Here is a 72,089-nt window from a genome sequence, read left to right on the forward strand (position 1 = left end):
CTCAGGAGAAGACCTATACCTCGGTGGCATAGCTGAAGGGCTGTGAAAGTCTCTTTGCATAACCACTGGATTATCTCTGCCACACCCTGCTTTATCTCTTGGTCAGGAGTCATTGATTAAGCCAAGAAGCCTATTGATAGTTTAAAAGCCCTCAGGCTACCATAGCCTACAGGGGAAAAAAAAAAAAGGCTTTTACACCACTGAACTCCAACTCAGGGATTGAAAAAACTGTTAACTTATATAAAATGGTTAAAACAACAAGAAAAAATAATGGAGAATCGAACCAGGACAAGAATCCAGCTAAAAGTCCTCCAGAGGGTGAAGCACAAAACAACGAGTTCAACATCCAAACATTAGCTAAGGAAATAATAACAGGAGTGAGTAAAGAATTTGAAAAAATTGTAATCAGAAATGCAGGAACAACAAATGAGAAAATGAAAGAAAATTCTAATAATCTCATGGTTATTAGAGAGCTGAAAGCTGAAATTGCTGAGCTAAGAAGGCAACTAGCTGAACAAGCTAAAACAGTATCAGAGCAGGGCAACAAAATAGATGAACTCCAGAAAGCAGTAGAGGGCAGAGAGAATAGAATCAATGAGGCTGAAGACAGAATTAGCAAGATTGAGGATGAATTAGAGACAACTAAAGAAGAAGTAAGAGATCTCAAAAAGAGATTAAGAGATGCTGAAAACAACAACAGAGTCTTATGGGATGATTTCAAAAGAAACAATATACGCATTATTGGCTTACCAGAGGAAGAAAGAGAAGGGGAGGAAGAAAGCGTTCTCCAGGCCATAATAGCTGAAAATTTCTCTAGTCTAGACAACACCAAAGACATAAAGATTCAAGAAGCCCAGAGGGTCCCAAACAGAATTAACCCAGACCTAAAGACACCAAGACATGTCATACTTAGATTGGAAAGGAATAAGGATAAAGAAAGGATCCTCAAGGCTGCAAGAGAAAAACAAAGAGTCACCTACAAAGGAAAACCCATAAGATTAGCAGCAGACTTCTCCATACAAACACTACAGGCCAGAAGAGAATGGCAAGATATCTATCGAGTGCTCAATGAGAAAGGCTTTCAGCCAAGAATACTATATCCTGCTAGATTGTCATTCAGACTAGATGGAAGCATCAAAACCTTCTCAGACAAGCAACAGTTGAAGGAAGCAACCATCACCAAGCCTGCCTTGAAAGAAGTTCTGAAAGGTTTCCTATAAACAACCAGACCACCACAAATAGAACATATATCAAAACACTCTAAAACTCTACAAGAATGGCGTTAAAATATCTTCAATCTTTGATATCAATAAATGTGAATGGCCTGAATTCACCTATTAAAAGACACAGAGTAGGAAGATGGATCAGAAAACACAACCCAACAATATGTTGTCTACAGGAAACTCACCTAACTCAACAAGACAAACACAGACTTAAAGTGAAAGGATGGAAAACTATCATACAAGCCAATGGCCCACAAAAAAGGGCAGGAACAGCTATTCTCATATCTGACATGATAGACTTTAAAATAGATAAGATTAAAAAAGATAGGAATGGACACTACTTAATGCTCAGAGGATCAGTCAATCAAGAGGACTTAACAATTATTAATATCTATGCACCCAATGAGAAGCCATCTAAATACATCAAACTTCTACTGAAAGAGCTACAGCAATATATTAACAGTAACACAATCATAGTAGGGGACTTCAACACCCCACTATCTGAACTTGACAGATCATCCAGGAAGAAAATCAGTAAAGACATAAGGGAGCTAAATGAAGAGATAGATAAACTAGAACTATTGGACATTTTCAGAGTCATTCATCCCAAGAAACTGGAATACACATTTTACTCAAATCCACATGGATCATTCTCAAGGATAGACCATATGTTAGGCCACAAAGACAGCATCAGCCTATTCAAGAGCACTGAAATCATCCCAAGCATCTTCTCAGACCACAGTGGAATTAAACTAACACTTAACAATCAACAAAAGATTAGTAACAGTCCCAAAATGTGGAAGCTCAACAGTACACTTCTTAACAACTTCTGGGTCAAAGAGGAAATCAAGGAAGAAATCAAAATGTTTCGAGAGTTCAATGAAAATGAAGACACAAGCTATCAAAATATTTGGGACACAGCTAAAGCAGTCCTAAGAGGGAAGTTCATAGCTATACAAGCACACATTAGGAAACAAGAAAAGGCACAAATAAACAGCCTGATTGCACATCTTAAAGACCTAGAAGAAGAACAACAAAGGAATCCTAAAGCAACCAGAAGGACAGAAATCACTAAAGTTAGGGCAGAAATAAATAACATTGAGAATAGGAAAACCATACAAAAGATCAATGAAAGTAAATGTTGGTTCTTCGAAAGAGTAAACAAAATCGACAAACCTTTAGCCAGACTCACAAAACAAAAAAGGGAGAAGACCCAAATAAATCGGATAGTAAATGAAAGAGGAGATATCACAACAGACACTGCAGAAATTCAACATATCATGCGAGGCTTCTATGAACAACTATATGCCACCAAGTTAGAGAACCTGGAAGAAATGAATGATTTCCTAGATACCTACCAACTTCCAAAACTAAGTAAAGAGGAAGTGGATAACATGAACAGGCCCATCACAGCTAATGAAATTGAAACAGTTATCAAAAATCTCCCCAAAAATAAAAGTCCTGGACCAGATGGTTTTACAAATGAATTCTACAAAACTTTCAAAGAAGAACTAATACCTGTACTTTTAAAAGTCTTCAGAAGATTGAAGACACTGGAATACTCCCTGCCAGCTTCTATGAAGCCAACATCACCCTGATACCAAAAGCAGACAGGGACACAACCAAAAAAGAAAACTACCGACCAATATCTCTGATGAACATAGATGCGAAAATATTGAACAAAATTCTAGCCAACCGGATACAGCAGTATATCAAAAAAATTGTTCATCATGACCAAGTGGGGTTTATCCCAGGCATGCAAGGTTGGTTTAATATACGTAAATCAATCAATGTGATCCACCACATCAACAAAAGCAAGACCAAAAACCACATGGTCATATCAATAGATGCAGAGAAAGCCTTTGACAAAATACAACATCCCTTTATGATCAAAACACTACAAAAAATAGGAATAAATGGAAAATTCCTGAAGATAGTGGAGTCTATATATAGCAAACCTACAGCCAACATCATACTCAATGGTGAAAAACTGGAAGCATTTCCCCTCAGATCAGGTACTAGACAGGGCTGCCCACTATCACCATTACTATTGAACATAGTGTTGGAAGTTCTTGCCATAGCAATCAGGCAGGAGCAAGGAATTAAAGGAATACAGATTGGAAGAGAAGAAGTCAAACTCTCCTTATTTGCAGATGACATGATAGTATACATGGAAAAACCTAAGGAATCTAGCAAGAAGCTTTTAGAAATCATCAGGCAATACAGTAAGGTGTCAGGCTATAAAATTAACATTCAAAAGTCAGTGGCATTCCTCTATGCAAACACTAAGTTAGAAGAAATTGAAATCCAGAAATCAGTTCCTTTTTCTATAGCAACAAAAACAATAAAATATCTAGGAATAAACCTAACCAAAGAAGTAAAAGACTTGTATACTGAAAATTATGAGTCACTACTCAAAGAAATTGAAAAAGACACAAAGAAGTGGAAAGATATTCCATGCTCATGGGTTGGAAGAATTAACATCATCAAAATGAATATATTACCCAGAGCCATCTACAAATTTAATGCTATCCCCATCAAGATCCCAAGCACATTTTTTAGGAGAATAGAACAAATGCTACAAATGTTTATCTGGAACCAGAAAAGACCTAGAATTGCCAAAACAATCTTGAGAAAAAAGAACAGAACCGGAGGCATCACACTGCCAGATCTCAAACTATATTATAGGGCCATTGTCATCAAAACTGCTTGGTACTGGAACATGAACAGACACACTGACCAGTGGAATAGAATTGAGAGCCCAGAAATGAGGCCCCACACCTATGGACATCTAATCTTTGACAAAGGGGCCCAGACTATTACATGGGGAAAGCAGAGTCTCTTCAACAAATGGTGTTGGAAACAATGGGTTGAAACATGCAGAAGAATGAAGCTGAGTCACTGTATTTCACCAAATACAAAAGTAAATTCCAAGTGGATCAAGGACTTGGATGTTAGACCAGAAACTATCAGATACTTAGAGGAAAATATTGGCAGAACTTTTTACCGCATAAATTTTAAAGACATTTTCAATGAAACGAATCCAATTACAAGGAAAACCAAGGCAAATACAAACCTATGGGACTACATCAAATTAAAAAGCTTCTTCACAGCAAAAGAAACCACTACCCAAATCAAGAGACCCCTCACAGAATGGGAGAAGATCTTTACATGCCATACATCAGATAAGAGTTTAATAACCAACATATATAAAGAGCTTACCAGACTCAACAACAAGACAACAAATAACCCCATCCAAAAATGGGGAGAGGAATTGGACAGAATATTCACCACAGAAGAGATCCAAAAGGCCGAGAAACACATGAAAAAATGCTCCAAGTCTCTGATTGTCAGAGAAATGCAAATCAAGACAACAATGAGATATCACTTCACTCCTGTGAGAATGTCACACATCAGAAAAGGTAACAGCAGCAAATGCTGGAGAGGATGTGGGGTCAAAGGAACCCTCCTGCACTGCTGGTGGGAATGTCAATTGGTCCAACCTCTGTGGAGAACAGTCTGGAGAACTCTCAGAAGGCTAGAAATGGACCTACCCTATGACCCTGCAATTCCCCTCCTGGGGATATATCCTAAGGAACCCAACACATCCATCCAAAAAGATCTGTGTACACATATGTTCTTGGCAGCACAATTTGTAATAGCCAAAACCTGGAAGCAACCCAGGTGTCCAACAACAGACGAGTGGCTGAGCAAGTTGTGGTATATATACACAATGGAATACTACTCAGCTGTAAAAAATGGTGACTTCACCGTTTTCAGCCGATCTTGGATGGACCTTGAAAAAATCATGTTGAGTGAAATAAGTCAGAAACAGAAGGATGAATATGGGATGATCTCACTCTCAGGCCGAAGTTGAAAAACAAGATTAGAAAAGAAAACACAAGTCGAACCTGAAATGGAATTGGAGTATTACACCAAAGTAAAAGACTCTGGGGTGGGTGGGTGGGTGGGTGGGGAGAATACAGGTCCATGAAAAATGATGAATGAAATAGTGGGGGTTGTATTGCTAAATGGGAATCTGGGGAATGTTATGCATGTAAAAAAAAAAAAAAGAAGTAGAAACGCAAAGCAGAAATTGACTGAGTTTGGAGTATGGCACCAAAGTAAGAAAGCAGAAGTATACTAGAGTTTACAGTGAGTACCTCCCTAATACTTCCTCTCCACTTTTCCAAGCTTTGGGTCCATGATTGCTCAACAATTTGTTTGGCTTTGTATGTTAACTCTCTTTTCAGTCACCAGGTTCCAGGTGTCATCAGGATGCCGGCCAGACTTCCCTGGATTGAAGACACCACCAATGTGTCCTGGAGCTCAGCTTCCCCAGAGACCCATCCTACTAGGGAAAGAGAGAGGCAGACTGGGAGTATGGACCGACCAGTCAACGCCCATGTTCAGCGAGGAAGCAATTACAGAAGCCAGACCTTCTACCTTCTGCAACCCTCAATGACCCTGGGTCCATGCTCCCAGAGGGATAGAGAATGGGAAAGCTATCGGGGGAGGGGGTGGGATATGGAGATTGGGCGGTGGGAATTGTGTGGAGTTGTACCCCTCCTACCCTATGGTTTTGTTAATTAATCCTTTCTTAAATAAAAAAAAATAATAATAAAAAAATAAATAAATAAATAAATAAATAAAGATTAACACATAAAGAAAAAAAAATCACATATAACTAAGAAAAAAAGGCTTGTGTGAGAGGATGAAACTTTCACTGGGAGGACAACATAGACTATACACACAGAAATTCTTTATGGAGGAGGAACTATTCCAATAAAGAGTCAAGTGTTGATGAAGAAATGTGGAGTAAGAGGAATGATGAAATGGATTTGTGGTAATTAGGTCCCATTTATGTTAGGATAAATTTGGCTGTTTTGATACTGAAATTTTTATATTAAATACCCATATTCAAATAGATTCTCTTTAACAATTAAAAATTATTCTGTCTTTAAATTAAAATATCACTTTACTGAGGAAAGTGTAATTTACAGGATTTTTGATGTCACAAGGGTACAGTATCACATTTTCCCAGAACAAGTATCAGTATACTTCACCCTCAACCAAACCATTATCTTATTCCACCATAGGAATTTGGGTCATCAGCCTTCCTTTCTGAGCCTTTAAATCTGCTGTGATAGACTGTAGTCCTTAGAGGATTCAACTTGGATTGCCCTTTCCTTTGTTTCTTAGAGCCCATTTGTGAGTGAGATTATTTTATATTCATCTTTCTTCTGAGTTACCTAGTTCAACATGTTGTAGCAAAAGAAAATATAATTTCCACAAAAGGTTTTATTTTCCACATTTCAGATCTTATTTTATATTCCTAAGTAGACTTATAAAATGTTGTTAATGGATGCATTTTTTACATCAACTAAATTTTTTTTCAGGAGGTGGGGGGGCGGGTTAATGGTATACAGTACAACCATTAACACATAGGTATAACCCCTCATCTCTCAGAGATAAGTGTCTAGATGTCTGGGAGATGCTTTCTTCCCCAGCCTAATGCCCCTTCCCCGCTGAACTAAATTTGATTTGCTTCTCTTGCAAATGCCTTATATCTTCAAGCAAAAGTTCCAGAACACGCACACATACTCTCTCTCTTTCTCTCTCTCTCTTTTTAAAGGGTTTATACTATTTTTATTTTTATTTTTATTACCACCAGGGTTATCACTTGGGTTGCATCCAAGTTTGACATCCTCGAGGAAACACTCACGAAAGACATGTCTCTGATATCTGATTACTGTAAAAAATGGCGACTAATCCCTAGCACTGCAAAAACTGTATCATCTGTTTTCCATCTACACCATGCCTCGGCCTCGCGTGAGCTTAATGTGCAGCTTGACGATAGAAGAATCCGGCATGAAGCCCAGCCAGTCTATCTTGGCGTTACTCTCGATCACACTCTGTCATTTCACAAACATCTCATACAAACTGCAGCAAAGGTGGGCGCAAGGAATAACATCATTGCAAGACTGGCCAGCTCCTCATGGGGCGCGAGCGCTTCCACACTACGATCATCATCTCTGGCATTATGCTATTCCACTGCAGAATACTGTGCCCCAGTATGGTTCCGTAGCCCCCATGTCCACTTGGTCGATTCCAAATTATATTCCTCCATGAGGATCATTTCTGGAACCATCCGTTCCACCCCAGTTCCATGGCTGCCAGTTCTTAGCAACATCACCCCGCCAGATATTCGTCGGGATGCGGCATCATCTAAGTTCATTTCCCACGTCTGCGCTCGACCGGACCTGCCAATATATGTGGATATCTTCGCCCACCCTGTTCAACGCTTGTCGTCTCGTCATCCAATCTGGTCCCCTATGCCTACAATGAACTTCTCTGTTCCAGACTCTTGGAAACAGAGTTGGCAGTCAGCTGAGGTAAAGAACAAACACCTCATCAAAGACCCCTGCAAGCGTCAACCCGGCTTTGACCTAGCACGTTATGATTGGGCCCTCCTCAATCGCTATCAAACAGGCCATGGCCGGTGCGCTGCTATGTTCCATCGCTGGGGAGCCAGAGATGACCCGAACTGCCCCTGTGGCTACAGACAGACTATGACCCACCCACATAGTCAACGACTGCCACCTCTCCAGATTCAAAGGAGGTCTCGAAACTTTACATCAGGCTCAACCTGACGCTGTTGACTGGCTACGGAAGAAGGGCAAACGCTAGAAGAAGTGCTTGCATGATGAATCCACCATTCCCAGTGGTCATTATTATTATTATTATTATTAATCTTTCTTTCCTTTTTTTTCCTCCTCTCTTTGATAGGACATAGAGAAAAAGTGAAATTGAGGGGAAGCGAAGATGGAGGAGAGAGACAATGTCACCTGTAATCCTTGTTTCACTGAAGCTTTCTCCCTGCAGGGGGGAAGGGGAGCAGAGGCTTGAACCAGGATCACTGTACACTGTAATGTGTGCATACAAGTGGGTGTGCCACTACCAGGACCCCAGAAATATGTCTTAAAACTCTAAGTCTCTGATTTGCTTTGTGCAGGCTGATTTAGTGACTAGTCTGGAGATCCTTGTTACATATATCACCACATAGAAAGTTATTCTACTTGAAACAGAGACTTAGTCATCGCATCTGTCTAAAAAACATCCTTGAAAATGTCTGTGTCTAGAAATAGAAGAAAGGAAATGAAAAAAAGTGCAACTCAAAATAAATGAGTCTACCAGCACATGAAAATCAAAAGGAAATTTAGCAATGACAACTGGAAATATTTCATGGTATCTAAAGTATGAAGCAAAGCCTTTTGAGTCTGAAAGGAAAGGTGTATTAAGATAGCAAGAGAGTGTGAGAGCAAAACATAAAGGACATGGTGTAAGAAACTCCCAGGGCAACCTTAAATTCAAGTTTTATTAGCATGTGGAAAGGCTAATTTGATAAGAAAAAAAAAACTCTAATTGTAATTGGGCATATAACATGAAGTTTGATTAACAATCAAAAACTGGGGTCCAGGTGGTAGCACAATTGGTTAGGCACACATGGTGCAAGGTGCTAGGACTGACATAAGCATCCCAGTTCAAGCCCCTGGCTCCCCACCTTCAGGGATGTCGCCTCACAAGCAGGTTTGCAGGTGTCTTTCTCTCCCCCTCTCTCTGTCTTCCCTTCCTCTCTTGATTTCTTTCTGTCCTATCCAATAATGACAACAGCAATAACAACAACAATAACAACAAAGGCAACAAAATGGGGAAAATGGCCTCCAGAAGCAGTGGATTCACAGTGTAGGCATGGAGCCTCAGCAATAACTCTCAAAACAAACAAATAAATAAATAAATGTCTAAAATTAAATACTTCATTATTATTCTTTATACATTTTGCTTATTTTAATATTATTGAAATGAATTTTGTTGTAGTGAAAATTTGTCCAGATTATAATGAACACAAATTACATTTCTAGATAAAGATGGACAACAGGTCTTAGATTCAGTAACAGCCACTGCATTGTACACTGAATTTGTTGGCATGAGCTTTAATATCTTTTAAATATTTTGTTTATTTGTTTATTGGATAGAGACACAGAATGAGAAATGGATAGGGAAGGGGGAGATAAAGAAGGAGAAAAACAGAGAGACACCAACAGCACTGACTAACTGTAGGTGAAGATTTCCCCTGGCAGGTGGGGACTGAGTCCTTGTACATTGTAATGTGTTCTCAACCAAATTCACCACCTCTTGACCCCTGCTTTAGTAGTCTTTAAAAAGAAGCTTAGAGCTGGGGAGATAACACAATGGTTATGCAAAAGACATTCATGCCTGAGGCACTAAGATCTCAGTGTCAAGCCCTATAACAGCCATAAATAAAACCTGAGGTAAGAAAAACTAGTTTGCTTACCTGTAGCTAGCTTCTAGGTGTTTATAAGAATTTTTAAGGGAGTTGGGCAGTAGTGCAGTGGGTTAATCGCACATGGCACAAAGCACAAGGACCGGTTGAAGGATCCCGGTTCAAGACCTTGGCTTCCTACCTGCAGGGGAGTCACTTCACAGGCGGTAAAGCAGCTGTTTGTCTTTCTCTCCCCCTCTCTGTCTTTCCCTCCTCTCTCCATTTCTCTCTGTCCTCTCTAACAACAACGACTACAGCAATAAAAACAACAAGGTCAACAAAAGGGAAAATAAATAAACAAATTTTAAAAAATTATATAAAAAAAGGAATTTTTAAGATTCCATCCAAAGCACAAGAAGTGAAAGCTTAGTAATAGTAATAATATGTTGTAATTGGAAGGTTGTGTTTTAGCAGTGGAGAGCAAAAATGAAGGGGCCAGACGTTAGTGCACCTAGTTAAGTGCACACAGTATGCAAGGTCCCAGCTTCAAGCCTCTGGTCTCCACTTGTGGGTGGGAAGTATCACTAGTGGTGAAGCAGGGCTGCAGGTGTCTCTTTGTCTCTCTTACTCTCTTTTTCCCCGTCCCCCTCGATTTCTGGCTTCTCTATCAGATACATAAATATAATTATGAAATAAAAAAGAGAGTAAACAGGAAAATCTTTGCCTATGACAACAGAAAAGGAAAATTAGATGCAACTTATATTCTCCCCCCCCCCCACTTTTTCCTTCTATTCCAAATGTAAAGATAATGGCTAGAGTTGGAATTGTCTTGCTAATAGTCATTAACAGAAAACAGGACCACGGAAACCTTAATGCCAGGGGTTCTGAAATTATAACAAGAAATTTTCTTTTAGCTGACTAAACTAAGTAGTTTTCTGGGGTGGGTCGGGTGGTGGTGCACAGGGTTAAGCACACATAGTACAGAGGAAGGACCTGTTCAAGGATCCTGGTTTGAGCCATCAGCTCTCAACCTGCAGGGATGTCACTTCATAAGTGGTGAAGCTGGTCTGGATATGTCTATTTTTATCTTCTCCTCCCCTCTTAATTTCTTTCTGTCCTATCAAAAAAAAAAAAAAAAGGAAAATGGTCAAAGGGAGTAGTGGATTCATAGTGCAAGCACAAGGTCCCAGCAATAACCCTGGAGGCAATAAATAAAAAAGTAAAATTTCTTGCTTATAGGACCTTGTTATCCTGTTTCTTATAACATCTGCTTTAGAAAATTTGTAATTACATATATCTGTATATTCATTCATCTGACAATTTTATAAGTCAAGGATGACTTTCTTAAAGACCTGCAAAGCATCCCTTTGAAATGTAAACATGGAAGGAACATAACATTTCTACAACCTAGACTCTACAGAAGAATCAAAACCGACCAGAGGGCTGCCTGCTCTGGTTTGTAAAATTGCCTCCCCTTCCCTCTCACTTTCTGTCTGTCTCTATCTAATAAATAAAAATAAAGATAATTTTTTAAAAATTTTAAAAAGAAAGTTAAAAAAGAAGTCAAATTATCACTTTTTGCTGATGACATGATATACCTAGAGAACCCCAAAGTCTCCACCAAAAACTGTGGTAAATAATTAATAAATTCAGTAAAGTAGCAGAATAGAAAATCAATACACATAAATCTGTATACAAACAAAGAGTCAGAGGAAAGGGAAATAAAACACTCAATCTCATTTACAATTGAACCCAAAAAGATAAAATACCTTGGGGTGAAAATCACAAAGGAGATGAATAAAAACTGTAGGACAATGTTAAAAGAAGTAGATCAGAACACACAGACATGGAAAGACATTCGTTGTTCCTAGGTTGGAATAATCGACACTATAAAATGGTTATTCTACCAAAAGTAATGTACAATTTCAGTATAATACCTATAAAGATCTCAATGGCATTTTTCAAGCAAATTGATCAGCTTGTCCAAAAATTTGTGTGGAACCACAAAAGCCACAAATTGACAAAACACTTCTGAGAAAAAAAAGAAAATATGGAGATATGCTCCCAACTTCAGTTTATACCACAAAGCAATAGTAATTAAAAAAAAGAGTATGGGAATTAAACTGGACACTTGGAACAATGGAATAGAACTGGAGACTCAGCTCCCTAGGCAGGGGAAATGAAAACAAGTGTAAATAAGTGGGACTATATGAAACTAAAATGCTTCTACACATCAAAAGCAAACTACACAAGGATAACCAGGCAATCTAGTAAATGGAAAAAGGAATTTTGCACATAGCACATCTGGCAAGTCACTGATATGAAACCTATATAGAATTGCTACAGAGCTGCAAAATAAAATAATTAAAAAATGACAATAAAAAAAGTGGGCCAAAGAACTGAACAGCTTTCTAAAAAAAAGATACACATGGCCCACAGATACATGAAGAACTGCTCCACTTCACTCATCATTAGAGAGATTCAAATTAAACTGCACTGAAATACTACCTCACACCTGAGAGAATGGCTTCCATCAACAAACCAGGAAATGACAAGTGTTGAAGAGATTGTGGAGAAAAAGAAACTGTTACATTGCTGGTGAATATGCAGACTGATGCAGCCTCTTTAGAAGTTTATATGGAGAGTCCCTAAACAAATAAAATGGAATTACATTATGATTCAGCAAAACCATTCTTAGACATTTCTCCAGCAGACACTAAAACACTAATTTGAAGCTGCATTATCCACAATAACTAAAGATTGGAAGCAAACTAAATGCCCATCAACAGATGACTTGCTAAAGAAGTTATGGGATATATCCCATAATATATATATATATATATTACTTAAATACATATATATACATATACATACACACACACACACACACACACACACACACACATATATATATATATATTCCATCAAGTATTACTGTGCAATCAAAAAAAGATACTGCGTTCTTTGGGACAAAATGAGTAGAACTGGAGGTGATTATGCTTAGCAAAATAAGTTAAAGAGATGAAAGACAACTACCAGAAAGTTTCACTCATAATTAAAATCTAGAGATCAGATGCACATAAACTTGAAAAAAAAAAAGTAAACAAACTTTCTAATACATGTGAGAACTATCGTATTTATTTTTTGGAAGTGGAAGGGTGGGAAACAGAACTTTGGTGGAGGGTATCATGTGGTACTATACATTATAATTTTACAATCTTGTTACACACTATTAGTAATAAATAAATAAATAAATAAATGTATTTACTATTTATCAGAAAGCATTTTCTTCAATAATACTTGAAAAATAATGTAAATTATCATTTAGTTTTAGTTTGGCCATTGCTAACATATCCAATCCCATAAAAGAACAGAGAAAATGGTGTAAGAAAAGCACAACTATTAGTCATTCAGAGTGGAAAAGCAATGCCATACCTAATTAAATTAGCTAAATGTTGCTGTCTGGATTTATCTAGTTGTTGTAATTTAATCAGAGCTAAATGAGATCATCATTTAATTAAAATTGAAGCTAATTAATTGTTCCAATTGTTGTTTCTTTGAAAGATATAATTTCTTAACAAAACCATTGTGATGAAGTGGAGAAATCACTTAGAACACTGCCTTAGGATCATTGCTGTGAATTTCAGTCATTCACAATATGATCATTTCTTACTCTGAATTAACATACAACATCTGAGACAAAACATTTACTTTAAAGCTTGTTCCTACTAACAATAGTGCTTCTTAAAGAGGAATGCAGAGTATGCTTTTGAAGGACTACTAAGGAACTAAATAATTACAAAAGTTTGATATAAATGATTTTTCTCTCCTACTTATACTTTGACTGAAATTGGTCTGATTTCCACTTCTGCTTTTTTGTTCGTAATATTTTTTAGTTGAATTTTACAAATTTTCCTGGGTTGGTTGATGTCACTGATTTTAATGTCAGGCTTACTTTCTGTGTTTTGCCCTACTTTCCTCTTCACTGTTTTACTGACTATTTTGATTAGACATTACTAATTCTAATCCACTGAGATATATCATTAATTGTAATTTCTACTTTGAAATAATAGGTTGCACACTGAGGTAAACACTAGATTGGAGTAAGTTTGGGGGACATTCTTGATACGTGTAGCCATCGGAGTAACATTTGATGATTCTTTTTTTTTAATATTTTATTTTATTTATTTATTCCCTTTTGTTGCCCTTGTTGTTTTTTATTGTTGTAGTTATTATTGTTGTTGTCATCATTGTTGGATAGGACAGAGAGAAATGGAGAGAAGAGGGGAAGACAGAGAGGAGGAGAGAAAGATAGACACCTACAGACCTGCTTCACCGCCTGTGAAGTGACTCCCCTGCAGGTGGGGAGCCGGGGTTCGAACCGGGATCCTTATGCCGGTCCTTGTGCTTTGCGCCACCTGCGCTTAACCCGCTGTGCTACAGCCCGACTCCCTTTCACATTTGATGATTCTTTTTCGCATATTTCAAAATCTAAATTGTTCCAGTTAGAGGAAAGCTTAAGTTGGGGAGGTAGCATAACGATTATGCAAAAAGACTTTCGTGCCTAAGGCACTAAGAATTCCAAGTTGAATTTCAAGCACCACCATGAACTAGAACTGAACCAGTGCTCTGATAAAAATACAGGTAAATAAATAATCTTAATATAAAAATGACAACGTTAAAAATAATAGTTTTGCTATTCGTGTCTATTTTTCTTCTATAGGGTTGAGGGATTTATTATGTTTTCTTGATCCAAAAAAAAAAAACATGAATTACTTGCTCTATTATTTTAACCACATTTCAATATCACTTTTAAAATTCTTTTGTACTCTGTAATCAAGCATGCCCTTCCTTGGCACAGGGTTAGCAAAATAATTCAGGAAAATGTGACACAAGATGAAATTGCTTTGTTTTCCATTGTCTCTGAGTATCTAGTTCTGTGTACCTTAGTGAAATGGGATATTCCTTCTTAAGTTTAGGTCCCAAAGTGTCACTGCCCATACAATGATGGAAAAACATTAGAATCTAGACTTACAAACCCTAAAGGAATGGTTGGATTATCATCATATAATCAGTCTTCCCCTGGCAAAACCAGGGGCATGTTGAAAATTACATTTGGTAAATGTCAACCTCTCCATGTTAGATTAGTATTTTTCCCAAGGGAAAATAATCTAACATAAAATATCAACACTTTAAGGTAGAGAGTGGTTTAAATTGTGGAAATCTTGTCATAACACCTTTATAAGAACCATATTGGACTTTTAAGAACTTTAAATAGTGAATCTTTGTTGTGGTAATTTGCCAAATTTATTATAATTGATCACTACAGCACTAGAAATGTGTATCCTGATGCATGATAGTGGATAAAAGCCCATGTTAGAGGTGAGAAAATTTTGCAGGTGTTTATCCTGGGGAGATGAGAAACTGTAACGTTGTATCAACAATTATACTATAAAACATTTATGCCCTCAATAAAATCATTTTAAAAATTTTAAAAGAAAAAAGAAAGTATGTAAACAGATATCTTCAGTATGAGGTAAAATTTTCCAGGATATAGACATAAACAACTCCAATAATATGCACATAAACAATATTTAGCTCAAATTAATAGGTAAAGGTAGATGTTATAGGTAACTATGAATTGAAACAAGGTATAGTTCCTTAAAGAAATAATTACTAGCAATACCCAATATATTTGTTAGGTCACAACTCAATGGGGCAGAGTAAGGCAACCAAAAAAGGGACCTGTTTTTACTCACTAATCAGATAACAACAAAACCAAATATATACATATACATTTTACTTAATTATTGAATATTATATATATTACAAGCTCTGAACATGGTTCTCAAAAATGATATAGGTGTTCATTAAACTCACGTCTCTGAGAGAGACTAACAGTGCATAAGTAAGTAAATCAACAGGTGTAAAATTGTTTACATTGTGATTATTATTACATAGATTCAGATGTATTGCTAAAATACAAATATGAACAGGCAGCTTAATTTGGCTTGGTAGAAAGAGAATTCTCTCTGATGAGACAGATCATCTTAAGATTTGGTGAAGAGGCAGAGGGTAGAGAGCATAATGGTTATGCAAACAGACTCTCAAGCCTGAGACTCCAAAGTCCCAGGTTCAATCCCCAGCACCACCATAAGCCAGAGCTGAACAGTGCTCTGGTTAAAAAATAAAAACTATTAAAAAAAAAGATTTGGTGAAGAAAAAAATCACAGGTGTAGGAAACCTAGTGTCTCTATCCTAGCATGTGAGTGAATATGTTATTGGGAGTGAAAGAAAATAAAGTCAAAATGTCTAGAATATCATTTATCAACCTATTAACCTGGGAGTCATAAGTTATCAATAATGTACTTCATTGAGATGGTTTTGTTAAAGAGAAAACAAAACAAACCGACATCAGCTGAATTTAGTGAAGCAAGTGTTTAATTTACATTCCAACTCAAGGAAGTTATATTTGCTGACCTATGATCATTTGCTGACTGGTAAGCAGTCAATTTTGTCTACAAGCATAAGCAGATACTGAAAATAATATGTGAGATATTCCTTAAAGAAAAATTAGTATGCTTCCTGACAGATGGATTTAATCCAGTGTGTAGTGAATTCAGTCTAGAAAATAAGATTATGAGGGAGATGGGTGATAGTGCAGCGGGTTAAGTGCACATGGCACAAAGCGCAAGGACCAGCATAAGGATCCCAGTTCGAGCTCCTGGATCCCCACCTGTAGAGGAGTTGCTTCACAGGTGGTGAAGCAGGTATGCAGGTATCTTTCTCTCCCCTCTCTGCCTTCCCCTTCTTCTCCATTTCTCTCTCTAGCCTATCCAACAACAATGACATCAGTAACAACAATAATAACCACAACAACAATAAAACAATAAGGGCAACAAAAGGGAATAAGTAAATATTTAAAAGAAAAAGAAAGAAAATAAGAGTATGAAAAAGTCAGATTCTTCAGGATTTAGCTGTACATATTAAGTGCAGATTTATAGTTCTTTAAGAAATTATTATTTTTTGAAAAACTTCCCTGCCTATAAAGAAAGTCAAAGTTAATGCAATAGACAAAAAGATAATTTAAGATATTATTTATGAAATTATTAACGTTTGTTCATTTTACCAAAATGCCCATACTGAAAAAATTGAATGACTATCACTTAACATTACTGCTATTATTTCTGTCATGTTTTTAAAAATATTTTATTTGTTTACTTTCTGGGTAGAGACAGAGAAATTGAGAGGGAAGGAGGATATAAGAAGAGAGTAAAAGTCACAACTGCAGCCAGGCTTCCCCAGTTGTATAACTTTTCCCTGCAAGGGTTTGACTTTGAGTCTTTGAGCATAGTAACATTTCCAGGTTGTTCTGGGATTTAAAGCTGATCTCCTTGCATAGCAATGGAAGCATTCTACCCTGTGAGTTATCTTCTACCCCCTCAAGATTTATTTTATTCATTAATGAGAGAGAGAGAGAGAGAGAGAGAGAGAGAAGGCTAGAACATTACACATTACTATGTTTGTTTGTTTTAGTGTTGTGTAAGGGATTGAATTTGTCAACTCATGTCATAAGTAAAGAACCTTACTCATTGGTAACCTCCTAGGCCTGGCATATTTTTTTCAGAGATAATTTACCTGTCCACCATTTTTTGTGTAAGTGATCACATGAGCAGTATCAGACAAATACAATGGGAGGAAGAAGTTTGGGTAATTTCCACTGTACTTCTGCTATATAACCTTTCTGAGGGTGTTCTCAGGCAATGTTATATTAGGGGAGAGAGTTACTTTCTGAAGGAGTATACAATTTTAAACAAAGGTCAAACCTAATTAAATAAGCCATTTAACTAAATGTGTGAGTAAGTGAATGAGTTTCATCATTAAAAATACTAAGATACCATTTTACAAATTGCTTAGTTCCAGGTAATTTTCAAGAATTGGAATGAAATATGATTAAAGGGAAAACATATGGATACCTAGCACCTGAGTTTGTGAAACTGTTTCTCAGAGTGTCTATCCTCAATAATTGAATATAAAAAGCTAATCGAATAAAAACAAGTATATATGATTGTTTTATAAGGTACATTTGTATTTGAAATATGTTACTTTACTGATAGTTGATTTTGTTTAAAATGTCTTATTTTAATGAGAGAGTAAGAGAGAAATAAGCAGAGGTAAGATCACTGCTCAATTCTGGCTAATGGTAGTGCTAGTGATTGAACTTGGGGCCTAAGAACTTCAGTCATAAAAGACTTTTGCATACCCATTAAGTGGTGTCCCAGGCCCCTGAATTTTTCTTTCTTAAGGGGAAAGAACAAAATTATGGATCATAGAGGTAACATATAAAACCAGGGCTATGAGGCAAGTAAATACCCCTTAACTGATAGCAGCAAGAAAACAGAGATCTCAGCTATAGTATTGCGAAATCAAAATTCAGCTTAACAACCTGAATGAAATGAAGATACTTTCTGCCCTACAGTATCCAGAAAGACACACAGTTTACCAAAATTAAAGTGATTTTTTTCTTATTTATTAATTTTATTTTATTTGACATAACAGAGATAAATTGAAAGGGAAAGGAAAGACAGGGAAAGAGAAAAATAGACACCTGCAGACCTGCTTCACTGCTTGTGAAGCATCTTCCCTCCAGGTGGGGAACAGGGGCTTGAACCCTGATCCTTGTGCATGGTAATATATGTACTTAAGCGAGTGCTCCCCTCCAACATTTTAATTCTTGTCATAACACCTTTATAAGAACTATATTGGACTTTTAAGAAGTTTAAATAGTGTATCTTTGTTGTGGTAATCTGCCGAATTTATTATAATCACTACAGCACTAGAAAAGTGATATAGTAATATTTGTATTTACTCGAGAATTATACAACATAATTTTTAGTAATACTGTATAAGGATTTCACTCCTTTCTATGTTCTTCTAATTAATTATATGAAAGTGAGGTTTTATATGCATATGCATCTTCAAAGTCATTCTAAATAATATTTTAAAATGATCATATTGCCCGAGTTACTGTTATCATTCTACCAAGTTCTTAATCATAAGGAATAATTGCCTTACCAGCAGATCTGTCACATTAATCCTACTTGCTTTGGTAAAAATCACATACTGCCAAAGAGAGTTTGGTTGAAAGCAACAGGAATTTATTTCCTCTGTGTAAGCATATTCTAACAAAGATAGGGAAACAAAGTAAAAATGAATCAAGTCAGAGAGCATCTGTGAAATTATATTATGAAATCTTCAACTGATGATATTTGTTGTAACTTGAGAAAACAAAATATATAAATCCTAATTAATATAAGGTGTTATTATATGCAAAATGGTTTTGAATCTTCAGTGTCTAGTTTGTATATTCCTTATTTCTCTGTATTACTAATCTAGAGGTATATGTGTGGTTTCATTAACCTTCTTCTAAATTTTATTGATTCTTCCTAATTCTGAGTGGTCTTTAATTCGTCCTAGTATTTTGTTATGGTGCTCTTACTTGTTATAACATCCAGTTGCAAAATTCATATATGCTTTTCTATACAAGAGTAAAAAATGCCTATCAGTCTTGCAAAATAACTTACATGCATTACAATACATGTGGCCTAGGTTCAAGCCTGGCCTCAATTGCACCAGAAGAAGTTTTTTCAGTGTGGGAATCTATTGATACCTATCTGAAAGACTCAAGAGTGATGAAACTGTAGTGATGCCAAATAAATAACAAGCAAACAAAAAGCACTTCCATCTCAGTAGTATTCAGTAAAGATCCCAGAACTATGTTAAAATATATAAGAATTGGATGACTGAAACAAAACAAAATTTGTTTACTTGTTTCTGTTAATGTTAAGTTTGATTTCACTGACACCTGTGGTTTTTTCCCCATTTTTTTCTCTTTTTGATACAGAGAGAGATAGAGAGGGGGAGAGATTATGAGAGAGAGACACCTACAATTTTACTTCACTGCTCATGAGGCTTCCCCCACTGCATATGGAGGCAAGAAGTTTAAGCCCAGGTCCTTATGCATGGTAATATGTGTGCTCTACCATCACCTAGCCTCTTGGGGTTTTATAGACTTAAATTAGTTAAAACTCTTACACTGAATCAACAAGTGAAACATATACTGCTGGTATGGCTTTTACTCTTCTTCTTTTTTTTACTTTTTATTTATAAAATGGAAACACTGACAAGACCATAGGATAAGAGGGGTGCAATAATTAGCTTAGGAGCCTATGTGACCTCTACATCCCTGTAGATCTGAGCTCACATTCTGTGGTCATGAGTAGGAACATTCCAAGCTGCCCCAGTATTGACCCATCTTCCTCAGGTATAGCATAGAGTATGTTGTCCAGCCTCCTTTCAGAGGATGGAACATTCTCTACCATTGTTGATCCAGGTTGAGGGCAAGGTCCTATAGAGGCCCACAAAGGGGTCTATTTTGTTGTTCCTGATAGAAGTGAACGGTAACAATGGAGAGAGGGGTTTATTTGAGTTCTAGGCCAATCAAGTCTTTTTGGGAATCTCAGGACTCTCTGATTAGGGCCGATTGGTGGAATGGCCTGGTATTGACTAAAGAGTCATCATTAAAGTATCAAATCGATGGGGTTTACAGTCAACAATATTTATACCCCTTTCCCATATTAGGGAGCTACTCTCTTCCCTGATCCAGCTTTCTGGTCCTTTTCCAGCCATGATATTATCTCCCCAGACAATAATTAGGATCCACCTACATATTAGATTTCAGGCTCAGGCAAAAAAATAAAACAAACAAAAAAACACTAGTATAGCTATAGGCCCTATAAAATATGCCTACTAGCTATCTACAAAATGGAGGACCCTCCAACACTTCATATGCACTATTCCAGCCTTTAGGTCCATGACTGTTCAACAATTTGTTTGGCTTTGTATGTTAACTCTCTTTTCAGCCACCAGGTTCCAGATGCTAGCAGGATGCGACCAGACTTCCCTGGACTGACGGCCCCACCAATGTGTCTTGGAGCTCCGCTTCCCCAGAGCCCTACCCCACTAGGGAAAGAGAGAGACAAATTGGGAGTATGGATCGACCTGTCAACTCCCATGTTCAGCGGGGACACAATTACAGAAGCCAGACCTTCCACCTTCTGCATCCCACAATGATCTTGGGTCCATACTCCCGGAGGGTTAAAGAATAGGAAAGCTATCATTGGAGGGGATGGTACACGGAGGTCTGGTGGTGGGAATTGTGCAAAGCTGTACCCCTCTTATCCTATGGTTTTTTCAATGTTTCCTTTTTATAAATAAAAAAAAAATTAAAAAGAGGGGTACAATTTCAGCCACCAGAATTCCAAATCCCATTTCCTCCCCTGATAGCTTTCCTATTATTTAACCCTTTAGGAGCATGGACTCAGAATCATTATGGGGTGCAGAAGGTAGAAGGTCTTGGCTTCTGTAATTTCTTCCCCGCTGAACATGGGCGTTGAAGGTTGATCCATACTCCCAGCCTGTCTCTCTCTTTCCCTAGTGGGACAGGGATCTGGGGAGATGTGGCTCCAGGACACATTGGTGGTGTCGTCTGCCCTGGGAAGTCCAGTGGATTGTGGTAGCATCTAGAACCTGGTGGCTGAAAAAGAGTTAAGATAGAAAGCAGAGCAAATTGTTGACTAAGCATGAATCTAAAGGCAAGAATATTGCAGATGGAGATTTGGGATCTCCATTTTGGAAAAAGCTAGTAGGTCGATTTTAGGTATATTCCAAGGAGCCCATGACCCAACTAATTTTTGCCTGTGACTCTTCTTTCTTTGGAAGAGTCTTTTCAGGAAGTACTTCACTGGTAGAAGTACATACATTAAACCTAAATAAAAAAATATGTGGGGACTTGGGTTATTTGAAATGGAAAGGGAGTGAAGGCTGACAAGACAATTGATATTTGTGGTAAAAACAAAACAATTCAGAGGAATCATATGACTTCAGTTCATGAAAGAGTGGTCTTCAGAATGGGTACTTACAGATGGATAAAAAAACTGGGAGAGTAAGAGGATATAGTTTAAGATCATGAAGGTATTTGCTGGCAAAATGAGTTTGTTTTTTTCCTAATACTATATGGATTTTGCTATTTGGGTAGACACAGAGAGTAAAATCAGTAGGGAAGGGAAAGAAAAGACAAAGAGAGAGGGACAACTGCAGCACTGCCTCACTACTTCACTGTACAGCTTCCCCCTTGTAGGTAAGGTGCATCAACTAGGTGTGGCATCAACTGGTCCCTGACAAAATGACTTTTGTCACACCAAGTTATTTATCATTTCTTTACCAAATATTAAATTTCTAAATAACATTCTACACCTTAAAAACAGAGGAGAGGAATCAAGGGAAATATTCCTAATAAAAAATGTTAGAATAATCACTGCTTGTAGCTGAAAGAGCATATAGAACCAGAAGGTCACAAGGAGTTCTTATTTAAAATCATATTCATTTGAGTAGAACTTTGTCAAATGACCTAATATTTTTTCCTCAATTTGTTCATCTAATTCAGTTAGTATAATAATCCTTTCCTAAGAATATTTCCCAAGTGGTCTAACAGACAGTGGTTCATAAAGTTTGTGAATTTAAAAGCCCTAAGTTCTTACATATGCATGTTCCTTAAGGTAAATTTAGATCAAGGAAAAATCTAGTGTAAGAAAAAAAATACGTTCATTATTTTATTTATTTTTTCATTTATGAAGGGATTAATGGATTGCTGTACAATTGTTGACACATAAGCACAATCTCTTCTCTCTGTAATATAAAACATTTTCACCCCCAACTTAGGTCCTTTTCCACTATATATACCAGGACCACAAAGCCCCAAACCCCCATGTTCTTAGCCACCTCCCTCTCCTCCTTCCCAAAGTCCTTTGCTTTGGTGTGATACACCAAATCCAGTCTGAGTTTTTCTTGAAATTTATATTTTATGGGGCCTGGTTAAGCGCACACATCAAGCCTTTGATACCCACCTCTAGGAGAAAGCTTCACAAGTGGTGAAACAGGGCTGCAGATGTCTTTTTGTCTCTTTCTTCCTCTATCTCCCCTTCTCTCAATATCTCTGTCTCTATCCAATAATAAATAAAAGTATTTTAAATACATTAAAAATAAATTTATATTTTATAAATTAAATTTAGATCTCATAAATTAAAGTTATAGAATTTTCTAATTATATTAACTATAAAGAACTATTTTTATCAGAAGTATCATTTTTCAGGTCTTAGAGAGTAATGCTTTGATATAATAACAGGTACTGTATTGTGGAGTTAGTCATGGAGAGGTGACATAACCTCTGTTCTTGCTTTGTGCAGTCATTTGAAATTCAGTTCCACCTTAGGTTATTCTCAATGGCTTGAACAATGGTTTTATTAAAGAACTTGAACACTGGAAACTGCATCTTACTAACCAAACACCCAAGAGAAATTTTTTTGAAGATATTGAAAGACATTTTATTGATCAATTATCTCCGTCCAGTTTTCACTGGCTGACCCTGGGTTTCTTGGTCCCATATAAATGCAAGGACAGTAAGACTGTATTGTGAGAACTTTTTAATTGATATTGATAAATACCTCCTATAAATATAAAATCATTTAATTAAGCACAATTAGCTCACAAAAAAAATTCCACAAGTACTCTATATTTTCGTAGATTTTACTTGTTTTTCACTACCAGAAATGCTTTAAATGACACTGATTCTCTGTGGTTTTCTGTCTCTAAAACTCAATATTCATATTCTTGTTAAAATCTATAAAATTAGTTAACATTTTCTTAAGTTGTAACTAAAATATTTGGTGATATCTTTAATCCACCAGTAATACAAATTGTATAGGTGGCTACTCCAGATATCCCTAGAGATTCTCTCTCTTTTTTTAAAAAAATATATGATTTCCCTTTTGTTGCTCTTGTTTTATTGTTGTAGTTATTGTTGTTGTTCTTGATGTCATCGTTGTTGGATAGGACAGAGAGAAATGGAGAGAGGAGGAGAAGACAGAGAGAGGGAGAGAAAGATAGACACCTGCAGACCTGCTTCACCACCTGTGAAGCAACTCCCCTGCAGGTGGGGAGCAGGGGGCTCTAACCGGGATCCTTAAGCCAGTCCTTGAGCTTTGTGCCACGTGTGCTTAACCACAGCACTACCGCCCGACTCCCGAGATTCTCTTAAACAATTATCTGTCATAAGTAGATTTTTAATCAAGGAAATAAAGCATAGTTAATTATTCACCATAGGCTGTGCTTTAAATGATTCTTATTAACTGTGTGCTTTACCTCTTAGCACACAGCCCAGGTGTGACAAGGCAGTTCTCCTTTAACTGATTTTTGCTGAGATTAGAGTTAGAGACAGACTTAATCCAATTAGCAAACCCATTCTCATGTGAAAAGTGAAAAACTGCTGACAGTTGCAAAGACTTCCTTTAGTGATTTTCTATTGCTGTTTTTTTTCTCTACTTAAGTCCCTCTTTCAGTATTAATGTGCTACAAAGAGCAGAAAACACAAAATGAAGTATATTTAAATGAGAAAAAGCTTCTTTCTTATGGAAATATTGTGATCTTACAAGGGTATATGATAAAATATTAAAGATTGGTAATCCCGTGAAAATTCTATTTTATTTTTAAAAAATAAAAAAAATAAATTCTTCCACTTGGTCAGTCACCTTCCTTTTAATGCAATGAATTTGGTTGGAGAAAAAAATACTACCAATAATAAAAAAAATCAATGGACTATGAAGGTCTGAAATAGCCTGGGGTTTTCTAAATTCTGCTTGAAAGAATTTTGATGTGGGTGTGAGATTCTTGTGACATCAGTTTTTCTTAATAAGATTACTAGAGTAATTTTTTTAAAGATGTAGTGTGAGAGATATGGTCTAATAGAGAATATTATGTTTCATTGCTAGAGCAAAAAGGAATAGTCTGAATTCCATCAATGGTTTGAGTTTCTTTAAAAAAAGGGGGTAGTCTGCTTTCTAGCACTTTAGTGCTTATGATTTGTTTCACAACTATTATCAGCTTAAGACAGCCTGGGAGTCCCAGCATTGAATTTAATATGAAGTACTACTTGCTTAACCTGATTCTGTCGCAAGCCTGCAAGAAAATGCAATCTATATGTGGTACTTTTTAAGATCTGAAAATATGAATTTAATATCCAGAAAATAGGCTTGAGATAGAATTCCACGAAAATGAGAGTATAGATTATGGCATCACTTTTTTATGCTTTTATAATTCTTCTCTTTTTCTTCACAATCTTCCAGGGTAGAGGAGTGAAAATTGTAAGATAGACCCGTCTTTATTTAAATTTATATTTTCTCACTGAATAGTGTGTCTGGATATACATGTTTTCATGTAAACTGTATGCTTTATGTTCTTATGTGCACACACTTGTAAGTTATGCTCTGTGTCTATATTAAATGTCAGTATCCAAATAATAAAAATGTCAGCATTCAAATAATAAAAATGACAGAAATACTGAATAGTGTTTTGTGAGATGTTAAAGGCAAGGAAGATATGATGAATGGCTATAGTTTTAGATCGATATATATATATATATAATTAATATGTAAATAATCTAACCCATAATTTTAAAACAATTATCTGTATTATAATTTTGTATATGTACTATGCAATACATATTTAAATGATTTAATACTTGGACCATAATCACATGTCATATGCATTGTAGTATATGTTTAGTAATTTATACATTCTGCAACTCAAATCTTGAAAGTGAAACTAACAATCTCCTGGAAGTCTCAGAAAATCTTATTACAGTGCTAATGTTGTTAAATGAGTCATTGAAGCACATGAGGGGTGGCAAGTTGCAACTGATGAATAAAAATATTAAGTAAATCATTGATCTCAGAAAGGCTGTTCAAAGTGGTGGCACTTGACAAATATTATTCTCAATGTTACAATGATAAGAATACAAAAAAAGCCCCTTTGAAAGCACTGTGTAAAATATAAATATAGAGGCATAATCATACCAATAATAGAAGTTTTGTCCATTCTGGGGCTAATGATTATAGTCTGGTTATTTCATGGGTGTCTAATTAAATGCTACAGAAAATCACATGTAAATATTATCTAAACCAAAAGAAACATGCATTGATATGCATTGAAATTTAGCAATAAATTCTGAATAGATTCCATTAGACAGGAATTGAAAATAAATGGTATTAGGGTGGTAGCCCAATGCCCTGTGCTGGTGGGAAAGGGAACTTTGGTAGAGTGTAAAAAGATCAAGATGAGCTAACACATATTTGGAGAAAATGTAAAACTGCATTTAAAAGAATACTTTTCCAATAAACATTAACTTAAAGGGGAAATGGTAATGCTAGTAGAGATTCATTAAGAAAATATTATAAAAGCTTTTTAATTTGAATTTTGAGAAATTGTTGTTATCACATGTAAAGGAAGAAAGCCAATCAGTGGCAAAAATTAATTATCAAAGGGATTGACTTTCCTAACATGTACTGTATTAAAAAACACTGTAAATCTGTTACTAAAGTTGTGTTAGAAAAGTAACAGGGCATAGAGATCTCCTGTTACTTATTGATAATCTTATGATTACTTTAATTTTGTCACTTTTCTTCATGTTGAATACTTACTTTTAATTTACTCTACTAACTAAAACATTGTTTTATTGAAGTTGTTTTGACAACAAAATGACTGATCTCATTAATTGTATATATGTGTACCAGTATTCATAGATTTTTTAAAAAATATTGGACAGAGCTAGAAGGAATTATGTTAAGTGAACTAAGTCAGAAAGATAAAGATGAGTATGGGATGATCCCACTCATCAACAGAAGCTGACTTAGAAGATCTGAAAGGGAAACTAAAAGCAGGACCTGATCAAATTGTAAGTAGGGCACCAAAGTAAAAACCCAGTGGTGAGGGGTAGGCATGTAGCTTCCTGGGCCAGTGGGGGGTGGGAGTGGGCGAGAGGGATGGGTCACAGTCCTTTGGTGGTGGGAATGGTGTTTATGTACACTCCTAGCAAAATGTAGACATATAAATCAGGAGCTAATTAATATGAGAGGGGGAAATCAATTGTATGTCTCAAAGTTTCTCAAAACACAAACTGAATCTTTTTAATATATAGGCTATGTATTTGATATGCGGACTCTCTCAAAAGCCTAGACCAAGTAGATTAGAAGCTTCCAATAGCACAGCTATATACAAGATACTGGGTACTGTACAGCAAACCATAACAAAGGGACTTTTCAAAGTTAACCCAATTAACAAATAATGTGATGATAATATTAACTATTGATTGTCTTTTTGAACCCTAAGACAGCAGGAACCTCACATCTTCACTATAGAGCCCCTACTTCCCCCAGTCCTGGAACCCTTAGATAGGGCCCACTTTCCCGTATGCATCTCCCAATCCAAACCAAATAACATTGCATCTGCCGATCACAACCTAACCAAAGCAACAATTGCCACCTCAACATGCTTCACCTCAGAATGTATCCAGAGACTTCACGTGTGGAATGACAACCCTTCAGCTTCATTACTCGGGTGAGACCTTTCCTTTAATAGTACACTCTAATTTCATCTCAGGTAGTTCACTTTCCAACAAAGTCCCATAACCTAGATATACACCAGTTTCTGTGAGAGAGAGCTTATGTGCACACGTATCCATAAACTACTGCAAAATATATACCTGATAGCAGGACTACACTAGAGTTTGCAGTGAGTACCTCCCTAACACTTCCTCTCCACTATTCCAAGCTTGGGATCCATGATTGCTCAACAAATTGTTTGGCTTCATATGTTAACTCTCTTTTCAATCACCAGGTTCCAGATGCCACCAAGATGCTGGCTAGGCTTCCCTGGATTGAAGACCCCACCAATGTGTCCTGGAGCTCAGCTTCCCCAGAGTCACACCCTACTAGGGAAAGAGAGAGGCAGACTGGGGGTATGGACCGACCAGTCAATGCCCATGTTCAGCGGGGAAGCAATTACAGAAGCCAGACCTTCTACCTTCTGCAACCCTCAACGACCCTGGGTCCATGCTCCCAGAGGGCTAGAGAATGGGAAAGCTACCAGGGAGGGGGTGGGTTATGGGGATTGGGTATTGGGAATTGTGTGGAGTTGTACCCCTCCTACCTTATGCTTTTGTTCACTAATCCTTTCTTAAATAAAAAATTTAAAAAAAATATTTATTTTCCTTTTTTGTTGTCCTTGTTTTTATCATTGTTGTGGTTATTATTATTGTTGTTATTGATGTTGTTGCTGGACAGTCTTTCTGACTTAGCTCACTTAACATAATTCCTTCTAGCTCTGTCCAAGATGGGTCAGCGAAGGTGGGTTCATTGTTCTTGATAGCTACATAGTATTCCATTGTGTATATATACCACAGCTTTCTCATCCACTCATCTGTTGTTGGGCACCTGGGTTGCTTCCAGGTTTTAGCTATTATGAATTGTGCTGCTATGAACATAGGAGTACACACCTCTTTTTGGTTGGGTGTTATGGAGTCCTTGGGGTATAAACCCAGGAGAGGAATTACTGGATCATATGGAAGGTCCATGTCTAGCCATCTGAGGGTTTTCCAGACTGCTCTCCACAGAGGAGGGACCAATTTACATTCCCAGCAGCAGTGTAAAAGGGTTCCTCTGTCCCCACAACCTCTCCAGCATTTGTTGCTGCTGTCCTTTTTGATGTATGCCATTCTTACAGGAGTGAGGTGGTATCTTAGTGTTGTCTTAAATTGCATTTCTCTGACAATCAGTGACCTAGAGCAGTTTTTCATATGTTTGTTAGCCTTTTGGATCTCCTCTGAGGTGAATGTTTTGTTCATATCCTCTGCCCATTTTTGGATGGGGTCATTTGCTTTTTTGGTGCTAAGTTTGCTGAGCTCTTTATATATTTCGGTGATTAGTTTCTTGTCCGATGTATGGCATGTGAAGATCTTCTCCCATTCTGTGAGGGGTCTCTTTGTTTGTTTAATAGTTTCTTTGGATGTGCAGAAGCTTTTCAATTTGATGTAGTCCCATTGGTTTGTTTCTGCTTTAGTCTTCCTTGCAATTGGGTTTGATTCATAAAAGATGTCCTTGAGGTGTATGTGGGAAACTGTTTTACCAATGTTTTCCTCTAAGTATTTGATTGTTTCTGGTCTGACATCTAGGTCTTTGATCCATTTGGAGTTGATTTTTGTTTCTGGTGAGATAAAGTGGTTCACTTTCATTCTTCTGCATGTTACAACCCAGTTGTCCCAGCACCATTTATTAAAGAGAGCCTCCTTTTTCCATTTAATCCTTTTGGCCCCCTTATCAAAGATTAGATGTCCATAGGTGTGGGGATTTATTACTGGGTTTTCAGTTCTGTTCTACTGGTCTGTGTGCCTATTTTTGTTCCAGTACCATGCTGTTTTGATGATGATGGCTTTATAATATAGTTTAAGGTCTGGGAGTGTGATGCCTCCATTTCTGTTTCTTTTCCTCAAGATGGCAATTCTAGGTGTTTTCCGGTTTCAGATAAATGATTGTAGTGTTTGTTCTATTCTTTTAAAGAAGTTTGGTGAAACTTTGATGGGTATTGCATTAAATTTGTATATGGCTCTGGGGAGAATATTCATTTTGATGATATTTATTCTTCCAATCCATGAGCATGGGATATCTTTCCATTTATTGGTATCAGTTTCTATTTCCTTGAGTAGCGACAAATAGTTTTCAGCATACAAGTCTTTCACTTCTTTGATCAACTTTATTCCCAGGTATTTGATTGATTTTGCTGAAACAGTAAACGAGAGTGATTTCTGGATGTCTTCTTCTTCCAATTTAGTGTTTGCATAAAGAAATGCCACTGATTTTTGTACATCGATTTTGTAGCCTGATACCTTGCTATATTGCCTAATAACTTCCAGTAGTTTTCTGCTGGATTCTTTAGTTTTTCTATGTGTACTATCATATCATCTGCAAATAGTGAGAGCTTGACTTCTTCCCTTCCAATCTGTATTCCTTTGATTTCTTTCTCTTGCCTGATTGCTATGGCAAGAACTTCCAATACTATGTTGAAGAGTAATGGTGATAGTGGACAGCCCTGTCTAGTCCCCGATCTGAGGGGGAATGCTTTCAGCTTCTGTCCATTGAGTATGATGTTGGCTGTAGGTTTTCTATATATAGACTCCACTATCTTGAGGAATTTCCCATCTATTCCCATTTTTTGTAAAGTTTTGAGCATGAATGGGTGTTGGATTTTGTCAAAGGCATTCTCTGCATCTATTGAAATAATCATGTGGTTTTTGGCTTTGCTTTTATTGATGTGGTGAATGACATTGATTGACTTACGGATGTTGAACCAGCCTTCCATTCCTGGGATGAATCCCACTTGGTTGTGATGAACAATCTTTTTGATATGTTGCTGTATCCGGTAGGCCAAGATCTTGTTTAATATTTTGCACCTATGTTCATCAGAGATATTGGTCTGTAGTTTTCCTTTTTTGTTCTGTCCCTATCAGCTTTTGGTATCAGGGTGATGTTGGCTTCATAGAAGGTGGAAGGGAGTATTCCTGTTTCTTCAATCTTATGGAAAAGCTTAAGAAGTATGGGCACTAACTGTTTCCTGAAAGTTTTTAGAATTCATTTGTGAAGCCATCTGGTCCAGGACTTTTGTTGTTGGGGAGGTTTTTAATAATGGTTTCAATTTCTTTGTCTGTGATTGGTGCATTTAGATTTTGTAGTTCTTCTTGGTTCAGTTTTGGAAGGGCATATGCTTCTAGAAATTGTTCCATTTCTTCCAGATTCTCTAGCTTGGTGGCGTATAGTTCTTTATAAAAGTTTCACAGGATTCTCTGGATTTCTGTAGTGTCAGTTGTGATATCTCCTGCATCGTTTACAATTCTATTAATTTGAGTCTTCTCTATTTTTTGTTTGGTGAGTCTGGCTAGGGGTTTGTCAATTTTGTTTAATCTTTCAAAGAACCAACATTTGGCTTCATTGATCTTTTGTATGGTTCTTTTATTTTTGATGTTGTTTATTTCTGCTCTAATTTTAGTGATTTCTGTACTTCTGGATGCTTTAGGGTTCCTTTGTTCCTCTTCCTCTAAGTCCTTGAGGTGTGCAGTAAGGTCGTTCATTTGAGCTTCTTCTTGGTGTTTAATATGTGATTGTATGGCTATAAGTTTCCCTCTCAGTACTGCTTTAGCTTTGTCACAAATATTTTGATAGGTTGTGTCTTCATTTTCATTTGTTTCCAGGAACATTTAAATTTCTTGCTTGAGTGACTCTCTGACCCAGTGGTTGTTAAGGAGTATGTTGTTTAGTTTCCAAATTCTGTGACTTTTAATAATTTTCTGTTTGTTGTTAAATGTTAGTTTTATTCCACTGTGGTTTGATAAGATACTTGGGATGATTTCAATGCTCTTGAATTTATTGATGCTGTCTTTGTGGCCTAACATGTGGTCTGTCCTTGAGTATGTGTTATGTGGATTGAAAAGGAGGTATATTCCAGTTTTTTGGGGTGAAAGGCTCTGAAAATGTCCAAGAGGTCTAGTCTGTCAATCTCTTCACTCAATTTTCTTGTATCTTTGTTGGTTCTCTGCTTTGTTGATCTGTCTAAGTGTGATAGTGGGGTATTGAAGTCTCCCACTATTATTGTATTACTATTGATGTATTTTTGAAATTCTTTCAGTAAGTGCTTGACGTATTTAGATGGTCCCTCATTGGGTGCATAGATGTTAATGATTGTTAAGTCTTCTTGGCTGATTGATCCTCTAATCATTATGTAGTGTCCTTGCCTATCTTTTATTACTTTATTTAATTTAAAATCTATCATGTTTGAGATCAGAATGGCTGTTCCTGCCCTTTTTTGTGGTCCCTTAGTCTGTATGATAGTTTTCCATCCTTTCACTTTAAGTCTGTGTTTATCTTGTTGTGACAGATGGGATTCTTGCAAGCAGCATATGGTTAGATTATATTTTCTGATCCATCCCCCCACTCTGTGCCTTTTGATGGGTGAGTTTAAGCCATTGACATTTATTGATATTATGGATTTAATGTATTGTAGTGCCATTGTTCAAAAAAAATTTTTTTTCTTTGTTTGCTCTGATATATTGCAAGTATTATAGTGATGTTCTTGTTTATAAGAGATCTTTTAAAACCTCTTTCAGTGCCGGCTTGGTGATGGTTGCCTCCTTTAACTGTTGTTTGTCTAAGAAGGTTTTGATCCCTCCATCTAGTTTGAATGAAAGTCTAGCAGGATATATTATCCTTGGTTGAAACCCTTTTTTATTCAGGGCTCGATAGATATCTTGCCATTCTCTTCTAGCTTTTAGAGTTTGAGTGGAGAAATCTGCAGATAATTTTATGGGTTTTCCCTTGTATGTGACTTTTTGTTTCTCTCTTGCAGCCTTTAGGATCCTTTCTTTATCCTTACTACTTCTCATTGTGACTGTGATGTGTCTTGGTGTCTTCAGGTCTGGGTTGATTCTGTTTGGTACTCTCTGGGCCTCTTAAATCTTGATGTCCTTTCTGTTATTCAGGTCTGGGAAGTTTTCTTCTATTATTTCCTCTAGAATGTTTGCTTCCCCTTCCTCTCTTTCTTCCTCTGGCAGGCCAATTATGCGAATGTTACTTCTTTTGAGATCATCCCATATGTCTCTGTTGTTGTTTTCAATGTCTCTCAATCTCTTTTTAAGCTCTTTCACCTCTTTCTTAGTTTTCTTTAACTCATCCTCTGTCTGACTAATTCTGTTTTCTGCATCTGTTAGTCTGCTTTCCCTTGCCTCGGCGTCTTTTTTCATTACAGCTATTTCAGCTTTCAGTTCTCTAATTGCCTCAAGATAATCAGTATTTTCCTTGGGGTTCTCAACTGTTGTTTCCATAATACTGTCATTCCTTTCCTCCAATGTTGTTTTCATTTCTGTGATTAATAAGTTTATTATTGCTTGCATACTTTTCTTATCTATGGTTACTTCTGGATGATTTGTAGTTTCTTCTGGGCTATTGTCTTCATTCATTGGAGTAGCAGTTTTATTTGTTTTTTATCTACCCATTTTTTTTTTTATTTATGTGTTTCTTTTTTATGCTCTGTTGTTCCTCAGTTGTTGTGTTTTGAGCACAAGCAACACTGTACTAAATACCTTTATGACAACTGCACTCACCAACCTCAGGAATTACAGTAGCAACTGAAGCAAGTATTGAAGCAGTTTAATCACTATCAGTTATCCAAACAATTTCTCCAGTTCGTGAAAAAATAGTCACCAAATCCCAGTGAAGAAGAAAGAGAAAAGAAAGAAGGGACAGCAAGAATAGACAGTTATGCAAATCTACTATCCACTGTATATTCTAAGGGTAACAAGAGGGGAAAGGGAAGTAGAGCAGAGATACACACATAGAGAATCCACTCTGAGTCAGATTTCTTCCCCAAAATAATTCACAAATTCAGAAAGGCAACGAAGAAAGAAGGAAGAAGTGTATGACAAGATTAAAAATGAAAAGAAAAAGAAAAAAGAGACAAGTGAGAGAAAAGGGAAAAGAAAAGAAAAAGAGCTGTAATTAAAGAGCAGTGAAAAAAAAACACTCAGGACTAGACAAGGATGTCTGAAATAGACAGTTATGCAAATCTACTATCCACTGTATATTCTAGGGGTGGCTAAAGGAGGAAGGGAAGTTGAGCAGAGACACTCGCAGTGAGAGTCCACACTGAGTCAGAATTCTTCCCCAAACTAATTCCCAAATGTGTATCAGTGAATTTAAAAAAGCACATTGTTTGGTGGTGTGGGGGCTGGGGCCTGTGGCTTTGGAAGCTGTAGGATTAAGGAAGAAAGGATGACAAGAATGAGAAAAAAAAGAAAGAGAGTGAAAAAAGAAAAAGATAACAAAAAGAACAGTCATAAAAGAGCGGTGAAAGGAAATATTTTTTTAAAATTTATTTTTAATTATTTAATTAGCTATATGGGGTGAGGTGGGGGGGTTGGCTACTTAGAAAGAAAAAAAAGGCCAGAGGTTTCAGAAGGGTATAGACTTAGAATGAATGATACTCCCTGGTGGGACAGGAATTTGGTAAAGACAGAAGCTCAGCAAGGGAGCCTGCTAGGAGCTGGTCCCCAGGGATAGGTTATGGGGGGGTGGGTAGGGGGAGGAGGTGTGCTTTATAATTAAATGGAAAAAAATTTTTCCCCCTTTTTTTCTACCCTATTTCTTAACCCAAATTAAGTTATAGTCACTTCCTTGGTGTTACCGCTAGGACCCCTTATTGACTGGCCTACTAAAGGCAGAAAATCCTACCATTTCCAGAAGGTGTGGTCAGAGCTCAAGCCACTAGCAGCTTCTCAGTCCACCATCTTCCGGGAACTCCCTGCTGGATAGTACAGAGAGAAATGGAGAAAGGAGGGAAGACAGAAATGGGGGGAGAATGATAAATACCTGCAGACCTGCTTCACCACTTGTGAAGTGACCCCCCCTGCAGGTGGGGAGCTGGGGGCTCCAATTGGGATCCTTAAGCCTATCCTTTCACTTTGCTCCATGTGTGTTTAACCTGCTGCGCTACCGCCTGACCCCTGGTTTTGTTGTTTTTTTCCATCAGGGTTTTGCTGAGGCTAAGTGCCTGCACTACGAATCGATCACTTCCAGCAGCCTCCCCCACCCCCGCCATTTCCCCCCCCAATTTTCACTCAATAAGACAGGGAGAAATTAAGAATGGGGAGGTAGGGAGAGAAAAACAGACACCTGTAGACCTATTTTACCACTAGTAAAGCAGACCCCCAGCAGGTGGGCCAATATTCATAGATTTTTATTTCCATTATGATATAATACTTTTGACTTATTGTCTTATTTACTTATTTAATCATCTATCTGAACCTACATAGTCAATGTTTTTTTTCCTAATTTTCATGTAAATAATTTACTACAGTAAGTTAACTAGTGAGCTTTGAATATGTAGATGACAAGATAAAGAACTCTGAAAGTTAAAGTAGCTTATTAAAATCCTTATTTTACTTGCAGGGGAAAAAGCATAATGGTATGCACACAGATTTTCATGCCTGAGGCTCCCACGTCCCAGGTTCAATCACCCACACCACCATAAGCCAGAGTTGAGCAGCCACTAGTTAAAAAATGTATATTTTATTATTGGTACAGTTATTAATTTAATTTGATTTTAATTTTTTATCTTTATTTATTTATTTATTGGATACAGACAGCCAGAAATTGAGAAAGAAGGAGGAGATAGAGAGGGAAATAGAAACTCCTGCAGCATTGCTTCACCACTTGCAATGCTTTCCTCCTTGTAGGTAGGTACTGGGAGTTTGAACCCAGGTCCTTGCACACTGTAACATGTACACTTAACCAGGTGTGCTACTACTCAGCCCCTATTAATTTTATTTTAAATAGCACAGCTATTTGGTAACCAAAGTAAGTAACATTTAAACAAATAATAATACCCTTTTTACTATGTGACATCGTATATAGGTTGTTCACCAGAGAAGAAACTGATAGAGCTAGACATCTGGAGACTAAAACTCTTCATTTGTAAAAGTACAGACAATTCAAAATTGACCAGGTTTCAGTCTGAGACTCAGGATGTGCATTAAGAAATAACAGGTTGAAGCCAATTCGATTAAAGCATTAGAGAAAGCAAGAGAGGTTAGACAAGACTGAGAAAATTTGCTATATGATAAGAGCTCAAAGAAAGGATCCAAATTTTAGGGGGAGGGAATTCCCAATATGTGAAGACTCAACCTATTGTGTATCTTGAAGGTGAAATATAAGATTAGAAATAGCATTCATTGGGTAGTGAAACTGTTTAGCAGGTCGATTTCAAGACTTGCAAAGCTGAGGCCCCTAGAGTCAATATATGTTGTTACGTATGCCAGAGACTTGTTCTGGTTTCTATTTCTCTTTCAGCAAGTAAACTAAATCTTAAAAAAATAATAACAAAAGAAAAATTATTTGATAACAAAGATTCATATCAGCTAAGCTGCATTAAGAACTGTGCCTTGAGTGGCCTTGCCCAGAAGATGGATCACTTGTAGAGTACTTAAGGCCCCATGTTCAGTCTGGACACCATATATGCCAGAGAAGAGTGATTTTCTGCTCTCTCCTTTCTCATAAAATAAATTAGTGTAAAGAAGGATGAGGAGGATAAGGGGGACAGGTGGTAATATCCCCTTTAGAGCACACAGTATCTTGCAAGAGGACATTGGTTCAAGCCCTGGGTCCCCACCTACAACGAGGAAACTTCACTAGAAGTGGAGCAGTACTAAAAGTATCTTAGTTTCTCATCTTGATCTTTTGGTATCTTGGCCTCTATAAGAAAAAAAAAAAGCCACCAGAAATAGTGGTGTCATTGTGTGGGCGCTAAACTACACAGATAACCCTAGAGTTAATACAATAAATGAAATGAAATAAAATAAAATAAAAGTCTTGCTTTTCTAATTCTGATCTTTAGGCAGTCTTGAGCAATTCATTATGTTAAAAAATTATCAAGTGAGTTTAAAATAGAGAAGTACATTAGTTTTATAAGTTTTCTTTGAAAAAAATGGATGATTTAGAAGTAATAGATCTCAAAACACCAAGTTTCTTGAAGTACTTGACTTACCGAGACATACTACTTAGCATGTTAAAAGAGATACTTACTAAAGTCATTCTTAGCATTTTACCCATGTTTCTTAAAACTAACATTTGAAGTAGGAAACATGCTGGTGGCAGGTGTCATCTTCCAAATAGGAAAGAAGCATATAGAATTGAATCACAAAACAATAAATTCAGTATATCTGAATTTACATATTTTGTAACTTAACTAGCTGTATAACAGCAAAATAACTTCATCTCTTTATATTAATTTTTTCCTATATAAAATGGCATAACACTAGTCAACTCAATATAAATCGACTAACATATTTAAAATGCCGTTCACAGATAGTGCTTAAAGCATGATAAAAATAGAATGACACTAATTCAGATAGGTATATTGACAACAAATCTCTCCAGTGTGTAGAGATTTAGTTGTAAATCACATTCCATGGTTTTGGACAAATGCTTCATTGTTTGAGAGATGATAGATTAATGCTATCATATTTTATTACAATGCTTTGACCTAGCACGTTATGATTGGGCCCTCCTCAATTGCTATGAAACAGACCATGGCCGGTGTGCTGCTATGTTCCATCGCTGGGGAGCCAGACACGACCCGAACTGCCCTTGCGGCTACAGACAGACTATGACCCACATAGTCAACGACTGCCACCTCTCCAGATTCAAAGGAGGTCTCAAAACTTTACATCAGGCTCAACCTGATGCTGTTGACTGGCTACGGAAGAAGGGCAAACGCTAGAAGAAGAAGAAGAATTACAATGCTAATGTTTTTTTTTTTTATTTAGAGTAATTTTTTTCAGCTTTTGCAATGCCAGGTATTAAACACAGTCCCTCATACTTACACAGTTCTACTGAGCTACCTCCCTCACCAACAATTTTAATTCTATATTAATTTTGAGAGAGAGAGAGAAAGAGGGAGAGAGGAGAAAGGAGAATGGAGTGAGAGAAACAGACACCAAACCACTGATGCATCATCCATCAGTTTTGTTGGTGTTGCCTATGTTGTTCTGATGTGAAGCCCGAGTCATGATAGAGCATGGACTCAATGTGCTGAACTACCTCCAGGACCCCCTACGGTAAATTACTATCCTATCCAGGAAAAAAAAATCTGTGTCTTCTTTCCTAGTTACATTACCTATTGTTTAAGTCCATTAATTCTGGTGAAGGGACAAGCAAGTAAAAAGAGTTTTATCTCTCACCTTTTTTTTTTTAACTATTAACTGTCATTAGTCTTCTATACTCTAGTTCAAATACAACTCCCTTCTTCACAGTTATTTTTTAAAATATTGGCAAATAGTTATGTCTTATTATCTTTTTATAATGTGAGGATTATAATTATGGGATTATATCTCAAAGTTTAATATAATAATAAACAGTTTGAATGAAAAGCTGAATAATGAAAATTGTTATCCTATTAGCCTTTCTTGTTTTCTGCTCCAAGATGTTCGTTTTTGATAACTCTTTTTTTACAATATACCAGAGAATACAGGAACATTTTGCATATACTTCAAATGGAGTCTCTTAAGTTATTAGTCCATTAATTTAATTTCTGTAATAGTAGCAGAATGATTAAATGCTTTCATCTGGCAATCTTACTTGTAATTGGTTTCTATGCTACATATTTTCAGTGATGAAGTATTACCAAATACTTTCAGATGTTATTTATCTTGCCTAGAAATAATGCTCATCGATATATAAAAATGGCAGGTTGGCCCATTTAAAATTAGTCTTAAGTTCCACAAATGGATTATAGATGAACCTTGTATAAATCATGCTTTGAAAATGCGGTAAGTGTTGCTATTCACTGGGAACACTCTGATACCTCAACATTTGGCAGACAGAGGCAACAGATTTTATATCTAGTTGCTCTTAGAAATAGCAGTTGTGATTATTTTGAACATGGCTGAATGTGCTAAAGTCACTCAATAAATAGACTGTTCAATATGTAATTCGTGCACATAATAAAAGGGCAAAGTTTCAAAGCAAAGAAATAACCTACACATATATCTCTAGGCAGGTGTTTTCTAAAATTTACTGAGAAGCATGAATGTTACAGGTGCTCTGGGAACATTCAAAAGTAAATGTTCTCCTGCTGGCTCATTTTCCAAGGGAAAGAATCATACGATCTGCCTCACCTTCCTAGTCTGCATATGAACCTCTTAGAAACTGGAAATTCTACCAGCATAAATCATTTCCTATTAATCCTAATACAGCTTTCTAATAGTTACCCTGTCTCCTCCAAAGGCAACACTGTGGGTCAAAACTACTTGTAACTGTCAAAAACAAATAAAAATAAAGCCAATATTATTTGGTAAGGCACAAATAAAAAGAATTTCTTTAATAACAGATATTATATTACTTTAACAAATGTGAAAGTATCATACTATATAACCTTATATAAGGAAGTAATACTTTAGAATTAAAAATAAGCCTCCTGCATTGTATGAAGGATACAGCTTGATCAATAGTTTCCATAATCATGGTTGCATAATTACAAACATAGTTATTAAGATCTTGGGACTTAAAAAGTGTTTTAATTCACATATCTTACTCAATCTTTTGTTGGTGCATTCATCACACAATTATTGAGTAACTTTAATATACATTTCAATCTTTTTTAAGTCAAGATTGGACTCTACTAACATATAGGTGGCAGTTAAAATTAGAAAAACAAATAAGTATCTCCTAGAAAGTAAGTATTCACGATGGCAAACAGAGTAAGTTTATCAAAACAGTATGAAAAAAAAAATAGGGAAGAGAGATGGCATTACAGAAAACAAAGGTAAAATAAATATAGAGTTTTACATCTATGCCAGTGGTGTTAAGGGTACATCAGAGCAGGAAGGTACGGTGTCCAGTCTGCAAGGAAAAGGGAGCCCTAGAGACACACTAAGGAAAAGAAAGACCAAGATACAAAAAGAACGCAAACAAGAAGGCAAGAGCCCAGAGCCTGCTGGTGAGACTGTGGCCCACAGTACTGCTATCAGCATATGTTTTCTGAGTACATGACCAAGGATGTTGTGATTGGGATCATGATTGTGTAAGGATTAAAATACATCTACTCTAAGAATATGCTATTTGCTCAGGGACACAGGAAACAGGTGTGTGTGTGTGTGTGTGTGTGTGTGTGTGTGTGTGTGTGTGTGTGTGTTAATTTAAGGAACATGTAGGAACAACACGAAAGCAAGAGTGGCTTGAGATGAGGCTTCTTGTATGCAAGGGGAATGGAGAGAAATAGTTTGCTGTTTTTACTTCATCCTGTCTCCTTGTACTCATGCCAAGTTTGACATTCTTATGCTCCCCAGCAGGAAGAAGCATTAAATGATTAAAAAATTCAAAGTGAAAAACAAAAGTTTTACTTTCAAAACTTTAAGCTTGCTGGTGATGTTGGCAAAGTAAGAAATATTTATTGTACTTGATAATTAGATACAGATAATGTATATTCACCTCCTATCAGTGTGGGTGGAGGTTATGGGGGAGATGGTCTGCCTTTAAACCAGGAGTGGGGAAACTTTCTCTACCAAGAGCCATTCGGCTATTTGTAACATCATTTGCCAGCCATGCAAAGCTATCAAAGCTATCAATTTAAAAATTAGCACTTATATTGCTATGAAAAAAATTCTGGAATTTATTAAATTTTGTGTCCTATCTGTAGTTGCCTTGGACATATTGATTTTGTGGACATATGTGACCCACAGCCCCATCCCTACTTTAAATAATCTGGCTGTAATCCACAGGAATCTGGATGTAATCCACTGCATTCAACTTGTTGCTTCAGGAATAAACCTGTGGTTTGTTCAGTCAAAAATCTTCCCAGATACTTTTTAATATGATCATTGAGAAAAAAATTGTTTCTTTTTATCCTAGGAGTGATTAGAGTTTAAAAACTGATGACCAGGGAAGTGCAAATAAAACAATACAAAAGCCAAGGAGATACCAGTTTACATCAATGAGAATGTCATACATCAAAAAAATTCAGATACATCAATTGTTGGAAAGACTATGGAGAAAGGGAACTTTCTTACATTGTTAGTGGGAATGTAAATTGGTCCATGGCCTTTGGAAACAGTTTGGAGATTCATCAGAATGCTAGAAATGGACCTAACCCATGGCCCAGAAATTACTCTCCTGGGGATGTACACAAAAGCAATAAAGATACATATCCAAAGAGACCTGTGCATGTGTACGTTCATAGCAGCATGATTTATAATAGCTTAAACTTGGATGCCCAACAACAGATAAATGACTAAAAAAGTTGTATATATATATACACAAGAGGATACTTCACAGCTGTTAAAATTATGAAGTCATCTCCTTTGCCATATCTTGGACAGAATGTGAAGGTATCATTTTGAGTGAGGCAAGGCAGAAAGAAAAGGATCTCACTCATAAGTGGAACTTAAGAAACACAAACAGTAAGGGAATATATAAGATGAAATTTGGGACTGAGTGTAGTATACTACACCAAAGCAAAGAACTGTAGGGAAGAAGAGAAAGAAATGGAATGAACACACATCATGGGGAGATGAGTGATTGTATCTATAAGTCAGATACTGTATTGTGAGTCATTAGCCCTTCAATAAAATAAAATAAATTAAATCCAAGATTTAGTCAGGATATATATGTATGTTTCACTTAATTTTTTTCTATTTATCTTATCTTTTATTAAAATAGGTACATCGTCTATGAGATAGACAGCCTAAAATGGGCTACAGTAATCTTACTATAATTGTCTTCAGTGTGAATTGATTCTCCTTCTTAGTGCAGATAAACTTACAGACTCACTCTAACAGAATATAGCAGAAGTTAAGGTATTGGGGCCAGGTGATAGCACACCTGGCTAAGCATACATATCATCGTGCTCAAGGACCAGAGTTCCAGCTCCCATTCCCCATCCCCAAGTGGAGTGTGCTTCCTGAGCTGGGAAGCAGGTCTTCCTCTCTATCTCTCCTCTCCTCTCAATTTATCTTTGTCCTATCAAATACAAATAGAAGGGGAAAGGGGGTGATATGGCCACTGGGAGTGGTGTATCCATAGAGCAGGTATCTATCTTCCTCTCTTGCTTTCTGTCTCCCACTCCCCTCTCGATTACTCTCTGTCCTATCAAGTGCAATGGAAAAAATGGCCCCCAGGAACAGGGATTCGTAGTGCTGGCACTAATCCCCAATCATTACTCTGGAGGGGAAAAAATTATATGTCTTCTCACATTGTCATATACTCCACAAAAATTTCTAGGAGGTGCTCAAGTAAGTGTGTGTGTGTGTGTTGAGATTTATTTTATTTATTACATCTGGAGGGAAAAGTTACACATGAGGTAGAAAGGAGGAGAGGAATATGTCAGAGCACCACCATCCATTCCATATGTGTGGGGGTCAAACCAGGAACCCCAGGCATAAAGTCCGATGCTCTACCAGTTGAACCATTTCCCTGTCTAAAGTGCTCAAGTATTTTTAAGGGCTATATATGGAAAGACATTACCTACCACATATGAGCTGAAATTGACTGATTAAACACTACAGAATGTCCAGTAGCCTTTGGAACCCCAGAATTCTACAAGCAGAAAGCAAACTGATGAAGTCTCTCTGCTATTAAAAATAACTTTTAATGTTAATGGAGAAATAATTTAGAGGGTGGGGCTAACCACTAAGGAATTATTCCCAGGATTTGAGATCTAAATAAGAAGATTTCCTAACTGAATTTCAGAACTGCTATAAACCAAGGACTCCCTCCTATCTCCATGTTCTCATTTTTAAAAAATAAGGTGGAGAAGGGGGAGAAGGAATGCTTTTATTGTGTTTTCAGTATGAATAAATAAATGCAGTACGAGAATGAAGATAGTTTACTATTCAGTTTTGTATGCAATCAAATAAGAAGCAATGCTACTTAAGGTTCTATGTAAGAGGAAGTCCATTTGCATGTCACATCAATTTACAGATTTAGGTTATATATTGCTGTTTAATATTATACTTAGATGAGACTTGAAAGGGTTGGACTTTTGGGAAAGTGTAGTTTGTGCGATTTGCTGTTAATAGGAATGTGAATCATTGGGGGTCAGAGAGCAGATGTTGTTCTTAGACTCTAAGACCATCAGAGATTCCCATTTCCTAATCTTCATATTCTATATTATTTCCTACCCCATATGTATGAGCTAGACCTATTGATTCATTCTAACCAATACACTACAACAATCATGATTGGGTATGATTTCTGAGACTGAGTCATAGAAATAAAGTGAATGGTTTCTCAGGTGCTTTCTTTCATTCTCTTGCATTCTCTTTCTCTGATCATTCACTCTGAAGATACCAGCTACCATATTGTGAGATAGCCTTTTGGAGAGGCTCAGAAAGAGACATGAGGCCTGGTCATAATCATATACATGATCTCGCAAGGGGATGCATTAAAGGTGAGCTTTGACAGAAACTACAGTCTTCTTAGCAGTGTTAAAAGCAACTATATGACAGAATTAGTGTCTTTGGAACAAGGATAGCCATGCCAGGTTTCTGACATACAGAAAGTATGAGATAATAAATGTTTATTGTTTTCGAATACTGAATTTTGGAGTAATCTATTAAGCTTTAATAGATAACATGTTATTGTACACTAAATTTGAAATTAGTAATAATTCATAATAGTGAGGAAATAAGACTAGTAGATAATAGGTTGAGCAAGTCACAAGGAAATTGCTATGTATTAACTGCAGTAATTTTTATTTTTTGTGTTGAATCTCTTTTAAATATCATTATAAGAATAATATTTTAACAATTCTAGGCTAATATATTTGCCTCAACTAAATAGTAATAATATCTTGATAATGTATTCTCTTTTCTTTTGCTAAACAATATATCATAACAATATTTCCAAATGAATATAACAAACTAAATCTAATACAGTTTCAACTGCATGAATATCACATAAAGCTTCACATAAATATTGGTCTGCAATTGTCATTATAACTGATAATTATGGTACATGCAAGTGCATCATAATTTATGCTTGAAAATTGAGTTTATATACCTTGTACCAATACAGAGAGATAATGAGAAAAGAACTGCGTTATTGGAATGAGTTTCCTGTAAGCATTTTGAAAATATTTCATCTGAAATACTGCAGTTGTAGTACAAAAGCTTCCAGGTTTCAGAATAAAGTAATATTTTTAGTAATAATAGCATGTGATAATAATCTTTTTTTCAGCATGTTAGCCATGATTGATATTTAGAGAAATTGCTGAATACTTTACAGTAATTAGATAATACTCATCAACTCTAGTGTTCCATAATAAATAGATAAGTAATAATTGTTAAGGCCAGAAATATTTATTGTCAGAAGCATAGACTCCATAACAAACTTTACTTAAATAATAATTATTATACTATCTTAAATTAATCAAGTTACTTAAGCAAATACTTTTAAAGAGAAAGACTAATAAACTGGAAATTATCCTTTAATGTCATTATACTACAGAGAAGAAATTAAGCATATTTTTGCTGTATATTCCATTCAGTCTTATTTTATGCTTATTACATCAGTATTCTGCAGTATTCCACTACTACACTGTTTTATATAAAAATATAATATACATTGTATAGATGATTATGCAATGTTTCATTATACAGTAGGCATAGAATGTGAATAGGATTTATCCTACTTTCAGCTCTAGAGCAAAAAGTCTAAGCCAATATGATCATTTTCATATTATCACAAACATTCTGAAAGTTCAGGTCTCAGTCAATCATATAGATCTCTGTTCCTCTGAGGAGGTTTATCAGCAAAAAGTTGGCATTTGTTTCTAGTAATTTTGAAATACTTACAAAAAAAAGAAGTCTCCGTATGACACCAAATGCAGATATAAAAGTGGGAGCTATAGCAGGCAATGTTCACTGTTGAAGGATGTGACTTTGAGGAACTAATATGACAACTGAAGAAAAGAGCTAAGAAAATCACAAGTATAACTACATGTCTGGTCAAAACAGACCCAAACTCAGCTCTGTGTCTGGACACCTTAATCACTGAACCAAGAAAACAAATGAACAGTTTAAGCAGTTAGAGAACTAGTTCCTATAATTGTACTTGAATCATTGTAGAAGAGCCACTGTGAAAAGTAAATGAGAAAGAAGTTTCATAAGATACATTAAAGTATTTATTTATTTGTTTATTTTTGAGAGATAGGGAGAGAAAGAGAATGAGAGACACATGCAGTGTGGCCCCACTGCTGCTCATGGAGCTTCCTCCTTTGCAGGTGGGGACCAGGGACTGAAGCCTGGGTGTTTTCTAATGGCAATATGTATTCTCTATGAGGTGCGACACCATTTGCTACTCTACAGTGTTTAATAGTATTTGCTACATCATAAATTATACAGAAAAAAAGATTTATAAAAACAAGTGTGAGGGGGACAGCAAAAGAGCTCGCCTAGATAGTATGCCTCCTTGGTCATGAGTACACCTTGCTAGAACCTGCTTCCCACTACACTGGAGGGCTTTTGGTGCTGTTTTTTTTTTTTTTTTCTATCACCACTACCCCATCCATTCCACCACCTCTTGTCTTTCTCTGTCAGAAAAAGAGAATAATTGACTGGGTCAGTAATATAGTTAGCAAGTTAAGAAATTCAGTTGTGGGACTCTGGATTTGATTCAGCATATGTGGTGCTGTGGTCTCTCTCTATCCCTCTCTCCATTCTCTCATGAGATAAACAAGCAACTATTTTTAAAAAGACAATGCCAACAAATATAAAAACACTTGGTATTTTAGGAGAATTTATCACTACTGAATGGGCTTTGATTTGTTTTGCCCCCAGGCAGAACAAATTGCTGGTGTGCAGTGTCTGCATAAATGTTTCCATGGTTCCCAATGACTGACTCTTTCCTTTTTCCTTTCTACCCCACTTCCTCTCCCTCCTCTCTCTTTTTTCTTTTTGATAGAGTCATAGAGAAACGGAGAGGGTAGAGCTAGTGGGAGAGAGACACCTGTAGCATAGCTTCACTGCCCTACTCATGAAGCTCCGGCCCATAGGTATTGGGTCTTTGCACACTGTGATGTGTACACTCTACCAAGTGTACCACTGCCCAGCCTCACTACTGAGTCTTATTTTAAGTGCTTTTATCTTCATAGTTTATTTTAAATTCTTTTTTAAAATATTTATTTATTCCGTTTTGTTGCACTTATTGTTTTATTGTTGTCATCATTGTTGGATAGGACAGAGAGAAATGGAGAGAGATGGGGAAGACAAAAGAAGGGGAGTGAAAGATTGACACCTGCAGACCTGATTCACCGCTTGTGCAGGTGGGGAGCTGGGGGCTTGAACTGGGATAACTTAACACCGGTCCTTGTGCTTTGTGCTACCTGTGCTTAACCCGCTGCGCTACCACCCAACTCCCTATTTTAAATTCTTAAAAGTTTTGGAGTTAGGTCTCAATTAGTTGATCATAATAAATGAAATCTAAAATTAAGCTGTTATTAAGCAGTATAGCTAGAATGTAAATGGATAGCTTTCTCATTTCAAGCATAATTTAGTTTCTTCTTCCTTTAGAGAGCAAGGAAGAGAGATATAACAGTCATATGAGTGAAGAAAGATAGTACATTACTACTACACTGCTTGTGAAGCTTCCCCTTTGCATGGTCCTCCTCTATACTTACTGGGGGCTTTAACTAGGTTTGTGAGCATGGCAGTGTGTTCTCTACCTGGTAGACCATCTCCCAGCCTTACAATTTACTTTTTACTGCACCAAACTCATGGAAGCATTATTATAAATGCGTTTCAAGATAGTTACACTATATATTTATTTATATATACTAGTAGATGTTGCTAACAACTATATTTTCTGACACTAAGGATAAAGGATATAGATCTTTCACCTAGAAAAAGTTGATTCACAGATCTTATGTATTCATAGAAAAAAAGTAGGAGCTAATAATAGGAAGGTACATCTATTGTATCATTCTTTTGCTTATGTTCCAAACAGGATAATCTAATGACAGTGAAAAGTTTGATTAAATATTTAAATATAATTCATTCCAAAGATGATTTATACACTTGACATTTAAATCTAATGATGAATAAACTCTCATGAAAGTAAATATTTGTTAATCAATCAATTTACTTACAAAAGAGTGGTAAGAAGAGAACTAGAATTTCATTCCACATATGTGGCATCAGAAATGAGCCAAAGGGGGAGTCGGGCTGTAGCACAGCGGGTTAAGCGCAGGTGGCGCAAAGCACAAGGACCGGCATAAGGATCCCGGTTCAAACCCCGGCTCCCCACCTGCAGGGGAGTCGCTTCACAGGCGGTGAAGCAGGTCTGCAGGTGTCTATCTTTCTCTCCTCTCTGTCTTCCCCTCCTCTCTCCATTTCTCTCTGTCCTATCCAACAATGACAACAACAATAATAACTACAACAATAAAATAACAAGGGCAACAAAAGGGAATAAATAAATAAATAAAATAAATATTTAAAAAAAAAAAAAAAAAAGAAATGAGCCAAAGACCTTCTGCATCCATATTGTGTGCTCTACCGCTAGATACCTCCACAACTGTCTCAAATGAAAGCAGAACTACTTTTATAACTATATTAACTGATTTCTCATTCCATATATTTTTCTCTCTCCCCCCATCTCAGCTCTCTGGATGATTTTACATTGAGATATATATGGATAGACAGACAGACAGATCGATAGAACAAGATATTAAGGGGGAGAGACACTACAACATTGGATCTTCCTCTGGTACCATAGCACCCACTCCTCATCTTCTCTTGTGGTGCTGGAGTTTGAACTTGGTCTATGTGCTTGGCAAAGCTGGTTATCCATCTCTAACCCAGCATTTTTCATTTTCATTAATATTTGTCATTATAATGACAATACAATGTCAAAGATAACTATCATTGCCATTTATGTCAGGTCTAATGAAATGTTGATAATAATAACACTTTATACTTTACTTCTTCAAATTTGTTCTCATATTTTTAGATTTCCTTCCATGTAGATATTTTAATTTATTATTCATTACATTGTTAAAGAGCTAAGACCAAAATTTTATTATTATCATTATTACTTTGTCACCAGTTGTCACTGGGGCTTGGTGCATGAATGGCACACCACTACTCGTTGTAGCCACTTTTTTCTTTTATTTCATATAACAGAGAGAAATTGAGAGAGAAGAAAAATGGCAGAGTAGGGAGAGAAAGAGAGGGATATGCAGCACTGCTTCACTGCTTGTGAAGCTTCCCCTTTCAGGTGGAGTCTGGGGACTTGAACCTTGGTTCCTTACACATAATAATGTGTACACTCAAATATTACCTTCATTTATTTTGTCTGAAAAAATAGGCATTGTAAAAAGTAAAGTGTCACAAGTTAATTATTGATGGTTCCCAGATTTAAATGTAATTATAACTATTCAAATATGTCCAATGTAGTAGGTACTAAATTTTTATGTAATTAAGGTTTATTTCTTATCATACAAGTACTATTTGTCTTAGTTTTTTCTTTTTTTCTTTTTCCTTATAACTTGCTCCCACTTTATATGCAGAATTTCTCACTCTAAGAAATCCTAGCAAGGGGTTAAAAAGTGGCATTGTACATGTTATAATGTGCAAGGACCCAAGTTCAAGCCCTCAGTCCCAACCCCTAGAGGAAAGCTTTACAAACTGTGAAGAAGTCCTGCAGGTGTTTGTTTTTCTCTCTGTCTCTTTCTCTCTCAATTCTATTTGGCTCTGTCCAATATATAATAAATAAAATATCATTAAAAATACATAGTAAGTACAGAGACCAGCTAAGAGTGTTTCCACTATTTAGCTAGTCTATTTACTGACCCTTTTAATATCTCAAAATAAAACAGTTCCTGGAGACAAGAATACAGCACATGAAATAAATATTCAAACAGTAGTATGCTTGTTTAAAAAATAATAACTTCAGTTTCATCCTTTATTTATATTTAAAAAGTTAGGACACACATATTTCAAATATGAATAAATTAGTGCTAAATAATAATTTGTTCATTAGTAACAACAGTTAACTATGTTTTTAAAATGTTGAGGAAATTATGATTTTAAATCCTTGCCAAGGACAACAATTCATATATTGCAATAGACTATGTACTCAGTTGCATCTTGTTTAAGAACTACTTACTTTTTAAAGCATTCTGACACACTTCCATTAGGTTCATGATGTTTCAGTTATCTATATAGCAAGGCACGGTTTCCATAACACAAGCACTTCCTTTTAAGCCTATAATCAATAATTACCAATGATGAATAAACATCAATTATTAACAATGGATGTGGTTTAGGCTGTTTTACTTATGTCTGCTTTTAAAGCACTCGTAATGGATTGTTACTGTCAGGTGCATCCATTAAGGAGAGTCCACTCTCTTGAAAGCTTATAAAAGAGTCAAAATTTGACAAAGATTAGACATACAAATTACTCCACAGAATATTCCTAAGGAAAAAAAAATCAGCATTCCTTATTGGAATAAGGAATAAGTTGTAAATTGAATTGAGATAAAGTCTTGGCTTGGGCAGCACATGGGAGCTTTATAGTATGGAGACAAACTATATCAAGCCATTTCTCATAGGGTTTTATCTAAACATCCAGAGTAAATTGGTGCAGAGAAAAATTTCTTAATGATATTTTTTGGAAGTATCAGGGGTATATGTGGAACAGAAAATTGAGTTGGACTCATATTCCAAAACTGTTTTAGTAGGCAAAGAAAAAATATAGTCAAATTGTAACAAATTATTTATTATTTCTGAGTTTATACCATGACAACAAATAAATGAGTCAACGATTTAAAACCAAAAAGAAATACAAGTAACTTTGATTGACTTTTCTGTGAAAAGGATTACAAAAGATTTGAACCTTTTCAGAATAAAGTAAAGGATTAGTTATTAGAAATATAAAGACACTAATTCCTAATCTATTATATGCAATAACTGTATACAAAGTCCCTGCAAATTTCCTAAGAACAAAGATTTATTTTTATTTTTAAAACAATTTTGTAAGGAAAAATGATAATATTTATTTCATATGGAAAACTGAACATCAAATATATATGGCAATGTGTCCAAGACATAACACTTAAATAATAAGGCATTATTAATTATGTTATACATTATCTAACTTGTGATCTAATACTGATGTTTTTTGCAGCAAACAACTAAGAGCAATATTACTATAACGATAAGTGGATTTAAATAGAATATAACTGATGTTGCTAATCTGTGGTTCAGTGTGTGATATCAATTTATTCATATTGAACTCTTGGATTTTTTTCCTTTTTAAAATTATTTTATTAAAATTATTTTATTAAATTGGTAATTTATAATACAGTTATCATCCTATGAGTACAGATTATTCTTTCCCATGATTGTGTGCACACTGCTCCTACCACCAAGTTAATCCCTGCTTCCCTATCTTGTACTGGGTCCCACTGCTCTCTAGCTCCATTCTTCTTGCCTCCTCTCAATATCCTTAGACTTTTGTTTGTTTGTTTTTTTATTATCTTTATTTAAAAAATCTTTATGACTGGGAAGAGACAGAGAGAAATTGAGAGGGGAGAAGGAGATAGAGAGACACCTACAGCCCTACTTGACCACCAGTGAAGCTTTTCCCCAGCAGATGGGGACCAGGAACTTGAACCCAGGTCTTGGTGCACAAAGTCCTTAGTTTTGCTGCAACTTTCCACACCACATTTTGGAATTGTCTATGAATAGTAAAATTTCTACTAACAGTTGCAAATGAGACTGCTTTCCTGTATCTGAAGCATGCTTTCTTCCTAAGTGTTCCGTGGCCATGTTAGGGATTCTGACACATACTGAGGGTTCCTTAATACTTTAATAGATACTGTCTATCCTCCAGTGTTCCCCAGTTTACTACATTTACTCTGAAACTTACTTAATATACACAATGAGAATTTATGAAAGGAAGATTTTTGGCTTTTTCCCCAGTGGAATTCTGCGAAGAAATTAGACAGTTTGAATTTTGATAGACATGCTTCCTAAAGACTCTCCACAATACCTTCTTTTACCTTATTTGTCTGTTGACTAATTTAATTCATCAAATTCAGAATCTTCTGATCTCTTATGAGTTGCCTTCAATTACATAGTGTAAATCATACACGAATAACTATTTGTTGACACAGAATGTCACTGAAATATGCATTAAGGCAATTAAGACTAATTTAACTGATAAAATTAAGCAGACTATTTTCTAGTATCATTACAGTTTTTAAATAGAACATTTTTATGATTTAACATAGTTGATTCAAACATGATTCTTTTTTATACATTTAATTATAGATAATTATTTTCTTCTTATTTGCACTTAAAGAAAGACTGAATGATCTGGAAGTATTTTAATAAGAATTTAGCAGTCAAGTGTTTCAGTGCCAATTTCTTATGACCTGAAAGGTATATGTAATTAAAGTTTCCTTGAATTAGTTTAAACTTAATCAAAGCCAGACATCTGAAAATGCAAGATGATTTAAAAATTAAAAAGGAAATAAAAGTATTTTTATGTACCTCATCTGCCTAAGTTCCTGTGGATAAAATAATAGATCCTCATATAGATTTTAAAATAGTTCATTTGAATAGGAGGATCCTATCCTTCAGAAAATTCATGATAAACTTTGCTTATTTTATTGACTTTTACATATAGCACAATTATCCTCCAAACATTACAAAGGTGAAACCTAATATCCTGATAAAATCACAGTCAAGGTTTATTTTCAAATTCTTGTACTGTTGAATTTAGTTTGAAGGTTAAATCATTACTCAATTGCTCCAAGATTAGAGATCTAAAATGTTTGCTTTCTGAAAATAGAGAAGAAAGTGCTTTAATATTTACCTGTGGGAATACTAGGCATTTAACAGGAGAGGACATGTATTCAAAAGACTGAAACCGTTATCTGAACCTTTCCTTTGTGGTTAAATGCTTTTTGCCATAAACTAAAGTGGATCTAAAGGACTCAATTTTACATCACTCTAATAGAATAAAACATTATCAGAGCCTCACCTATTCCAATTCTTAAAATTAAGAGACTTTTAAAAGCATTCCTTAATTTTATATGAAATGTAAATTGTCATAACTTAAATAAGACTAGAAACTAGTTATTTTCTTTGAAAAACATTATTGAAATTATTATATTTGGGGAAGTTAAAACTACCTAGCCGCTATTCAATAGCCTCCATAACATATTAATTAAATATGAAAAAGATGATTATAGTATATAATATACTGTTTCAGTCTTAATTCATTAAGTTATAACACTGTAAATGAAGAGACCCGGGGGTCAGACTTGGAATAATATTAGTATTTGTTATGAAAAGAGGAAATATTAAGTGAAAGCGTGATAGCCTATATATTACTAATCCTGGATATTTCATTTTAATTAACTAATAAAATATATATGCTATAGAAAAATTACAAGGGACTACTTTTCTGTCAATATGTTACAGCATCATTGTGTTTTATCCAGGAAAGCTGAGAAGCATTTGACTTCATGTCTGCCTTCCCTGTCTGTCTCTCTCTTTCCTTTCTCCTCCTCCCACCTCCCTCTCCCCCCCTTTTCCTTGCTCTATTGTCCCCATATCTCCTAAACTTCAGATATCTTTTTCCCATTTATACTATATTTATTTGGCACCAAATACTCTGATGGTATTATAGTGAGATCTTCTTACTAAATCAGCAAAACAAGATGGCTTCTCTTACCAAATTACGTGCATCCTCACAAATGAAAAAATTACACATACGGCATTACATCTGCAAATTGAGAAAGCTGCTAAATCTTATTAAGAAGATAGTTTTTTAATTTCAATTTTGACATTGCCAGACTCAGAAATGATAAATGAAACCATCTTTATTTGTTCAAATAGAGGGAGATGGTGTAACAAAATGTCCCTCTGATTGAGAAAGAAAGAGTAGTAAGAAGTATTAGGTCTGCTAGTAGTCACATTTCTCATGTATCTTTCTCTGACAATGCCAAAATTTCTTCTCTTTTAAAAAAAATATTTTGGGAGCCAGGCGGTGGCGCACCTGGTGAAGCACACACACTGCAGTGCACAAGGACCCAGGTTTAAGTCCCTGGTCCCCATCTGCAGGGGGAAGGCTTCATGAGTCACCACTGAAGCAGGGCTGTAGATGTCTCTCTGCCTTTCTGTCTCTCTCCCTCTCTATGTCCCCCTCCCCTCTCAATTTCTGTCTGTCTCTACCCAATAATAAATTAATAAAAAAGTATTTTAAAAAACTTCCCAAAAATCCATTCTTTAAAAAAATACTATCTTTTTAATTATAGGGGAAGGGGAATTGCTGAGAATAGAAGATGGCTTAATGCTGAGGATTGAGCCTATATTGAATACAGGGAATTTTCTGAAGTAGAAGATTTCAGGTACTCTGAAAAAAAATTATACATGTGAAAAGTGAGAAGCTGGCTATAGATAATATCATTGAGTCAGAAAATAGTACTGGTTAAAGTATAAAAATTAGCTTAAAATACATTATAAAAGATAAGACAATTATGAGGGGTTTTTTTGTTTTTGTTTTACTTTTTTTACTTTAGAAAGAAATCATTCTTTTAGGAACACCCTAGATGGTCTAAAGTACTGAAACAAAAGCATTTTAATAGGGCTAAGCAGTGACACACTTAGTTAAGCGCTGATATTACAGGGACCCAGGTTTGTAAGGACCCAGGTTTGAGCCCTTGACTCCCATCTGCAGGGGGAAAGCTTCATGGGTGGTGAAGCGGGGCTGCAGATGTCTCTGTCTCTCTCCCTCTCTATCTTCCTGGTCTCAGTTTCTCTCTGTCTCTATCTAGTAATAAGTTAAAATGTTTTTTAAGTATTTTAATAAATTGTTCTATTACAGGAACCTATTAATCAGTGCATCCTCTCATAGAAATATAGTTTTTTCCTTAATAAAATGAGATATTTCTCCACAATTGGAATTGATTCACATTCTAGATAAAAGCTTTTTATTAAACAGGTGCTTTGTACAGAAATGTTTTTGAAGAATACCCAAAGTACAGCCATTAGAATTGCAGACACATGACTCATGACTAATCAGCACAGTAGATCCATATTTGATCCAGCTCACTGGTGACCCAGAAGCCTATTACAACTAAGTCTATATAACAGAGTGTTAACTTCCCTAAAGCTCTCTGGAAATGAAGAGCTGTCCAGTAGTCATTAATTTTCATTTTTCCCAGTTAAATAGCTCTACTGGGAAGTCCACTAATACTAGCAACTGAAATCTAACATTGGGAATGCCAGTACATGTATTTTTTTCTCCTGCTGTGTTTTTAAAAAACATGATTCTATAGTATATGAGCCAATTGAGGTTTATTCACTTTGATTCACATTAGGGATAACATGATTGTATTTTGTTAAGTTGTTTTCTTTTCTGTAATTCATCCATGAGCAAAAATCTAAATGACAATTGCCTGTATTTAGTGTGAAAGAGTCTTGAATTCTTCATGGCAGACATTTTATCAAAATGAAAAGCTTTTCCTGAAACAGAACTCCTTGTCCTTTTAGTTGTGACACTTTGGCTCACATTTAGATTCCAGCAAATGTAATCCTGCTAGATATGCTTCAGGTCTTCTGTAATCATCATGTTGAGTTTCAGTAAGATTGCTATGACAAAACAGCCATAGTGTCTCATAATCAGCACACATAGTAACTGAATAAAATATTGATCATGTTAACATTTATATTTCAGATTTTCTGACTTCTAATTTTAATAACTCTAAAAGTCAATTCCAAATACCAAACTCAAGAAAAGATACATTATGTAAATGGGCATTTAATGTATGATTTCACACCTAAATTTCATTCATAATTATTATAAACTATAATAAAACTTGAAAGAGGAACAAAAATTCTGAGGAAAAAAAGATCAGCATGTGCTCAACACAGAAAAACCTTTCAATAGGGGGCCAGGGGTAGCACACCAGGTTAAGTACACAAACTGGCACAAGCATCCCAGTTTAGGCCCCTGGCTCCCTAACTGCAGGGGGGGGGGTTGCTTTACAAGCAGTGAAGCAGGTCTGTAGGTGTCTATCTTTCTCAATCCTTCTATACCTCTTCTGCTCCTCTCTCAGATTCTCTCTGCACTACCCCTCCCCCCCAAATAAAAAGAAAGGAAAAATGGCCTCCTGGAACAATGGATTCATGATGCAGGCACAGAGCCCCAGTGACAACCCTGGAGGCAAAACAAACAAAACAAAACAAAAACACCATGATGGTTATGCAAAAGACTCCAGCCTGAGGCTCTGAGGCACCAAGTTCAATCCCTAGCACTGTCATAAACCAGAGCTAAGCAGTTCTCTGGTCTCCTCTCTCTCTCTCTCATAAATAAATACATATAATCTACTTTTAACTTTTAAAATAATTTTATTGGAGGTATTAATGGTTTACAGTACAGTTGTTGACATGTTTCTAATCTTCTCATAACAGGTGTCTGCAAAACACTAGTCTCCAATTTAGGTTCTTTTACACCACCATGCACCAGGACCCCAATACCCTACCAAGCCAAACCCTGCCCTCCTTCCCCAGAGTCATTTGCTTTTGTGCAATACGCCAAACTCAGCTCAAATTTTACTTTGTGTGGTTTGTTTATGGTGATGTGGTTGTTTATAGGAGACCTTTAAGAACTTCTTGAATGGCAGGCTTGTTGGTAGTTGATTCCTTCACCTATTGCTTGTCTGAGAAGGTTTTTATGCCTCCATCTAGTTTGAATGACAGTCTAGTATGAGACAGTAGTTTGGGTTGAAAGACTTTCTCATTGAGTGCTTGATAGATATCTTGCCATTCCTTTCTGGCCTTTAGTGCTTGTGTGGAGAACTCTGCTGCTAATCTTATGGGTTTTGCTCTGTAAGTGACTGTTTTTTTCTCTTGCAGCCTTCAGGATCCTTTCCTTATCTTTATTCCTTTTCATTCTAAATGTGATGTGTCTTGGTGTCTTTAGGTCTGGATTAATTAATTCTGTTTGGCACCCTCTGGGCTTCTTGAATCTTTATGTCTTTTATGTTGTATAGAGTAGGGAAGTTCTCAGCTATTTGTCCTGTAGAATGTTTTCTTCCCCTCCCTCTCTTTCTTCCTCTGGTAAGATAATAATGCATATATTACTTCTATTGAAATCATCCCATATGTCTCTGTTGTTGTTTTCAGTATCTCAATTTCTTTTTGAGATCTTTTACTTCTTTCTTAGTTTTCTCTAATTCATCCTCCATCTTGTTGTTTTCTGCCTCACTTATTCTGTTATCTCTTCCCTCTTTTGTTTACAGAAGCTCAACTATTTTGTTACTCTGTTCTGATACTGTATTAGCTTGTTCAGCTAGTTGTGCTTTTAGCTCAGCTATTTCAGCTTTCAGCTCTCTAATTACCTTGAGATAATTAGTGTTTTCTTTCAGAGTCTCATTTGCAGTGTCTCCATTTCTGATACTACTTTCAAATACTTTTCTCACTCCTATGACTAATGCCTCCCCCATCTCTAAGATCTTCAGAAAATTATGGTGCTTGGGGATGGCATAGAACTATGGTAGTTGGAGTAGTATAGAAGTATATCCATATTATCTTATAATTTTGCAAATCATTATTAAATAACTAATCTTTTAAAGCTTTAAGTAAAATTAAATAGTAAATATGTTAAGTTTTTAATATACTTTTATTGTGAGTTTTTTAAACTTATATCAGCAAGTATTGAGCAAAACATCTTTAAAATCTAGTCAATGCATATGTATTGATCACAATATGTGCAAGACATTATTTAATCATAATTTATTTTCACATAATTTCAGTTTTATGATGAAATATTACAGCTTTGTTTTCTTGTTTATCTTTGTTCCCACTAATTGACTTTATGCAAAATTCCTCCATCCACATCCTTTGTTGTATAAGTCTTAAGGACATTCCTTCCATTATCTTTTTAGATCTTTTTTCTTTTATTTAAAAAAGGAGACATATTAACAAAACCATAGGATAAGAGGGGTACAGTTCCACACAATTCCCACCAACAGATCTCTGTATCCCATCCCCTCCCCTGATAGCTTTACTATTCTTTATCCCTCTGGGAGTATGGACCCAAGGTCATTGTGAGATGCAGAAGGTGGAAGGTCTGACTTCTGTAATTGCTTCCCACTGAACATGGGCGTTGACTGGTTGATCCTTACTTCCAGCCTGCCTCTCTCTTTCCCTAGTAGGGTGGGGTTCTGGGGAAGCAGAGCTACAGGACACATTGGTGAAGTTCTCTGTCCAGGAAAGTCTGGTCTGCATAATACTGGCATCTGGAACCTGGTGGCTGAAAAGAGAGTTAACATACAAAGCCAAACAAACTGTTGAACAATCATGGATATAAAGGCTGGAGTAGTGCAGACGTGTTGGGGGGTACTCACTGCAAACTATTATGTACTTTGGCTTCCGGGTATATATTTTGCCCTAGTTTGTGGATATGTGTGAACATATGTTCTATCTTACGGGACCTAGTCTATATCTAGGTTTTGGGACTTTGTTAGGAAGTGAACCACCTGGAATGGAATTAGAGAATATTATGAAAGGAAAGGTCTCACCCGAATGATGAAGCTGAAGGGTTGTCATTCCACACCTGAAGTCACTGGACACAGTCTGAAGTAAAGCATGCTGAGGTGGTACTCATCAAGTTGATTAGGTTGGGATCAGTGGATACAATATTATTTGGTATGAATTGAGAGAAGCATGCAGGAAAGTGCACCCCACCCTAAGGTTCCAGGACTGGGGGAAATATAGGCTCTATAGTGGAAATGTGAGGTTCCTGCTGACTTAGGGTTCAAGAAGACAATAGATAGTTATTGTTATAATCACATTATTTGGTAATTGTCTTAACTTTGAAAAATCCCTTTGTTAGAATTTATTGTGTAATACCTAACATCAAACACCTGCAAGTGTCAACCCAGCTTTGACCTAGCACGTTATAATTGGGCCCTTCTCAATCGTTATTGAACAGGCCATGGCCGGTGCGCCACTATGTTCCATTGCTGGGGAGCCAGAGACAACCCGAACTGCCCCTGTGGCTACAGACAGACTATGACCCACATAGTCAACGACTGCCACCTCTCCAGATTCAAAGGAGGTCTCGAAACTTTACATTAGGCTCAACCTGACGCTCTTGACTGGCTACGGAAGAAGGGCAAATGCTAGAAGAAGAACATAATTTATGTGCTTTAACATTATTTGTATATAGCTATGCCACCGGTTGCTTCTGTTCTCCCTAGTCTAGGCTTTTGAGAGAGTCAACATATCAAAGGCTCAGCCTATGTATTAAAATGACTCAGTCTGTGCTTTAAAAAGTTTGAGACATACAATCAAATTTCCCCTCATAATAATTAAATAGTGATTTACATTACTACAAATTAATAGGAGTGTATATAAACACCATTCCTACCACCAAAAGACTGTGTCCTATCCCACCTACCAACCTACCCCCTCACCACCCTGGAAAGCCAAATATCCACCCTCTACCTCACCCCAGGGTTTTTACTTTGGTGCCCTACTCCAGATTTAGTCAAGTCCTGCTTTTAGTTTCCCTTTCTGTTCTTCTTTCTCAACTCTGTTGATGAGTGGGATCATCCCATACTCATCTTTATCTTTCTGATTTAGCTCACTTAACATAATTCCTTCTAGCTCCATCCAAGATGGGTCAGAGAAGGTGGGTTCATTGTTCTTAATAGCTGCATAGTATTCCATTGTGTATATGTACCACAGCTTTTTCAGCCACTCATTTGTTGTTGGGCACCTTTTTAGATCTTTTATCAAGAGTTTCTAATATTTCTTAGCTTTAAATTTCATGAACAAGTTACATTTGTTTAGTAATTTGTGAGTTGCATCTGCTGTTTTCAGAGCTGTCAAGAAATATGCTCTGATTTTACCTTCTTCACCTTTTCACCTGCCTAACATTTTCTCAGGTACTGGCTCCCTCTAGGGTCTTCTCAGAACAGGAAAATGTAACACTATAATTCTTGTAAATCAATAGTGGCATTCAGGTCTAGGTTCAGAAAAATACAAATCAGTGCAATTCAAATGGGTTTTGTAATTACAGTCATTGCTATTAATGCTGAAGATCAGAAAACAGCACAGAAAGTATGTGATTAAGGGCTATGGTACTTTTTCCAGAGCTTTGAAATGGTGTGATTTTTAGGTTTTAATCCTGCATCTGTTAAGTACTACTTGTGTTTCCTTAAGTAAGTTGCTTTGACTTCTTGTTTCTTGATTTCCTCATCCATAAAATGCAATAAAACCTAGACTATATAATACTGGATGATATGGGAGAGTATTCAGGATGCTTGAAAATACCTACCTACTATTTTTTATTATTTCTTTTCTCTAAAATATCTTAATAAGCAGCTCTTGTGTATGTATTCCTTTTCCAAGGTCTAGGTTTTTACCATTGTTAAATCCCAAATTTCTCTAAAGTGTGGAAATATACCTTCTTTGTTATTTTCAGCATTTACCTCAGTTTCCAGCATGTAGTCCTCTGCTCCAGTTCAGCAGCTAAATAAATAGAAAAAAAATTCACTAAAGAAAACAAGAAAGGGGACTTCCGGAGGCGGAGCTACGAGCAGCAGATCGCTTTCTCTCCTCTCCTCTCCTCTCCTCTCCTCTCCTCTCCTCTCCTCTCCTCTCCTCTCCTCTCCTGGATCAACTAGGAATACCAACGGAGACCACCGGACCGAAACAAGACAGGACTAGAATGACCACAGGAACCCAGTAAATCACCCGTGAGTACAAACACGCATGGCTGGTGACAGAGAGGAGAGAGGGACCTAAGGAGAGATAAAGTGACTGCTAACATTCAGCAGTTTATCAGTGGAGACACCACCTCCAGTCTGCTCCACAACAAGGGGACAGCTGAAGGGAGGAAAGGACTCCCCAGAGACTCACCAAGTGCAACTCTGAGTCTCCATTGCTACTACCCTCAGAATCTGGAGCAGCAACAGGGAGGGACACCAGGGTACAGAGATCTAACCGGGAAACTCAGGAGAAGACCTATACCTCCTTGGCATAGCTGAGGGGCTGTGAAAGTCTCTTTGTATAACCACTGGATTATCTCTGCCACACCCTGCTTTATCTCTTGGTTAGGAGTCAGTGATTGAGCTAAGAAGCCTATTGATAGTTTAAAAGCCCTCAGGCATCCATAGCCTACAGGGAAGAAAAAAAAGAGGCTTTTACACCACTGAACTTCAACTCAGGGATTGAAAAAAAACTGTTAACTTCCACCACGGTAAACCTTTAATTAAATTACTTAGACACAAGTCAATCCAGGCAATAGTGATCAATAATTTGAAAAGTACTGATAAAGGGAACTCATAACATAATATATAAAATGGTTCAAACAACAAGAAAAAATATTGGAGACTCGAACCAGGACAAGAGTCCAGCTAAAAGTCCTCCAGAGGGTGAAGCACAAAACAACAAGTTCAACATCCAAACATTAGCTAAGGAAATAATAACAGGAGTGAGTAAAGAATTTGAAAAAATTGTAATCAGAAATGCAGGAGCAACAAATGAGACTCTGGAAGAAAATACTACTTATCTCATGGTTATTAGAGAGCTGAAAGCTGAAATCTCTGAGCTAAGAAGGCAACTAGCTGAACAAGCTAAAACAATATCAGAGCAGGGCAACAAAATAGATGAACTCCAGAAAGCAGTAGAGGGCAGAGAGAATAGAATCTATGAGGCTGAAGACAGAATTAGCAAGATTGAGGATGAATTAGAGACAACTAAAAAAGAAGTAAGAGATCTCAAAAAGAGATTAAGAGATGCTGAAAACAACAACAGAGTCCTATGGGATGACTTCAAAAGAAACAATATACGCATTATTGGCTTACCAGAGAAAGAAAGAGAAGGAGAGGAAGAAAGCATTCTCCAGGCCATAATAGCTGAAAATTTCTCTAGTCTAGACAACACCAAAGACATAAAGATTCAAGAAGCCCAGAGGGTCCCAAACAGAATTAACCCAGACCTAAAGACACCAAGACATGTCATACTTAGAATGGAAAGGAATAAGGATAAAGAAAGAATCCTCAAGGCTGCAAGAGAAAAACAAAGAGTCACCTACAAAGGAAAACCCATAAGATTAGCAGCAGACTTCTCCATACAAACACTACAGGCAGAAGAGAATGGCAAGATATCTATCGAGTGCTCAATGAGAAAGGCTTTCAGCCAAGAATACTATATCCTGCTAGATTGTCATTCAGACTAGATGGAAGCATCAAAACCTTCTCAGACAAGCAACAGTTGAAGGAAGCAACCATCACCAAGCCTGCCCTGAAAGAAGTTCTGAAAGGTCTCCTATAAACAACCAGACCACCACAAATAGGACATATATCAAAACACTCTAAAACTCTACAAGAATGGCGTTAAAATATCTTCAATCGTTGATATCAATAAATGTCAATGGCCTGAATTCACCTATTAAAAGACACAGAGTAGGAAGATGGATCAGAAAACACAACCCAACAATATGTTGTCTACAGGAAACTCACCTAACGCAACAAGACAAACACAGACTTAAAGTGAAAGGATGGAAAACTATCATTCAAGCCAATGGCCCACAAAAAAGGGCAGGAACAGCTATTCTCATATCTGACACGATAGACTTTAAAATAGATAAGATTAAAAAAGATAGGAATGGACACTACTTAATGCTCAGAGGATCAGTCAATCAAGAGGACTTAACAATTATTAATATCTATGCACCCAATGAGAAGCCATCTAAATACATCAAACTTCTACTGAAAGAGCTACAGCAATATATTAACAGTAACACAATCATAGTAGGGGACTTCAACACCCCACTCTCTCAACTTGACAGATCATCCAGGCAGAAAATCAGTAAAGACATAAGGGAGCTAAATGAAGAGATAGATAAACTAGAACTATTGGACATTTTCAGAGTCATTCATCCCAAGAAACTGGAATACACATTTTACTCAAATCCACATGGATCATTCTCAAGGATAGACCATATGTTAGGCCACAAAGACAGCATCAGCCTATTCAAGAGCACTGAAATCATCCCAAGCATCTTCTCAGACCACAGTGGGATTAAACTAACACTTAACAATCAACAAAAGATTAGTAACAGTCCCAAAATGTGGAAGCTCAACAGTACACTTCTTAACAACTTCTGGGTCAAATAGGAAATCAAGGAAGAAATCAAAATGTTTCGAGAGTTCAATGAAAATGAAGACACAAGCTATCAAAATATTTGGGACACAGCTAAAGCAGTCCTAAGAGGGAAGTTCATAGCGATTCAAGCACACATTAGGAAACAAGAAAAGGCACAAATAAACAGCCTGATTGCACATCTCAAAGACCTAGAAGAAGAACAAAAAAGGAATCCTAAAGCAACCAGAAGGACAGAAATTACTAAAGTTAGGGCAGAAATAAATAACATTGAGAATAGGAAAACCATACAAAAGATCAACGAAAGTAAATGTTGGTTCTTCGAAAGAGTAAACAAAATCGACAAACCTTTAGCCAGAGTCACAAAACAAAAAAGGGCGAAAACCCAAATAAATCGGATAGTAAATGAAAGAGGAGAAATCACAACAGACACTGCAGAAATTCAACATATCATGCGAGGCTTCTATGAACAACTATATGCCACCAAGCTAGAGAACCTGGAAGAAATGAATGATTTCCTAGATACCTACCAACTTCCAAAACTAAGTAAAGAGGAAGTGGATAACATGAACAGGCCCATCACAGCTAATGAAATTGAAATAGTTATCAAAAATCTTCCCAAAAATAAAAGTCCTGGACTAGATGGTTTTACAAATGAATTGAAGACCCCACCAATATGTCCTGGAGCTCAGCTTCCCCAGATACCCACCCTACTAGGGAAAGAGAGAGGCAGACTGGGAGTATGGACCGACCAGTCAACGCCCATGTTCAGCGGGGAAGCAATTACAGAAGCCAGACCTTCTACCTTCTGCAACCCTCAATGACCCTGGGTCCATGCTCCCAGAGGGATAAAGAATGGGAAAGCTACTGGGGAGGGGGTGGGATATGGAGATTGGGTGGCGGGAATTGTGTGGAATTGTACCCCTCCTACCCTATGGTTTTGTTAATTAATCCTTTCTTAAATAAAAATAAATAAATAAAAAGAAAAAAGAAAACAAGAAAGGTAAAAGTTATTACACCACTGTCTAATTTAGACCCTATCTCACCCATTGATTTTTTTTCTTTTCTTTAAATATATCTTTTTGCCATCTCAATGGCAGTACTTAGAAGATTTCCACTGCATATATGAAAATTCAGTGTGGAAACTGGAATGGTTGCTCCACATTTTTTGTTTGTATGAGGCTCTTGGTTCTATCCCAAGCACCACAGGAAAACAATAGAGACATACATTGTGGAGTGAGTGGAAATAGCTTCTATTAGCAGGTAGTCTTCTTCGTGTTACAAAAGTTTCTTCAATATTCAATGTTAGTATCAATAATTAAAATTAGAAAATCATATTCTATATAAATTTTAAGTCCACTTAATTTCCTTAATCAAATAGAATTTTAGAACTTCTATTTTAATTTGCACTGGTAGACCAGGGAGGCAGCTCAGTTTCAGAATATAATCTTGAGTGTGTGAGGTTCAGTGTTCAATCACATCACTGCATACAACGGTGGAGCAGTATTCTGGTCTCTAGATTTTATAACCTGCCTATATTTACACAGTTATAGTTGTGGATATAATCGTCAACATTTAATTTTGTTATTAAAATTTATAAATCTTGAGGTTCAGGAACAAACTTTCTCAAATTGTGCCGGGATAGCCTGAGGGTACTTCTTCCCGAGCTAGTGCTCTCTGGGTTGGAGAGAACTCAACTAGAGCTGATCTAGGCTGCTGTGTGGGAGAGGGATCAGGAACTCGTGCTGCACCAACTTCTGCAGGAGATACACTCTGGAACTCTCGGAGCCGGAAAGCAATTTCCAAGTGTCTTTAATCAGAAGAGCAGCTGTTTTTATACTCTCCAAGTAGGGTGGAAACAGGATGTGATATAGAGAGGGTGGAGAGAAAAGTGACTGGTGAAAATCAGAGTGTGACAAAGAAGGGATCAGTGTGTGACAAGGAGGGGGTGGAGCAGGAGAGAATCCTATCATAGAACCACCAATGCCCTGGAGTGCTTTATGTAAGTGATTTATGTAAATAGACCAAAGCTTTGGATCAGTAAAATCCCTATATAGGCATATGGTTAAGCAGAAGCCAGGGGGAGGTGGCAACTACCCAACAAAATTGAATTTGTGACAGCAGTGACAGTGTAAGATATACTATGTTCTTGCTTTTTGCAATATTGCACTTACATTAGGGACCAATGATATAGAAGAATGTGGCACAAAAAAACTTATACTCAGATACAAGAAAAAGAAAGACATGTTCTTCAGTCTTGTACCCATGTACTATAAAATTCCCTCTTTGAGGTATATTTATCATAAAAAATGATCCTCACTTTTGGAGAAAAAAAAAATGATGTGCTATTCTTCCTAGAAACTGCATACAAGCGAGTCTAGATCAAGAGAATGACTGTGACTGCAGGGTATCACCTTCCCTAGATTAGAAATAAGTGTTTAACTTATCTTAAGGTTTCCTTTTATGTTTTTGGTATACCAACTATGATATAAGGCAAAGTATTTTGTAGATACACTATTATAATTGTTTAAGAGTTTTAATCACAAATGTAGAAATCATATTGATCTTTAGTACTCACATTACATTCATATTAATAATGAATATGACAGTACCATCATAAATATGCAAAAGAGCAACACATCAGCCTAAACATCACCAATAATTTGTAGGCTTACACTAACAGAAAACCACTAATGGAATATAGTGCATTTGCTTGCCTATGAATAGTCAAATGCTATGCATAATGTAACAGTGCGACTGCTAATAGCCAACTCAGGCAGGAGCATTTGAACTCTTTATGGGCAGTACAAACTGATCTTTCTATAATAAAATAGTTCTCTGCCTTTACTCTGTCTTGATTATTAATTTATCTTTTTCTAAAACATTTTTATTCATAGGAAACACAACAATGATTAATATATTTGGGTCTTACAAACCATGTTCTATCAAATGTGGGAGTTCGGAATCAATAAGTAACTAACAAATCAAGGTTAAAAGTCTCTGAAGTATCAACTCAGCTTTTTTTTGTCAGAGGATTATAACATTCTGTAAGAATATCCATTATAACAAAATACCCATATCTTACTTATTACCCAAAGTCACTTGTTTATGCAAATGATTTAATAGAAATAGTAATACTAAAGATATATGCAAGTAAGTGGGAGGAAGGGCATAATTGCAGAAGTTCAGAGAAGAGATTGGAGAAATAGCATAACAGTTTTGCAAATAAATTTCATGTTTGAGGCTCAAGTGTCCTAGGTTCATCTCTAGCACCACTAGAAGCCTGAGCTCTGTATTTAAAAAAAAATCGCAGGTTTATCTGCTATATAAGTGCATTTAGGATCAGATTTAGAGGCTGTATCTAGGAAGCATGCTCACTTATAGAAAATTCCTATTCGATACAATTTTCCTGAGAATTTTCATACAGGTCCAGGTAGATGCATGGACAGACAGACTGTTTAATGAATTTAATATAAGTCATTTAAAATATATAGTGTTAATATAATTAAATATAAATTATAGGAAACAGAATGTGTAATCAATGCATTTCAACAGGATACAAGTTTCAGCACGCCGCACTTGCTTGACATAGGGGCTCTGACTCCCCTGTTTGGTCTCCAGGCTAGAGCTGGACTCTGATGGGCTCACCCATAAGATTGTGACACTGGTAGGAGTACCTAGAGAGCTGAGTGGATCCAGGCAAGGAGATGCGTGAGGCTGGTACAGGACCACTTCTTCGTGCCCCACACCCAGAAGACCACAGCTTCCTTGGAGACAAGTCTTCTCACCTTCAAGCTCAAGTTACAGCCAAGCTCTCTGGAGTCCTCTAAGCCTGCATGTGATCTTGTGAGACTTCCAGGAAGAGGAAGACTGGCTACTGGACTGCCTTGCACCACCTGGCCCACCACTATATGAGCCAAAAAGAGCTTTAAGTCTTGCACTTCTAAACATGGGCCAGGTTCAACAATGTCATCCACCTGCACAAGCATGCCCACCACCACCCTCAGGGTTGACTGACTGTTCCCTTAGTGTCTCTGAGCAAGTGGAGAGATTGACCTGCTGCAGTGGTGGGGCCTTCACAGGAGCTTCTTGGGTGTTCTGGGACTGTAGAAAGTTCTAGTCAGGTCTCTGAAGAAAACTCCACACATGGCTTTTCCAGACATTACATCTAGCATTTGTCTGGTATCAGGCCCAAGATGGTGGGCAGCACACTGTGCTTTGGGCATGCTGGTCATACATGAGCTTTTGGCAGCAACCTCTTCCTTCTTTGAGCACTTGGCCCTGCTTCGCTTCCCTAGAACATGACTTAGATGGCACTCTACTATGAGGAGAACAGTGAACAGATGAATATTTTCTCCTAAATTGAGGCCAGCACTGGCAGGGAACCACCCAGACTTCCAGGGATAAGGCCATAGGAATCTTCTCAGGACTTGCTGTCCCGACTGCCCCTCCTACAAGGCCCTGAAGCTGAACTCGGCCTTGCTTCATTTCCTTCTCCCCACCTCACCTCTATCCCATCAGATGATCAAGTTCTCTCAGTACAGGTAAAGTGAAGTTAAATTTTAATTATTTAGTGATTGCTATTTCTTTATCTCTGCTTAGTATGAAGGTTTTCTGTCACAAAACAAGCCCATCAGATGGTCAACTTATCAACTAAAATATGAAATTCCTGAGATTCAGAAATTGGTTATTTCAGTTTTCATTGCACCTTTTGGGAAAATTTCATCACTAACTCACAGTGTGACAAAGGGAGGTGACACAACTGAGTGTAGAACCTGCAATCTTGAGGTCAGTTTACCAAAGATGGCAGACTGGTGGTCTGGTTCTTTATTTCTTTCATTCTTTTTTTGTTATTGTTCCTCTTTCTCCTTAATATATACATAAATAATTTGTCTTAAATGAGTTTTATTAGCTTAAATGATTGTAAGAATAAATGGAGACCCTTGGAAAAGTATGGATAGTCCTTAGACCTCAAAGAAAGTTGGATCTTAAGACAGAATTATAGCCCATAGGTTCATGTATCCTTGTGGCTTTCAAAACTTACCTCACTTTTATATCCCTGCTTCATAAAACACAGCAACAGACCTGTGAGGTAAGTGTTCATATGTCTTGTTTTATTGATGAGAAACTGTCTCACTGCAAAGTTAATTGTATGAATGTACCTGACCTGTGAGTTGAGTTGACTTTATATGCTTAAGCCATTTAGTCCCAGTGTTTGTGCTGCTAAAAACTATAGTGATTCACTCCATAAATCGGGTTTTCCTTAAAACAAAATGAGATTTAGCCACGTCATATAGGAGCCTAAGAACATCACACAATTTTATATTGTAAATCTTTCTCCTAACCTTCTCGTACTGAGTCCTTACATTATCAGAATAATGTTTTTTTCTAAGTAAAGGGAATTCCCAACTTCCCAAGATTATTAAACACAAACTCTGAATTGACTAAGTAATCAAATGCCATTAATATTTCATAGCAATCACCATTTTACTTCTGAACATATAGGTGAAATTAACTCAGTAATGACAGAATTTCCATTTCAGCTCCTGAACTATCACATGGGGAAAATAAATCAGGAAAAATGAAGTGGAAATTTCTGAAAGTTCTCTACTTTGTGAGAATAGCAGTAAAAAAGAAAAATATCACTGTTCCTAAGAGAACTGTAGTGATTAGTGATTTCATTAGAGATTTTAAGGAAGCTATATGGGGAAGAAAAAACTCGAGGTGTGATTAGATGAAGAAAAATGACCCTAAAAAGAAGTATAGATGTCACTTGACTGAGCAGTTATCCAGAAGACAATATTTTAGCTAGACTTTTGTTGTTTATTTTAAATCAGAAGATACTGAAAAGTTCAAATGTTTGCCTTGCTGCACCCTTCTTAATCCTCATACCAGCATAGCTAGAAGAATGCTAGCATGAGAAGCTAATATAGAAAGAATAAAAATATGTTTTATGTATTCAATTTTGTTTTAAGGAGTAGTACACCTATGCTCTAATGTTTAAATCTCTACTTACAACCAATGTATTGATACAGAGATATAATAAACACTAAGTTAAGTACTTCCATCAGTATTAAGCGACATAATCCTCATAATATCCCTACCAGTAGAAAGTTTTATTAATTATATTTTCAACTGAAACAGCCAAGATCAAGAACTAGTAGTACATTGCTGAAAAGTTCATAGTTAGTGAACAGAGAAAATGAAGAACTATTTTGTACTCAAGGCATTAACTCTGAACCCTCGCATGTACTTGGTAGGCAGATACTTTATTCTCATGAGAATATAAGGAAATTAGTCAATTTAATCACAGTTTAAAGGCCAGGTTTGATGAAAAATGTTTCACATTGTTAAGAAATAAGACATAGTGTTAGAGTTTATTTTGATTTTTCTTAGAAATAGCTACTCTATTTTGGGCTAATATATGTACAAACTATATACATGCACTTGTATACATTAAAATGTATTTGCATGTTACTCAAGGTCATAATTAACTTTATCAATAAATAATTTATGGTACTTGTCAGGTGTCATTGGACACCAATTATCAACTCTACAAGGTCTAGCAGAGGTTTACAGTCACAGTTAATGGCATGTCAAATTTTTGTGGAAAAAGATATTGATGTTCAATAATAAAGCAATCATGGGCCCTGTGATGATGCACCTGGTTGAGCAAACACATTGCAGTGCATAAGGATCCTCCTTCAGCCCTCTGTCCCCACCTGCAAAGGGGAACTTTCGCAAGTGGTGAGACAGTGCTGCAGGTGTCTCTCTGTCTCTCTCCCTCTTAATCTCTCCCCTATCGATTTTTCTATATATATACAAAATAAATATTAAAGAAGATAACAGATTCTCAGAATGTCAGCTAGTTTGAACATCTTTCAAAAATGTCATTTATCTAAGGTACATGAAAAATGCTTTCGTATTGAAAAATGAAATAGTGGAGGCATCAAATTAAGTTTATCCTTGTGGCTGTGTTTTATGGTATAAGAATACACAATAGAGGAAGATGTTCAAGTTTATCATCTGAATCTTTGGTTACATGCTGAAAACATTCAGAAACATTTGGTTTAGTAATACATGATGATTCAAAGTGTTTTATTAATAGTTCTCATATAGACATTGCATTATCATTTAATACAATGTAATTTCAGCAAAACAACTTCTGAGATGTCCCCCAAAGACCTCTGTCTCCTGGAATGTCTATCCTTGCATAATTCAATCTGGCTCTGAAATGGAGTTAACCAATGTAATATGAGAGAGAGATGTCACTCCTGTTTATAGTAACCTATGATTAAGTACCAAAGATTGTGACTTAATGTTTTGCTATCATATGCTCACCCTCTTCCGGGCTTTTGTGAAAAAATCTATCACCAACTATTTATTTTTTTTTATTTAAGAAAGAATTAATTCACAAAACCATAGGGTAGGAGGGGTACAACTCCACACAATTCCCACCACCCAATCTCCATTATCCCACCCCCTCCCCTGATAACTTTCCCATTCTCTAGTCCTCTGGGAGCATGGACCCAGGGTCATTGAGGGTCTGGCTTCTATAATTGCTTCCCCGCTGAACATGGGCATTGACTGGTCGGTCCATACTCCCAGTCTGCCTCTCTCTTTCCCTAGTAGGATGTGTCTCTGGGGAAGCTGAGCTCCAGGACACATTGGTGAGGTCTTCAATCCAGGGAAGCCTGGCCAGCATCCTGGTGGCATCTGGAACCTGGTGATTGAAAAGAGAGTTAACATACGAAGCCAAACAATTTGTTGAGCAATCATGGACCCAAAGCTTGGAATAGTGGAGAGGAAGTATAAGGGAGGTACTCACTGCAAACTCTAGTGTACTTCTGCTTTCAGGTATATATTTTGCAGTAGTTTATGGATACGTGTGAACATAAGCTCTCTCTCACAGAAACTGGTGTATATCTAGGTTATGGGACTTTGTTAGAAAGTGAACCACCTGAGATGAAATTAGAGTGTACTATAAAAGGAAAGGTCTCACCCGAGTAATGAAGCTGAAGGGTTGTCATTCCACACGTGAAGTCTCTGGACACAGTCTGAGCTGAAGCATGTTGAGGTGGCGATTGTTGCGTTGGTTAGGTTGTGATCGGTAGATGCAATATTATTTGGTATGGATTGGGAGCGGCATACGGGAAAGTGGGCCCTATCCAAGGGTTCCAGGACTGGGGGAAGTAGGGGCTCTATAGTGGAGATGTGATGTTCCTGCTGTCTTAGGGTTCTAAAAGACAATCGATAGTTAATGTTATCATCACATTATTTGGTAATTGGGTTAACTTTGAAAAGTCCTTTTGTTATGGTTTGCTGTACAGTATCCAGGTGCCCAACAACAGATGAGTGGCTGAGAAAGCTGTGGTATATATACACAATGGAATACTATGCAGCTATCAAGAACAATGAACCCACCTTCTCTGACCCATCTTGGACAGAGCTAGAAGGAATTATGTTAAGTGAGCTAAGTCAGAAAGATAAAGATGAGTATGGGATGATCCCACTCATCAACAGAAGTTGACTAAGAAGATCTGAAAGGGAAACTAAAAGCAGGACCGGATCAAATTGTAAGTAGGGCACCAAAGTAAAAACCCAGTGGTGAGGGGTAGACATGCAGCTTCCTGGGCCAGTGGGGGGTGGGAGTGGGTGGGAGGGATGGGTCCCAGTCCTTTGGTGGTGGGAATGGTGTTTATGTACACTCCTAGCAAAATGTAGACATATAATCAGTAGTTAATTAATATGAGAGGGGGAAAATCAATTGTATGTCTCGAAGTTTTTCAAAACACATACTGAATCTTTTTAATATATAGGCTGTGTATTTGATATGCAGACTCTCTCAAAAGCCTAGACCAAGTACATTAGAAGCATCCAATATCACCAATGATTTTTTTTCTTTTTTCCCACCTGCTGGAGGGAAAGCTTTTTGAGTAGTAAAGCAGAGCTGCAAATACTTTTCTATTTCCTCTCTCTATCACTCCCCTTTCCTCTCAATTTCTGGCTGTCTCTGTCCAATAAATAAATAAAGATAACACCAAAAAATAATAAATAAGGGACAGTCAAAGAGACACAGTCCCTATTTTCATGATAATCATAATCTTTCCCATGGGTAAGCAGAGTTACCACAGTCAGGAGATGAGTTATGGTGAGGTTATGAAGATAGATTAGAATTGAGTGTAAAAGAAAAATAGGGAACAGAATCTATCAAAAAGGAAATCTGAGGAAAAGTATTTTAAGTTCTTTAATTCTGAAGGGGTACATCACCAGCATAATAAAGTACATCTGGAAGTGACTGCTGAAAATAAACTTATGATACTATAGAATCACTTTCATTATATCAGGCCAAAACTGGTTTTCATAGAATAAGATTTCTATTATATATACATTGTCTATTGACATTCTCAAAGTATTCTTACTTCTACACACCCATCAGAGATAGGAATACATAGTTGAGCTTTAAATGAACAGTATATATGGTTGAGTGCACATGTTACAATATGTAAAGACCCAGGTTGGAGCCCCCAGCCCCCACCTGAAGAGGGAAAGCTTTGCAAGTGGTGAAGCAGTGCAGCAGGTTTCTGTCTCTCTCTCTTTCTGTCACCCCCTTCCCTCTCTATTTCTGTCTGTCTCTATTCAATACATAAAGATATTGAAAACCTTTTTTAAATAATTTAAAAACCCTTTAACAAGATAAAAAATGAGATAATACACATTTGCCATATGCTATGGTGCTTTTTGTCCCTTTCTGTCTGTTTTCATCACTATCTGAAAAATGTGATGAAGTCCTGGTGATGACAAATTTTTAAAAAATATATCAAAATTGATAAATGAATGAATAATGAAGACGCAAAATCAAACTGATTATTGCATTCTAAATCCTCAATAAATAATCATCAATAAATAATTAATATTTTGTATCAGAAAACTTTTCTGCTAAAGCAAAACATATTGGATCACCATTTTTTCTCATAATAAATTACATTTCTTACACAAGTTTAGAGAGTCCTTGATTTTTAAAATTATCTATGTGATTAATCCTACCACACAATATGAAATTTTCTTATTGTGCCTATAGAGTATCACAAACCTGGAGAATCTTCAGCATGTCAGGAAAAAAAAAAGAGCTAAATTCCCTATGTGTAAATAGTATAGTAGCTAGGAAAATATGCAAATAGTTTGATTCATGGTTTTCAACAAAGGTATAAAATTATTTTTTTGGATATTGCAAAAAGTTTTCAGTTGCTGCTTTAAATGTTTGAGTTTTGATTGTCTTATTATTATTTTTAATGCACTTCTGGCCTCTGATTTATGGTGGTACAGGAGACTGGACCTGGAATTAGTGGTCTCCTCACATAATCATCATACTATCTTCCCCTCAGTAGGTTCAATTTTGACTCCTATGTTGTTTTCAAGCTTGTCTATACAAATAATCAATAGTGAAGATAATGAACAGATTGCCTTCTTTTAAATATATTTCAACAAAAGGTTGTATTTAGGCATAACTTGCAAATCACCTATATATGTGTTGTTGTTCTTTATTAGGAATAACTGAAAATAAAACAATTATGTAATTTACATATAGTACATTTTTTATTTTTTACTTTTTAGTTTATTTATTTATTTATTTATTTTTGCTACAAGAATTGTCATTGGGGCTTGGTGCCTGCACTAAGACAAATCTACCACATACAACTAAAATATCTTCAAAGTATGTTTTGGGGGTTTTATTAAATACATTGGGCAACTGTTTTTCTTTCCCATTGCAGTGAGCACTAGATTGAATTATTTGAGCTTCTATGCATCACAATATCATGACCTCTGCCTAAAAGTTTGAATTTGTATACTGGAGATGATAGGGGCAGATAGGACCTCAAAGTTTTCTCGCATGGCATTGAGTCTATCATTC

The sequence above is a fragment of the Erinaceus europaeus genome, chromosome 7 (genome assembly GCF_950295315.1).
Source record: "Erinaceus europaeus chromosome 7, mEriEur2.1, whole genome shotgun sequence".
NCBI classification, from domain to species: Eukaryota; Metazoa; Chordata; class Mammalia; order Eulipotyphla; family Erinaceidae; genus Erinaceus; species Erinaceus europaeus.